General features: G+C 39.1%; 1 protein-coding gene across 1 annotated transcript; it reads right to left on the minus strand.

Moving 5' to 3' along the window:
• Positions 1–23,942: 23,942 nt before the first annotated feature.
• LOC102682684 (epidermal differentiation-specific protein-like) lies at positions 23,943–24,461 on the minus strand. The gene has a single exon (XM_069180149.1). It carries the CDS (start codon positions 24,459–24,461, stop codon positions 23,943–23,945), a length of 519 nt encoding a protein of 172 aa, XP_069036250.1.
• Between the last annotated feature and the right edge of the window lie 47,628 nt (positions 24,462–72,089).

A 72,089-nucleotide genomic window follows, 5' to 3' on the forward strand; every position in this document is an offset into this window, starting at 1 on the left:
CCAGACACTACTGGATCAAGTTTAGTACTGTAGTAGGCGATAGGACATTGCTTACCTCCATGTTTCTGTGTTAAAACAGACTGAGCAAAACCTCAAGTTTCATGACAAAACAGATAAAATGGTTTAGAGTAATTAGGCAAGCCTAGAGCCGGCACCTGAACTAGAGCTCTCTTCAGAGCCTCAAAAGCCTCTTCTGCCTCTGCATTCCACTGTAAAGGCTCTGGGTTAGTTAGAAGACTGATATCTAGGAGGGGGCAAGCTAAGACAGCAAAGTCCAATATCCACTGACAGCAATAGCCTGCCATACCCAGAAAGCTTTTCATCTGCTTAATGGTAATTGGTTTTGGCATTTACACAATGGCCTGCACATGTTCTGGTGGGAGCAGGAGAGTGTCGCCACTCAGAAGATGACCTAGATAAATGACAGTGGTTTTACAAAACTGCGACTTGTCCTTTGATGCCTTATGGCCTTTATTAGCCAGTGCTGTTAAAAGAGTCAGCGTGTCTTTAATACATACTTCTCTAGAAGGTCAATAAACCATCAACATACCGGACAAGGGTAGAACCTTCCTTCAGCACCACGTCACTCAGGTCCTCTTGCAGGGTTCTGGAGAACAGTGTAAAGCTCTCAGTGTACCTCTGCGGCAATACAGTCCAGGTGTACTGCTGGCCTTGATAAGTGAAAGCAAATAAAAACTGTAAGTCTTGGTGGATAGGAACAGAAAAGAAAGCTGAACACAGATCGAATACAGAATAATGAGTGGTGTTGTTAGGAATGCTAGACAAAATAGTAGCAGGATTAGGCACCACAGGGTAAGCAGGAATAACATTCATTGACAGCACGTAAGTCCTGCACAAAGTGCCACGTCTCTTTTCCTGGCTTCTTAATTGGTAGGATAGGAGTATTGCAAGGGCTAACACAGGGCACTATAATGCCTTGCTGCAAAAGCGACTGAATTACAGGATCAATGCCCTTCTCTTCTGCAAATTGTAGCTTGAAAGGTGGTCTTCTGGTCAATGGTCTATTGGGGTCTATTAAAACTCTAATAGGGGCCCTAGCTTTAATTCTTCCTACGTCATTCGGTTGAGAAGCCCACAAACAGTCAGGGATAGAGCTCAACAGAATTTGCTCATACCATCACTGCATCACTACTAAAACATATCATCACTGTATCACGAGAGCAGACAGTCACGTTCTGACATTCAAAAATGGTGTTCATTACCTGGGACTTTGTCCTAATGAGAAATCCTTCAGTTCCCAATGAATAAACACTAATGTTTCTAATTTGTCCTAATTCTACTCTGTGTTTCTCATTTTCTTTCAATCGCGTCAGTATATAGCCAATCTCCTTAGGTTCGTGACCTTGAGCTACTACCAGAGTTACATGTGCAGTTACATCTTTTGGTTGGTGAAATAGCAATTGCTGCTCAGGTGTCAGTTCTACTTCAATAGCCACTCCTTCTTTACCAATAAAAACTGATGAAAGAATCAGAGCATAAGAGCTACCTAAATATGGAATGACATTCTGCTCATACATCTCGACTTCCTGCATCGAGGAAAGTTGTACAGTGCAACTGTTCAAGCCACTTCTCCAGCCTCGCATGCTGGTCTGTGCACCACTGCTCTATCTGCTGAAAACACAAGAGAACTTGACACATTAAGCTCTTCAAAACCCAAGAAATATCCAAACTTGAGGCTTTCCACCAATATACCCTATCCTCTGTACTCTTTTCTAAAAGAGACAAAATGTAATCTTGCTGATCTTCTGATGTTTCTAAATAAATCCCATCAGGGGTGCATTTAATTGTGCACTGATATTTACAGAGCAGATCTCTTCCCAACAAGTTCACAGGGGCATCAGCAGCCAAGAGGAAAGCATGGTTCTCTGAAAGAGGTCTAAGCTCTATAGTTATAGGCTCTGTTAAAGGGATTGGGTTAGAAACACCGGAAAATCCTACTATGTTAAGAACATCACGCGATAATAGTAAAGTTGGAAAATCTTTTACTCTGATACAAGACTTAGTGGCACCCGTGTCAACCAGAAAAGAGAGTTGTTTTCCTGCAACACTGAGATTAACGAAAGGTTCAGCGTTAGCATTAGAGGTAAGCATTGGAAGTGACAGAGTGGTCTCGCTCCGGGTTTCCTATTTTTCTTGAAATGGATTTTGCATGGTCCACGGGGCAGGGTTACCTGCTACTGCTCCAGGCCGATAGGGAACTCTGGGTCGATATACGTTGGGACCTCGTGGACCATCCTGAGCCTGATTCTGACAATTCCGCACCCAGTGGCCTAATTCTCCACATAATCTACAAACATCTCTCCCTATCTGTCTTGGGTAGTTTCCTCAACCTCTTCTTCATCCTCGAGCTCCATACTAAACTCGGTTTCTCATATCCTCTAATTGCAGAGACATTAATTTAGCTTGTGTATCGTCCTCTTTCAACTTCATTTGTCTAGCACAATGTTCTACAGTAGGCAATAATTCCCTACTGCCTTAAGATTCCCAATCTATCGCAAATCTCGTCACTTTTCTCGTCAACCTGTTAACAAATGCAGTACCTAGGAGTATCAGCCTCCTCTTCCCTCAACCCAGAATGTCTGACAAAAATACATCTTAATCTCTCAAAATATTCATTAACATCTTTTCCAACCTTTTGTTTGCACTGACTGATTTTCAACCAATCTACACATTGAGGACAGATCTTTTCTATTGCATCTAAGAGTCGGTCTTTAGCCCTTCGGAAACCATCCTCATCATCCGGCTCATTTCCTGCTCAAAGAGCCTCCTGTTTAAGAGGGTTCAGTAAACCTTTAGGAACAATATGGTCTAGTATCAGAGTTAGATCACTATAAGTAGGCTTATGACAATCAATAACAAAGCTTAACTGTCTCCTAAATTCTTTAGGATCATCAGGCAATTTAGGAAAAGACTTCACCAATGCAAACAATTCACTAGGAGACCAAGGTCGATGCACATACACTGGAGTTCCTTCTGGACCTGGAAATGCACTTATTGGCAATTTGCGAACCAAGCCATAGCTCCTGAAGGCCCTGAACCCCCTGGCTGTTCTCCCACTGTACCAGGCACCTGTCCCTTGTCTGATTGTGCAGATGGAGGTTGCTGCAACTGTTGAACCTGACATTGCCACACTTGTGAGCGTGTGTTTGCAGCCGGAGGATCAATTACAATTCCTCCCTTGCCAGCACAATAGGCTGGTGGAGGTGCACTGGAAGAAACCTGTGGAGGTGGATGCTGTGGATTGTAATATGAGGGGCTCCAGTCATCATCATCATGCTCAGAGGAAAAAGGCTCTGGCTCCGGACGGCTTTCTAATTTCCGTGGAGACTTTCTTTTTTGTACCCATGGCCATAACTTTAACTGCAGCTTGCTGTCTTTATTTTCAAGGCTAGCCTTTTTTGAAGCTACCCAACGTTTCTGTGATTCCTCTTTCCGTTATATATAAGCTTTCCAATTCACTTTCTTTCCTTTCTTCTCCTTCTCTTCTAACTTTTCTTTTAAACTTTCTGTTTTATCTCTGTCATGTGTCCCATCTTCAGGGAACCTTTTTCTAATTCCACTTTCCCCTGTCAATTCTGACCATTACAAAGATCCTTTGTAGTTATGGGCCCTTAATTGTCATACATATACCATGCGCAAGTTCCCTTTTGAGGGACTGGCACATTTTGATAGCTTTGATTATTTCCCATATTTACTTAGAAACTGCCTATATTGTTTAAACAGCAGAGGTTTAGTAGTCCAAATACATTCGTCTTCTATACAAATGTTAATACTTCCTTATAAGTAATACATGTGATTCTTGAAATAATTCTGCAGTGTCCTTTTCTATTTTCTATATACTTACGCTTATGTCTTACTTGGCTTATGCAAAAATCAATTGTTATCCCTGGCACCTCTTTTGGTTGATAAATATTTTCCTTTACTCCTATTACCCTAGTTTCACAGTTCATGAACGTAATTTTCAAATCTCTTCTTTCTCTCTCTGCCGGGACTCTAACCCGGGCTTAGTAGGACTCTAACCCACCTTCTCCTGCTGGGACTCTAACCTGGGCTAAGTGGGACTTTAACCCACCTACAATGGTAAGAGTCCACCTGACCACACAATAAAACTCAGGTCACGTACCCTGTTAAATTGAGAAAATCCCTTCTACGATTAAGTGAGAACAGTAATTTCAAAAGGCTCCCTGACCTCTTATGAGGAGCTCTGTGGTCTTTTGTCGCCTACTTGCTGGGAGAAATTCCCTCTCCACAGGGGTTTGTGCTTTAGCGCCAAGAAATTGTTGAAGAAAATTCTTCACTCAGGTTAGGTGTGGTCAAGCCGAGTTCTTTATTCATGCGCCTGAGGAGGATAAGATCATGCAGATCAGAGAGCAGTCTCTCATACAGATCTGTAAAAATCTATCCCCCCGAGATGGTAAATGCAATTAGTTTTATACAGCAAATTCACACAGGAAAGCTCACTCTAAGTTTCCATATTAGGAGATGTTTTTTCTCTCTACTAACATTTCTTTGTAATTGACCACGTTCTTCTTAAGAAGCAATTTTACCTTGCATATAGACAAAAAAAGAAGTAAGCAAACAGAAGGTGTGAAAATGAGCTAGACACTTTGCGGTTGTAATATTAATGTCAAAAAGTCAAATAATATGCTTGAACTATCCTTTTATAGTTGCTAAGCAAAAGCATATGAGCTACGACAAATAGTCATTATTTTATATACTTAATAAAAAGGCAAATGCTAAAATTCTTCCTCACCAGAGATAGCCCCTTCCGACCTCTGGTGGAGTGTCTCTACACTGAGGGGATCCTGGCCAGCACAGGTTACCTGGTGAAGAGCCACTGGCTGCCCTCTGCTGTGTTGTCACAGGAAGTGATTGGGATGAAGCTCCGCATTTCTACAGATAAGAGTTACACCTGGTTCTACCTTCAGTACCACCTGGCTCTCCAGCTCCTGTTGGGGAACCCAGTCTACCTGCAGGTGCAACTGCTGAATGCTCCAGACCCCAGCCTGGTGCCACTGGTGCACTATTGCATTGCCTAACCCAGCTCTGATCAGACTGTCTGGGTACTGCTGTATGATGACTGCTTTGGACAACGAACACACTATCACCCTGCACGTCCACTCCAGGCTGCCTGTGACCAAGCACCACCCTCACTTCTACATCTACACCTTCCAGTTTATGGTCAGCACCTCCTACTCCTACATCAATGAGGAGATCTACAGTACTTCATGTGCTCCACAGAGCTGTGCCTACCATCTGAACAGCAGTGTGTGGAGGGCTGCTTTGATGGCCACAGAATCCCAGTGCTGAAAAAGCCAGATGTTAATAAGCACTGTGTCAGAATACCCTGTCCTAGAAGAGATGGGGCCCTTAGAGACTGAGGGACAGGTTAAACCAGGACCTTACAGTGCCGCTTGAGGATGGTCCCAGTTGTTAATATTGGTGAATGTTAATTCTAATAAAGGTTTCAACTGGCAAAAAAATAGGATTTGAATACTTGGCAGCTGTCTGGAGTTCTATGTTTAAGTCAAGATGCATACCTTGTTTGTAAATATTGTAAGTTGTATGTTGTATGTTTATGTTGTGTGTTGCTTACTGTGTATTGTATTATAAATAAATGTTTGTTAACAAAGAACCCCACCCTCTCAGTAATTCCTCTCAGTAATTCCTGTTTAGAGATAACACTTTTTTGAAGGCTGATAGAGTTACTGTTCTTTTCCCTTAAGAATTTAAATTATTAAAAATGATTTCCATTTCCCACACTTGTGTTTGTTTATTATTGTTTATTTTGTTTGCATCTCTGACTAAGTTCCGTTTCTAAAAAGAGTTCATGAATAAGCTGTTTGCTTCCATCTTCTATCTCAATTATCAAAACGTAGAAATTGACCTGGGAAAGTTGGTGGTGCTGATCCAGTTAGGACCAGACCTGAGGCAGAATGAGGCAGAAGAGGAAACAAAAGAGTGACAGGGCACCTAGAAATCAGCATTCTGGCAAAAAGGCCTGTTTATTTATGCTGAGCCAGTAATAAACACCTGACCCTTACTGAGAAAATGACAAGCTCCCGCAGAGTGGTATAGGCTGATTGAAAAGAACATACAACTCTGAACTGGAACATCCAGTTAGGATGTGGGTGGGAATGGCAGCATAATACAGATCATCTCCTGACAATTTTGTAATAAAGCCCTGAAAAAAAAGTTTTTTTTTTACATTATGATTGAAAAATAATAACTATGGCTGAAGGGGCTGTCAGGAGTAGCAGGAGAAAACTACTCACAGCGGAAAATATCAAAACGGCGTCTTCTGACCGCAGCCAAAGCAGCTCAGAGAGTTCAGAACAAGATGGCACAGACACCAGTCTTCAGAAAATACTGCAGGAACTCAGAGACTTCAGACAGGACAGTAAACAGCAGCTCACAGATATTAAACGGGGACTGAACAGGGTTAATAATAGACTGGGTGAGGCAAAGAGACGGATCAAAGAAGTGGAAACAAGGGTCTTAACAACAGAAACTGTGATAAAGAAGCTCTTGCAACAACAAAATACTTTGGAAACAAAGCTAACGGACCAGGAAGGAAGATCATGCAGAGATAACATTTGGATGGACGAAATCCCCGAAGAATCTGAGGGACGCTGCATGGACACCTTCCTTGAAACTGTGCTGAGGGGGGAACTTGATTTACCAAAGGAGGTGGAGCTGAGAATTGAAAGGGCGCAGAGAGCGTTAGCGCCGAGACTCATCGGCCCTGACGCCAAACCGCTCTCCATTGTCACCAAGTTCTTAAGCTACAAGATAAAAGAAGTGTTACGTAAAGCTCGGCAAAACAAATAATTTTTCCATAATAGCAAGCGATTTTACATGGATAATGATTAATCCCAGCATTATTTAAAAAACATATGGAATTCTCTGAGGTAAAGAAGGTGCTGAAGTCGCAAAAAATACAATTTCAGACTCCATTTCCAGCAAGGCTACGGCTGTTTTATGAAGACATAACCTGTCTATACTGTAGCGCTTACAGGTTCAAGCAGGACAAAGGACAAGCGGAGACAAGATTGGAAAACAAGCGACCGCTGTTATTCTCCTTAAACAACAACAACACCCACCACAGAATTTACACACACATTAGGGGACCGACATAACACGTACACAGTTTTAGGGTGGTAACTTGTTAACAGACTCTACACACTTACTAAGTTGCACAGGACACTTAATACTAACACAGGTCTATTTACACGAGCAGGGTTAGCTGCTGGTCATTTAACAGACCTTCAGACTCCCCCCCACCTACAACTCCCAGCCTGCTTTGCTGTACCCACAGTGCCTAGGTGTGCTTCCTCATCCCCACAGTGCGAGGGCACTACAACACCATTCAGCAGCAGAAGCCACAAAGGACATGGCAGAGCGGTGACTTCAAGTTTAAGTTATACCGCCAGCACCTACACTGGAAGAAGACATTGAGCGACTGTTTACTCGGCAGAAGGTTGGTAAAAGGGGTGGCCCTGGAGGAAGACCAGTCCTCGAAATGGCAACATAGAGGAGAAACTACAGAGATCCCCCTCGCAAGATTGAAGAAAATAGACACGGTGAGTTGTTAAAAGTCGGTCAGGATGTAATTGTTTAGTTGTTTATTTTATATAAGTTTCCTGCGATGTTTAAGGGAATTTGCAAATGTTGGGATAGATATCTGGTAACTATGACTAGAGTGAATTATTTATTTCTTTATTTTCCTGATTACCCTCTTTTTTCTTTTTATATAAAAAGTTTGGATTTGCCATCGTGCTGCCCGCTCAAGGGCCCTCCTCCAGAGGAGAAGGACGACTTCCCTAACATACTTTTTTTTTTTAAAGAGAAGCCCATGCAGGGTTCGTTTGAAATGAACCCCACAGTTGGAAGAAAGTACTGTGAATGAGACGGAGATGGATATAGTTTTATTTAAGATTGTTGGCTGAATGTTTTTGCTTATTGTGATTTTTGTTTGTGATGTATTATTAGAGGAAATTGATGGGAAGAGGATGTTTAACAATATGAAACTTATGTCTTATGGGAGAGATTTCTACCATTTACATAAAATATGTTCAAGCAAGACCTTAAAATAGTTACATTTAATGTTAATGGAATGCTTAAACCTATTAGAGAAGTAAGATTTTGTCTAAAATGAAGAAAGAAGGGAGTCATAATGGGGTTTTTAACAAGAACCACATCTGAGTGTATTGGAGCATGAGAAATTAAGGAGGACGGGTTTCTCAAAAATCTATTTCTCCTCATATAAATCTGGCCATAGGGGAGGTGTGGCTATACTCATATCTCAAAAGGCTCAATTTGAGTTGCTTACAGTAGTTAAAGATAAGGAGGGGAGATATGTAGGGATGTAACCCCGTTGTCCTGGCCATATTTTACATTGGCCCTTACCAATCATGGCCTCCTAATAATCCCCATCTATGAACTGGCTTCATTACTCTCCTCTCTTCCCCACTGAGACTGGGGTGTGGGGAGTGTTCTGGCGCACTATGCCTGCTGTCGCATCATCCAGGTGGGGCTGCACATTGGTGGTGGTGGAGGGGAGACCCCATTACCTGTAAAGCGCTTTGAGTGGAGTGTCCAGAAAAGTGCTATATAAGTGTAAGCTATTATAATTATTATTATACGTATTAGTATTGGGAAAATGGAAGGGGAATTACTGACGTTGCTTAATGTATGTCCCTCCTGGTAGTGATTTTAATTTTTATAACAAAAATGTTCGATTTGATGGCTAATGCACAAGGGATACTGATTTGTGGAGGTGATTGGAATGTGCGTCTTAACCCAGGCTTGATTCTACAAATATATCTTCTCAGAGGGCTAAGTCATTGCATAAAAAGATTAATTTACTGAAGGGGGAAATGGGAATAATAGATCTCTGGAGCGATGTCTGTCCAAGTGGGCGTGATTATACTCACCATTCCTTCCCTCATTCATTATATACAAGGATTGATTATTTTTATATATACCAGAGAGATAGTCATAGGATTCAATATTGCGATATTGGTAGAATTGATTTTTCAGACCATGCTCCTACTGTATGTCATTGTCCAACCGATTAAGTAACAATCGATACAAACATTGCATAAATACTTATGCAAGTAACATATTTTTTTTTGATCATGTTTGCTGTTTTTAGAGACATAACTTCTTTCACCCATAAAACTGAAACAGGGTTTCTACGTACTGGTGCAGGTGCTGGCTATACAGCTGATAGAGACAGAGTCTCCTGGAACATCAGTCTGCGCTGGAGAGTCACAACAGTCTGGACTCTGAGGGGAAAGTGATTTAAAATAAGTTATAAATGTTTATAGATTGTGAATCTATAGGGTATAAGCACTCAAAATAACCTGAGTGTGACAGCCAGGGTGAGTCACTGCTTAAGAGGAGCCAACTGTCAGTTGTTATAGTGCTGATGCTGGACAGCTGAGCTCCTCCCTGTTTAAATATCTGGCCTCTTGTCAGCAGGGTGTGAAGCAGCCAGGAGAGCTAGAGAAGGAGCATACCTGCACTCTGTAGGACAGCCCAGTATCTGAAAGAGAGACTGAGAGAAATACAGAGAGAGAGAGGGATTCTGTCCAGTTGCACTCATTATTTTTAATAAGCTTGCAACACCTAGATAATACTGCACATTTTTCATTAACTCAAAGGTTGTAATTGCATATTCAGGCATAATATTTAGAAAGATAATATTCTTTTTCAGAAAAGAAGGTTTCCTCTTCATCTTCACATTCAGGCAGGAGCCCCAGTGTCCCCAGCAGTAAAATCAATGACATCATTGTCCTGTGTGTCAGTGACTCTGAAAGGGCTGTGTTTTAACTAGAAGTTAACAGATTCATGTTTCCCACAATTGTATTCATGTGTGTGGGGTCACCTGCTGAAAATCAGCACTGCTCAGCCAACCAAAAATGTGAAAGTGAATGTACAGTACAAAAGACTGTTCAAAGATAATATGTAATTGGCATTAAAATGCATGTTTTTTTAAGTTTCCCCTGCATTTCATTAAATGGGGGTATTGGGAACCCAGCTTGTACCCTTTCGGATTGCAGTCGCTCTCCTAGTGACAACAGCAGGAGCAGAGAAGAACTTTTCGAAGCTCAAGTTGATTAAAACATACCTGAGGTCTAATTTAATAAATCTTTCCACTCTGCTTAGCCTGACTGATCTCATCTGCCTTGGTATTGAGTGCACTTGTATTTTTCAAAATTTGTTACATAATTTTATATTTATTCCTGCAATTCCTTTCTACAAAGGTTTCAGTGCAGTACTCTGATTTGCTCAAATTTGGAAGTAACAGAGATCCTGTTTGTCATTATGTATTGTTGTTAATGCTCGTTTGTATTACTTTCAATGTTAGAATATGTTATCTTTGTAAAAGGTGTGCCTCATGTGTCCTGTGTATAAGTTCGTTATTATGTGTTACGTTCTGTTTTTTTTTAACTCCCCTCCCATGCGGGAATCCATTTTTGGAAGTGGCCGTTGTCACACCCTGTACACCTAGAGGGTGCTGCTCTCCTGTCCTGTTCCTAGTTCCCTGTGATTATTCATGTTTTTCTGGTGTGTCTTGTTGTGTAGCCTATTTACTTCCTGCTTCTGTTCTGCTCCTCGCTCAGCATTGAGGTTCGGATGTCCTGAGACCCGCCTAGCACCAGGTCACTCCTGTCCTTGACCTGAGGGCATAGGTTTCTATACGGCATGTCCTGAACAGCTGAACCCGGGCTAACCCCCATCTCTCCGCTATGCATAGGGTCTTTTATGCTCTCCTGCCATTTCATGGTTCATCCCTTCTGACATCCGTGACAGGTGTATGCCTAAATTAAGTCTCTCTCTCTGGATTGGTTGAAGAGAGTGGTCCAGTTTTAAATGCCGGTACAGGACTTCCTCAGATGAATTTGAAGTGAGGTGTAAGAAGAAGAACGGTGAAAATGAGAAAGGTTTCAGACTTGTTTTCTTAGCTGTGGTGTTGGGATTGTTGTGGCACCTGTGTTTTGTTTATTTTTTTCCGTTATAGCTTAGTTTAGTACAGAGTAAAAAGATAGCTTGGTAAAGACTTTTCTTTGGCTTTGCTTCTTTCTCAGATACATGGGTTGTGGAATAGTGAAGTTAGTTGATTTTTTTACTTCCTAGTTTTTTCCACCATCCTACACATAGGGGTGTATTTCTGTCTGTTAAACCTTGGCTCATATGTTAGTCCCCATTCGCCCCTAGACTGAGCCATATTGGCGACGTAACATATGTGTTCATCAAAGCTGTATGATTAAGGTTTTCTAGTATATAATTCATTTATCTTAAAGTGATATCTTATAATCTGTTATCAATGAAGGCCTGTTTCCTCTCTCATCATGCTGTCTGCAACAACACCTGTGGCTCCCGCCCATCATACTATTACACTTAAAAAGCTCTTGCAATCCCCACAAGAGGGTGCTCATTGCCAACATCAACAGTATAAATATCACTGAGCTGCTCTGTTTCTGTCTCTACCTGGCGTGAGTGGATTCCAGCCTATCAGTCTTCTTCCTCTTCTCTCCAGCTCTATCAGGCTAATCTCCTTGTCTCCTATCTCCTCTCACACTCCTCATGTACTTTTCAAAACAACCCACTTTTCACACAACATTATAGGGCAGTTAATAAAAGCTTAACTGTGGCTATCTTTACCTGTACTCGCGAATGAAGAAATGGGACACTTTTACATCCCTGATTTCTTCTGAAAATTATTATATTATATCTGCAAAAGATCTATACATTTGTCAAATTACACTTTGCACAGTGACAATGTAATGAGAAATACATTGCAATGAAAAGCAATATAATTATTAATATTTCATCTGTATTGGTATAATATGGGAACATTTAGATGGTCAGATGAAGATCAAGACTGAGAAAGAATTAAACTGCAAGGAATCTGGGAATCAAACTTATTGAAGGACACTTGGATATCTTTGACTGATCGTGGATGTTTTTTCTGGTTGCAATCCCACCTGTGGAAGACCTCAGAGTATGTCCTCTCTCTTTTTGCATCTTCTAAATGTTTTTTTGAAACATTAAAAAATAAATTAATTTCATCCTTTTTTAATATCACGGGCAACTTTATTTCTTCGGGAAATATTTTAATACAGAGACGACAGAAGGACAGTGCTGGAGATCTTGAGTGGGTCCTCCCTTGTCTTTAAAGTCTTTTGTACTGTACCACTGATGGTTTCTTTAACTTATAGCTCAAGGGCTGTTTGTTTTACTGCTGCTATCAAACATTCCTAATCAACAGCAGTGTATTCTTTATCTCAGATTTTACATTCCAGGTGTTTACAGCTGCCATTCAAGTGTTTGTACCATACACATCTATCCCATGTCAATATGGTTGTGCATGTCCCAACATGTGTGGCACAGTTCCATTAAAATAACTAACTAAAGTAAACCAGAAGCTTAATAATAATAATTGCTTACACCTTTATAGCACTTTTCTGGACACTCCACTCAAAGCACTTAACAAATAATGGGGACTCCCCTCCACCACCAGCAATGCGCAGTATCCACCTGGATGATGCGACAGCAGCCATAGTGTGCCAGAACGCTCACCACACATCGGCTATCAGTGGGGAGGAGAACAGAGTAATGAAGCCAATTCAAAGAAGGAGATTATTAGGAGGCCATGATTGGTAAGGACCAATGGGAAATTTGGCCAGGATGTTGTGGTTACACCACTACTCTTTTCGAGGAACGCCCTGGGATTTTTAATGACCACAAAGAGTCAGGACCTCAGTTTTACGTCTCATCCAAAATACAACACATTTTTACAGTATAATGTCCCCATCACTATACTGGTACATTAGGACCCACATAGTCCACATGGTGAGCACCCCTTGCTGGCTCCACTAACACCTCTTCCAGAAGGTCTCCCATCCAGCTATTGATCAGGCTCACACCTGCTGAGCTTCAGTGGGTTGCCAGTTGTGAGTTGCAGGGTAATATAGCTACTGTCCCAAATGTTTCTTACATTCTGGGTAAATTATTAAGATTGCCAAGTGTAGGATAAAAGACAGAAGATAAGCCAGTTAAAAAAGAGACCAGAACAGAAAGAGAGAAAAGAGTGGATAAGAGGGTACAGAACATAAATTGGTGGTCAGGTAAGAGGTCCTTGTCCAGGTAATCCATAAAGACCAGATTGGAGCTGAGTATTTGTACCTTGCTAAGAGCGAACTATGATTTCCTGAGTGAGGAATCCCTTGGTTAAAAAAAGCCTTTCTTGATTAGTTGGTGTATTTTAGAATAGGAAAATAGGTTCCCATACATTTTATGGCATCCAGACGTAGAGAGAGAAATTTAACCACAGGTTGTAATCTATTTGCTTTAGGCAGTTTTATCTTATTCTAGTAAGCTTAAACAGTAAGAATTGTCAGCAGGTTGTCTGCCCTGCAGGAGTGTCCCAACACTGAGCTCAGTAAATACTGACATTGAGCAAGACCATCTCCTGTTCTTCTGCTGAAGAATTTCCCAAAACATTCTTCAGGTTTTCTCAATTACCAGGTGGCCAAATCAGCTCATTGCCATAACACAGCCAAGTGACAGCAAGCCATATCTCTTTGACTGCAGAAGAAAAGAGGAGAACCAACACAAAACCCAAACAAGCTCCAACTGTTTTCACAGCTCAGATTTCATCTAACTGTCTGTGACATGATTTGTAAACAGGAAGGAGATTTGCATACCTGTGCCGCCTTACTGCTCCAAGCACTTTAAGACTCACAGTGTGGATCAGTCACTGATCAGCCCTTTCAGAGTCACTGACTCACACAGGACAATGATGCCACTGATTCTACTGCTGGGGACACTGGTGCTCTTTGCTCAAGGTGAGGATTAAAGTCTTTGTCTTACTATTGTCTTACTATTAACATGTATGTCCGCAGACTGTACATTACAAGACACTCGTTATCCATCTTGAGTTACACACGACTTTGCATACACTTTCCTGTCAGCTAGCTAGCTCATGAGGGTGCACACTCGGGGCTTGGCTAGCAGTTTCCTATTTTCATACACGCAATACATTATCTCCTCTTATTTCAAAATCCGTTTCTGTTACCTGAAGAGACACAAACACAAACTCCGTTTATCTTCATTTGTACTTATCTGTGTGAGAGCGCGCTCTGTCTGTTTGACTCTTCCGTCTTGCTATCCGAATTCCTGGTATGGTGGCCTCTTGGGTCCAAACTCAATACCCGTTTTCAGCTTGGCTTTATAATGTCAACGTGGAGTGGTGCATGCGCCCATCTTCCAGTAAAGGAAGTACCATTTTTACAGGAGGTTAAAAATAAGTGAAATATATTCAGGGTTGGTGTTTTTTTTATACATTCTGTTTACACTATTCTTTAAAAGAAAGAGAGAATTCCCATGTTAGGGAAATTAGTTTATCTGGGGTGAAATGCAGCTCCATAATTTTCTAACAGTGGTACAGTCCAAGGGGGCAGGGCCATATGGTACCTATTTAGGAAGGGGGGATAGATCTAACGGGGTTTTAGTCTCGTTATCGCTACAGTGTGGAGCTGATAGAACCTAAGTGTGCTAGAACTCCTGACCTCTTTCTTAGAGAAAGGGTTTTTTTTGTTTTGCTATATATAAATAGTCTGTGGGGAGCATTGTCATAATATACCATCATCTTTGCACCTAAGCGCAATTGAGCCATCATTTACTTTTAAAAGGACTCACTTGGGCACCCCTCCTGCCCTCCCTGTGACAATGTATCATAAGTACAAAAGGTAAGTTTTAATTCCTTAGTGTAAATGTAGCACATGTGTTTACTGAGACAAGTTCAAACACATATGTTTACTGTATAACAAGCAAGTATTAACAATTCTTTTTGTTACCATCTCACTTTCAGAGTCCAGTGGACAGATTGTTCTGATTGTTCAGTCTCCAGCTCAGTCTGTTCTCCCAGGAAGCTCTGTCTCGATCAGCTGTACAACTAGTCAGTCTGTTAGCAGCTATCTCAACTGGTACCTGCAGAAACCTGGCCAGGCTCCACAGCTCCTGATATATTATACCTCCAACCATCAGTCTGGGATTCCTGACCGTTTCAGTGGCAGTGGGTCTGGGTCACAGTATAAACTAACCATCACAGGAGTCCAGGCTGAAGATGCAGGAGATTATTAATGTCAGCAGGGTGTAAGCTTCCCTTTCACACAGTGATACACGTCTGTACAAAAACCTCTCTCAGCTCTACAGGAGCTGCTCGGGCTCATCAACAGGAACTACAGAGGACTGAGAGCAGCTGCAGAGCTGCTTCTTCTGCATTGAACTGAGCTGGGTTTGTATATCATTTATGAAATGTATTCTTATATTAAATTTTAAAAGTAATCTGTAACAAAAGTACAGTTATTGTTCATAATGTTCTGATACAGAATATGAAAATATGTTATTTTCTTCTAAGAGTTGCATTACTTTACTGTTTTAAATTTACAATAAACAAAAACCTTTTTTCAAGTTAAACAATGAAAGTGATAGAAAGTGGACAAATCTCTAACTAGAGCTAAACATTAGATTTACTCCTCACCAAAACAATATTACAAATGGGGGGTTACAAAAAAGGGAATAGCAGACAATGACCAAGCAGATTATATATAGACAAATATACCCAAACAGTTTATATGATTAGAGGCACATGAGTTCTTTGTTTTCTGGGACAGCTATGGTTGAAAAAGAAATAATGAACACTCACTGGGTTAAACAATATTTATGTCATTTATGTCATTATGTCATTTATGGTTACAATATTTATGTCATTTACATATTTACAATAAAAACTTGTTCAAGTACGGGTTGCGTCAGCATTCGTAGGCTACAAAGGAACAAGTAAGGATTTATTCCATGCTGAAAAGAGAAGAAGAGAAACAACGTTTTGGTTGTGGAGCCTGAAACACCTTCCACAGACACCTGAAGAAGGCTCCACAAATGTTATGTTTCTTTTTTTGTCTTTTCAGCATGGAATAAACCCTTACTTGTTCGTTTACAATAAAAAGAATGTGGATTTTAAAATGGTTAAAACTGTTACATTTATTGTAACATGATGGATTTTGATATGCATATGTTAAAGATGGCGAACCCTAAATAAAGAAACTGCTTTTAAAATTAGCTCTGTAGCATTTAAGACTCCTTTTCCCCCACAGTAGGGTCTTTACAGATGCAGCCATTCAAAGTGAACGGTACAGATACGTACCGCAGGTAATTGGCGGCAGCGTCGCGCATCATGATGCAAGATGACGCGGGATACCGCTGTACGTAATTGGTTGACCGACAGGGGCACTCGTGGTCCGTTGGTCTGTCGTAGAAAGACTTACAGTAAACTCTTTACTGTGCCTGTTGTAGATATTGAATGTTACCAATGAAGGGAAATCTTAGTAGCTGAGCATAAAAAGAATAGGAGCATACTGTAACGCGTGTGAAGGCCATAAATGATATTAATTTTGGAACATAAACATACAGTACTGTATATGGCTGGTCTTGGTACTTAAAAAAGTAAAAAATACACACCAGTATTCCATTTCTCCCTAAACATTTTAAATGTTCATTTTGTAACGCATAGGTGACTATTCATTGTTATGAAAAAGACTTAAATTCGATCATGTTGTGATATTTAGAAATATAAATTTGTTTGGTGTGAGTGAGGTTTTATTTAATCTCTGACCAAGGGAAACGTTTCATTTTTTCAAAGAAATGTTTGTTAAAAAATAAAGTCATAGTTCCATGGGATTCAATCACATACCATGTGACATGGGAGTCAGGAAACTAACACACAGCGCCACCAGATTTGATAACGCTATAAAACCGCTATAAAATAATGTGACTAGGCACAGAACAAGTTTACAGCACAGTACAATAATAAATGCTGACCATGACTTTAGAAGCATAAATTACCTTACACTCAATTTAAACACAAGCTGTCTTTCTGTATGAACCTCTAAGCTGGTTCATACAGAAATGTAGAAATCCATTAGCCTGATTATGATTAAAAAACACATAATTAAACACGCGTTTGCGATTTAAATCAGAACACGATTTAAATCAATATAAATGTTTATATTGTAACGCATACTGTCCAGCCTCCATTTCTCTATAAAAATTTACTCTATTGCACACACACACACAATAGAAGCAGGAACCATTGTCAGAAGGGAAGAAGGTGACTATTCATTGTTATCAAAAATGACTTAAAATCGATCACGTTGTGATATTTTGAAATTTAAAAGTCAATTGATTGTCCATAATATCGCTATTCTATTTTTTCGAAGAAATGTTTGTTAAAAGAAAAGTCCAGCACCAGCTGGATTTGAACACACAACCTTTGAGTTGTTAGTCAAGCACATAGACCAGTAGGCTACAGGGGAAGTTGCAAGAACAGGGAGGCAAAACAGCCCTACACAGCCCTGTCGCAGTACACGAATATAATCATATCGTTATTAAATTCTTTAGATACGCGATTCCATATTATATTAGCAGAAAAGCTTAAAACTACCACTTTTTCATATGCTATTTCACATGCTAGTTAAATACTTCAATGCTTAAAATCGTTAGGGAGAAATGGAATACCGGTGTGTATTTTTCCTTTAAAGTACCGATTCCTGGAATCTGACTGGCTGACACCCTTCTGAAGTGGTTCCATAAAATCTGTCATACGGAAAAGAAAGCGTTGATACATACAAGTATCTTTTAATACAGTCTTTGCTGTGCTCTTGAGGATCCTTGTGATATTTTGAGCTCTATTTGAATGATAAGTGTCGCATTTTAAATCATTTTCGTAGTTAGAAATTATGAAACGCTCTGTTAAAAGCAAGGAAGTTTTTATGGCTGTTGAAGTAAAACAAAATGCCTGATAAAGTATGGCTTAGACAGATTCCAAGTGCTTGTACAAATGTGCTAAAGAAATTATACTTTGAGTATATAGCTTGTCCAAAGTCATCCATTATTAATACTATTAGTAATATCTTCGGTAAAGGCTTTGATCCATAAATATTTCTGATAAAGGTATGTTGTGTACTTTTGTCCAACTGAGCAATCTTGCTTTCATAAAATATACCAACATTTTAATGACTGATGATTAACATGCTGTAATACACAGTTCAAAATTAAAAGCTCAAATGCTGTACATGAGAGGTTAAGCTCCCCCTGGCGGTTTTACAAGGTGACGCCGGATAGTTTCCGGCAGAGCGTCAAATGACATGCGATTAACCACGTGACACTGCGTGTCACTGCGTGATACCGCGACACGCCCACCGGGGTATGCCGCGAAATACCCCACCCATTTTGAATGGCTGCATCTGTATATCTCTCAGAACCACCAGTGCACCCACAGTCCAGCACCAGACTTTAGTCTTGCATAAATGCAATTTATTCTTTAGTGATTACAACATGTCTCACTGTGTACTCAAAAACATTGAACCCACGACACACAAAGTTTCTCCGAGGGACACACTCGATCACCAGAGGTTCATAACCCATTTACTGTAGGTGGAAAAGAAAATGGTCCTTCAACATTATTTTCCCTATACAGTACATCAATTCACGAACAAGGAAACCATTTGTCCCCAATAGTTCCTGTTTGGAAGAAGAAGCAAGAACTCCCCACAGTCTAGTCTCCCCAGTCTCTGTACTGGAAATCCTCCCTCAGGCATTGCTCCACTCTGTCTGTGTCCTCAGTACCGACTCTGCAGCCCCGTTCCTTTGTTCTGCCCCAAGGAAAACTAAGTTCTAGCACAGGGCCTCAGTTCTGGCACTAAGGTCTTTCCTCTCTCCTGTCTTACAGAAGACAGCTTCTCCTGCTCTGCCCATCATGCATAGAGGCCCATGGGAGGAAGAGAGTCCTGTATCCATTCAAGTCAGAGTCTTTTGTTTCCTTTTCTGCTTCCCCTCTGGCTCAAGTGTGGTCCGAAGTGGATCAGCACCACCTCAACTTTCCCCATGTCAATTTCCAAGGTGTAATAATTGTAGGGACAAGGCCTATTATTTCACTTAGAATTAAGTGATATTAAGTATTTCTAAAAATCTTTGGGTGCCTGGACCAAACAGCCTGTTGCCTGTCACAGGAATGTAGTGAAAGAGGCCCTTCTCTGTGTTCAGCCACAGTATGACCTAGAGGTCTTTGCGTGAGAGCAAGTGAGGGAGACCATTTTATCTTTTGGATAAGGATCTCTCCCGGGACAATGCAGAACCATTATCAATTCTCCCTTAAGATGGATGTTGACTGCTAGCATCTGGATGTCTGGCAGAGGGACATAGGCACATCCAGAAATAATCAGAATCAGAATCACTTTTATTCGCCATTATGTGTCAGTTACAGGAATTTGCCTTGGCACATTTGGAACCTGCTCAACACAAAAATCATAGAGGTGCAAAAGGAGCATTAACATTACTAACATAATTACATTGGACAATATACAAAAGGTGGGAAGTCACAAAAACACAGTCACAATACGTGCTCATAGTTCAGTACAGATATGCAGAACATATAGACATTTCTAAGACACAAGAACATTCACATTTTACAGTACAGTGGAAATGTACAATCAACATTATAGTATATGCAGGACACATTGTAAGTTCAGAGCATATGCGAAAGTACAGTCTGAGGAGTTAGCTGCAACTATGTAAAGATGTTGGGAAAACGCACTGGTTCTTGTGCAAAATCTATCTACAAGATATACTGTATGAACCAAGTTGGCAATAATACTAACTCAATGTTTTTCAGCTGAAATGGGGAGTTGTAGGAGGAGGATGCTGGTTAAGCAGAAATATGGCATTGGGTAAGGAACTGTTCAAGTGTCTTTTGGTTTTGGTTTTTATTACTTTGAAGCATTTTCCGGAGGGAAGCTTTTGAAATAAGTGATGTCCCGGGTGGGAGGGATCTGCAGCAATCTTGGTGGCCGGATTTACTGCTCTAGATTTGTAAACCATGGCAAGGGATGAAAGATAAGGCGCTGCAATTGGTTTTTGGACTGTGCAGTAGCGGAGCCAAACCGGACAACAATAAAGGAAATGATCACACTTTCAAAAATTGCTCTGTAGAATATGAGAATAGATTGTGCAATGCCAAGCTTCTCGGGATGTCTCAAAAAGTACATGCTCTGCTGTGCTTTCTCTATAATGGAAAAATGTTTTCATCCCAGTGTAGAGTGTTTGAGATAATATGACCCAGGAATTTGCAGGATTCCACCACATTGACAGTAATGTCCTTAATTACCATGGGAGGAAGGTGCTGGAGGGTGCTTTCTGAAGTCAATTATCTACAGTTTTAGTGGTGTTGAGATCCAAGTTGTTAGTGATACACCACGTTGTGAGGTGATCCACTTCCTTTCTGTACCGGCTCTCATTGCCATTTGTGACGAGGCCTATAAGAGTGGTGTCATATACAAACTTGATAAATTTAACTGAGGGGTCGCCAGAAGTGCAGTCATTGGTGTACAAGGAATAGAGTAGAGGAGAGAGCACATTTGTGCTGATAGTTCGACAGGTTGAAAGATAGGGATCCACTCGAACATACTGCTTATGGTTAGTCAGAAAGTCGAGAATCCATTTACAAATGGACTGGCTTACATTCATTCCTGAGAGTTTGCTAGGAATGATTGTGTTGAATGCTGAGATAAAATCCACAAACAGGATTCTAGTGAGCGTGCCTCTAAGGTCCAGATGTAGCAGGACAAAATGTACGCCCATATTCACAGCATCATCCACTGGCATATTAGCCCTAGATGCAAACTGCAGGAGATTAAGGTGAGTAGCAGTGACAGTCTTCAGGTTATTAAGAGTCAAGTGTTTAAATGCATTAATTATCACTGATGTTAGTGCGATGGGTATGTAGTCATTGAGGCAGGTTATTTTGTCCTTTTTTGGAACAGGAACAATGATTGAAGATTTAAAGCAGTGCAATTTAAATTTTATCAGTGCCTGCTATGAATCCTTAAGGTGTCCATCCTGCAATGTTGCTATGAACAATATCAAGTGCATATCTGCTATCAGCATATACTGTATTGTGAAGTCTTTTAGATGACATCTACTGGTTTTACATCCATTCCCGGAGGACATTAATCTTGGGTTCCACTTTGGTGGCTGAATTAAACTATCCTGTTGCTGTTTACTGAGCACTATTCAAAAGTAGGTGATGTAACTGCTCAGTGTAAATGAAATATTTTTTGAGGGTCAGTAATGCCCAATGCTGGAGCAGCAGTTCATCAGATTTTGCTCTGTGCAAGATCTTAGGGGAACTGTCAGTCCTCGCTTCATTCTTTCAATCAAAATTAACAACAAACTTCTACTAGTTTTTTTTGTTACGGTCAAATTGTTTTTTTTATTGTTGAAACGTATCTACTTACATCCTGTATTTTCCTCAGCATATTTTATAAATTGGCAGCAATAGGTGTGAAACAACCAGTTCTATTATCCAGATGCTTTTAATCAATAGAGAATCTCCAGGAGCCATCTCAAGCTGGGACTTGATATACTGACAAATGTTTATTGGATATCATTGGAGATACCATACCCTTAGCACAGCTATTGGATTTCTTTGAAATCTGCTTCAGTTTCTTTCATTGTTTCATAAGGTTATGTGGTTGACCTTTATTTACAATTTCCACACATTCACCTCAATAATTTTTCAACATCACCTATACTTTAGTGTGGTTCTTAAAAATAATACCTATATCTTTTTTTTTAGTTTCAATGTGATTCTAGCCTTGTTTGTTCCCATTTGACTAAAGTCATGTTGTATTCTGTATTATTTTAGTTCCTGTAAAAAAATTTAGAACTATGTTTTGTGTTAGTGGTAAGGTATGACCAATCCTTGGCAAATATTCCAGGTTATGGTGTTAGTGTTTAACCCTGTGTATTCCTTTTTGTGGATAAACAAGTGATAATTTGTAATAATTTAATCATTTGTGTACTGCCCATATCGATTACCAAAAAGGCCCCAGATCAGAGCAGTACAAGAAGTGATTTTGTGAAAAATAGCAGTAATTCGTTTGCGCCTAGCAGGGTTGTTAACAGAAGAAGTGGTCAACTTGAAAGAACAGGATGTAAACCACCCAAAACTGAATCAAACCCACCTCACCAGTTTGTACTGCAAGAGGCTATACTGTTTTAGAAATCTTTAGTAAGTTGTCTGTTCTGAGAGGCAGACTCCTCACTGTGGTGTTGCATATAATGGCTGAATCTGCACAAGAGCGACTCCTGCTCCTCTGTTGAACAACCATGGGAAGAAAAAAACAAACTTCACAAAAAACAAGATCATCTTTCTTTATAGCATAAATAAATGCGGATTGAAAGATGAAAACTATTTTTTCTCAATTGTGTGCACATCCAAAGATGACTGAAGTTTGCAGAGAAATGTGCTTATCTTATAAAGTTGACCATATGGGAGCAGTGATGTTTTTCACTCAATATGGGAATGAAATTTCTTTGCTTGTTTTCAGAAATTATGAAATCAATGTTAAAAGTCAAACCCCTGTATCTGAGATGATAATTTAAGAAAAGTACAACATTATTTGAAGTAGTAGTTCAGGTGGGTAGCTGCGTCAGCATGTGTAGACTGCAAAGGAATATAGGTTTATTCCATGCTGAAAAGATAAGAAAGAAAATACAGTGTTTCGGCTGTGGAGCCTTCTTCAGGTGTGAGAAAGACAGGGCAGTAAGCAAAGATAATGTAGTGGGAGAACAAGAGCTGGGAGAGAGGAGGAGAGAGGGGAGGAGCAGGGGACAGAAAGAGAGGCCAATCAGGAAGTATGAAGTCAGTATAGGTGATGAGGGTGTGAAATGAAACCTACAATGAATAGAGAGAATTTAAAAGAAAAGTAGTCTGTCGTTGAGAGAAGGGGGAAGGTGTGATCCTAGCTGCAGGATAATTTTAGTTTCTGTAGTCTTTCTGATGTATGACTTAGGAATTATATTCATTATTGAAGTCTAGTTAAATGACTTTCAGGTGAATTTTCAGGTGACCCATCACTGGAGATGGTATTTTATATTAAGTATACTGTATATTGAAGATATAAATACAGTTTACTGATGTGTCTCAGTTTGAACAATGCCAGTCTATATTTGGAAAACTTGTCTATTTACTAGCTTTTTGATACAAATACATTTAACTTTTGCAATCACTTTTCCTAGATGTAAAGAGAACCTCCACTGTAACTAGATTAGAGTTTGTTAAATAGTTTACTTTCCTTATATTTCAATTAATACTCAACCTGGCTCTGCAGGTAGTTCTGTTTTGCTGATGAGTTAAAGCATTTATCTTACATTTTAAAAATACAGTCTAATAAAATAAAATGTAATGAGAGAGTAGTTGATATTTTACAAAGATGAAGAATTAAAAAAAAGAAAATTAAAGAAACAATGAGCATTCAGATATTTAAGAGTCTTTATTTTCTGAGTTACCTCTAGAAAAGACATTATAGAATGAAACACCATTTATTGTCACTTACTGAGCAAAATATAATTCCAGAAACCTTTCCACTAATTTAAGTCAAACAGGGGAAATAACACAGCATAGCTTCACTGCCTGACATTCACAATGTAATCTGTAGTAGATTTGTGACAATTCCAAAGCTATATTTTACTGCATACATTTACCGACACTGATCACTCTAGCTGAAAAGACAAAAACTTATAAACTTTGACTAAAAATATTCATCCTTGTTACATAACATATGCCAAATTAACATGTCTTTTCACAGATATCAAATGCTTATTTGCAGTCTGGTTTCATTATGTTGAAGTTTCTGTAGACGTACAGTATTACAGAAAATTAGTCACAGTCATTGTTTCTTGTCTTAACAGTTCTCTCAAGGTGAGTCTTTCCCCGCCAGCAGCCTGAAGCTTTCCAAAGGGTTCCAGTTTATATTGAGCTGCAGCAAGAGTACTTTGAATGCTGCTTTCTATTTCTTTGGCAGCAAGGGGCGCACATGCCTGGCCAGATCATTGAAGCCGATCTGGACATAATTGGGAACATTCTCCCCAGGGAAGGAAACGAGCTGGCAGCCCTGGCGTTTGACACCCTCGTACAGCACCCAGACACCACCTTTCACTTTGTGGGAAGAAGCTATGTTGCTGAAAGCGATTTCCTGAAGATTGGTTTCCTCTCGTAGGGTCACTTCCCTTCCTTTGTAATTGATATGCTCAAACAGCTGGATTTCAGGGTTGTCCAGTTCATCTGTGATCATCCGTAGGGAAGAAAAGCTTTCTTTGTGATCAAGGATAGGGTACTCTCCTTCCTCAAACACCCATTGCTTTCCAACAAAATTCTTTTCATAATATGCTACCCATGGCGCACCGATAACTTTCAAAGACGAGATGGCGTTGTCGAAGTCCCTTTCCTCCAGGTCATGGACATTGTTCTTGAATTCAGCTGTTCTGCCGGTGAACCCCTCGTTGGTAAAAACAATGATCTTGCTCATTTTGAATGATGGCTGGACGAGGTCAGAGGCTGGGAGAATGCAAGTGCTTCTTATGCAGCTTCTTGTGACTCTGCTGAGAACAGTGACTGTTACCTGGCGAGCAGAGCTGCCCTTTTATCCTAATCTCTTCCAAAGTGGGTGTTGACAAGGACAATGCGATGGGCGTGTCGCATCATTTCGCGTCATGTCGCGTCATACCGCATCATATTGTATGCAAATTAGATTATGTTAATAGTATCAGGAATCACCTTTTAACAAATAAACATTTCTTTGAAAAACTAAAATAGCAAATATTATGGACACTACTGTATATTGACATTTTTTATATTTCTAAATATCACAACATGTTCAAAGCTAAGTCATTTATTTATAACAACTAATAATTTCAAACTGCTACTGATATTATTACTGACTAAATATTATCAAAACTATATTGAATTTGTTGGTCTTTCTAAATATCACAAAACATTCAAAGTTAAATGAGTTGAGTGATTACCATTTTCCATGAATTCTTGCGCTCGTTATCGCAGTAAAAGAAACTCATACTTTTCAGAATTTAATTATTTAAGCAATAAGGGATGAGAGGCCGTGCTATATTGTGGATATAGTCACAGCTAAAAGGTGGTGTTAGGCCTGATGCGATGCAGAGGGCCGGCAACCCTTTTAACTGTGACTATATCCACGATATAGCACAAGCCTCGAGTGCCTTATTGCTTTTATAAAACTGTCCCCAAATATGCGATTGCTGTATAGAATTAATTTTAATTTAAAACATTTATTCAACATGAAAATAAAGCTGTTTACGTTCCTCCGCTTGAGAATATAGTCCGTCATTGCTATGCAATGCAGAAACACAGCCACAAGTAACATTAACTAGCAAAGAGAGGACATTAGCTTGCCAGTATGATAAAGGAATACATTTTTTTGTTTATTTCTTTAGCACATTTATTTTAACATTTCCATCGATCGTACAAGCACTGAAAAACTGTTCAATCCCTAGTTCGTCAGGCATTTTCTTTTTCGCTGCAGGAGTGCTCCCACTGGTACTGGTCTCAGTGCCTTCTAGGATATAACGCCAGCGATTTGTTGTTAAAATTGGGTTTCCAATAACGCCGTAGCAAACTCTTGCTTTTATGTCCACTATAACAGACATAATCTCCCTTGCTTTTAACCGAGCATTTCATAATTTCTAAGAATGAAAATTATTTAAACTATGCAACACTTATCATTCAACGAGAGCTCAAAATATCATAAGGATCCTCAAGAGCGCAACAAAGACAGCAGAAAAAGATACTTGTATCAGATACACGAGAATCCAAGTTTTTTTATCTATGCTTTCTTACCTACGCTAAGAAGTAGTCTTTAAAATTTCTTTATCACACAGTAAAAAGTCAAATTTCCGGGATGTGCGTGTATCAGAGAATATAGCTTCAAAAGTGTGTCAGCCAATCAGATTTCAGGACCAGAATTATCCGTTTTATAATAGGGAATATAATATGGAATCATGTATCGAAAGAAATTAATAATTATATCAATTTAAGGATCTAAATATCTAAATAAATGTATCTATATAGCTGGTAGTATTACTGTATTCCACTTTCTTTGTAAACACGTTTTATTAACACCCAAATTGCAGCCGGTGTGAAAGAGAAAAAAGTGAATCCTGTTTTTTGTTATTGTCTGTAGCTCAAATCCTGCTTAACTAAAAATTAGACACAAGAAGAGTATTATTGAATAATGTTGTGAGGCTCTGGCAGAAGTTCTCTGTAAACTGAAGAGTTATAGAGGAGACACGTTGTGTATCGCCTCTTTTTACACTTGTAAAAAAAACATTCCATTGTTAATACGACACAGAAGATATTATTAATAATGTAGCATTTTAGGGCTCACGTGGGTTTGCGCCCTACACCCTGAGGGACCGCTGTGCACATACAGAATGTTCACAATTCAAGAAATACTGCTCAACACGAGTTCGTGCGAACAACCCGCATACTGTAGGTGATATTTAGAGATACTGTATATATTGAAGTATTTTTGGGTTCGGCGAGGATCGTTGACTGAAAAACTGCACTTTTATTTTTTGGCACAGCTAGAGCACCACAACTCACATTCAACCACATCACAGCACAGATCAAACAGCAATATCTTACACACTGGGAAACACACACACATAAACTGGAATTCTACAGAACTCTAAACAGCCAATACACACTAGCTTAATATTTGACCAAGATAAGAAACAGCAAAAAGAAACAGACCTTGAGGAAGTAAAGGCTCAGTGACCACAGCCTGGCCATAGAAACTGGACACAGGCAGACCTGGCTGCCCAGAGAGGACAGGCTGTGCTCCCACTGCCAGCAGGGAGAAATAGAGACAGAGGAGCACTTCCTACTGCACTGTGACAGATATTCTGGGATTAGAGAAACATTCTTCCCTAGTTTCAGAAATCTAATCCCAGAGTTCCCACACCTGCCAGAATCACAATGGGTCCCAATTCTACTGGGAGAGGGAGGCAGGAACTCAGTTGAACCGGCAGCCCAGTATGTGATCTCCTGTCACAGCCTGAGAAACAGTGAATTTTTCTCCCAATATTGCTCAATATGTTTACAGTATAAGTAAATATTTTATGATATTTTATGAAACCTCTAAGTCATACTGTGGCTGTAGTCATACAGAGAAGGGCCTCTTTCGCTACATTCCTGTGACAGGCAACAGGCTGTTTGGTCCAGGCAACCAAAGATTTTTAGAAATACTTAATATCACTTAATTCTAAGTGAAATAATAGGCCTTGTCCCTACAATTATTACACCTTGGAAATTGACAGGGGGAAAGGTGGTGCTGATCCAGTACGGACCAGACTTGAGCCAGAGGGGAAGCAGAAAAGGAAACAAAAGACTCTGACTTGAATGGATACAGGACTCTCTTCCTCCCACGGGCCTCTATGCAAGATGGGAAGAGCAGGAGAAGCTGCTTTCTGTAAGACCACAGGAGAGAGGAAAGGCCTTAGTGCCAGAACTGAGGCCCTCTGCTGGAACTTTGATTTCCTGGGGGGAGAACAAAGGAACAGGGTTGCAGAGTCATATAAAAATGTCCGTATTATTTTGCACTGTTCGCCATATTAATTTTGCACTTGTTTTGTCCAGTTTGTATACTTTTCTCTGTGTATCTGCACAGTTTTTCACAATTTTGCACTGGTACCACACTGTTGTTTACACTGTTATTGTTATTGTATTTCTATTGTCTTGTCTGCTGTTCTATATATTGCATCTCATAGACTAATGAAAAACATTTTTCACTATACTATACACCTGTGTAAGTATGATGACAAATAAAGTTGAATTGAATTGAATTGACAAGTGAGAAGGGAATTGTCTCCAAGTAATCAGGGTCTACAGTCAGGTGGTGTCCATGACAAATAGTGCTGAGAGACTTGTAGATGGAGAAGAGGCTGGCTGCCACTCCAATGATATCTCGAACCACAGACCAGCAGCCAGAGTGAACACAACAGTCTTAAATTGAATTAATAATGATACTTAATAATTAAAGCAAGCTATATAGTAAATAAGGAAATCTAATATTTGTGTAAGCCATGCAGTGTGTCTCTTACATGATTGTCTTTTGGGATGGAGATGTCCTAATCTTAATTTTTGAGCACTATTAGATGGATGTGCACCTTGAATCCAAGGTATAAGCATGAGACGCAAGTTTGCTGATGTGAAGATGTAGCAGAGATGCATGATCTATATGATCCCTTGTAGCAATACTGTGTGCACACCACTATTGGATTGAAATAGGCTTCTGAATGTAAAAAGAATGCCAGGCACTATATCTTGTTATAATGTTTCTTTAGATAAATGGATAAAGAGATCCAGTTTTGAAGGAGTCTCTTTGTCTGTAACAAAATAATTAGAATTATATATACTTATATTACAATTAGAATATTTATGAACAACTGAAAATGTAAATGAACGCACTCCATCCTTTCAACTCTGAGCTGTATCTTAAGTGAGATGCAGAAATGTCAGAAATCAATTGTCTTCCAGAAAAAAAAAAAACACAAATTGCATATTTACCCTCACACCTTTCCAGTTAGGTCGTAACGAACTCTGAGTCACTCCTGGTTAACTGGAAAAAGGAACAAGTTCATTTGAACTCTAAATTGCACCTCCAGTGAGATGCAAAATGATCCAAATCAATGTTCTTCAGAAAAACAATATTTCACTATATTTTCCAGTTAACCAGAAAATAAAAAACGTGTCTGAGATTAACATCCAACTTAAGGGATAACAAGATCCAGTTTTGAAGGAGTCTTTGTCTGTAACAAAATAATTAGAATTATATATAATTATATTACAATTAGAATATTTATGAACAACTGAGAATGTAAATAAACACACTCCATCCTGTGGAGCGGTGGCTCTGTGGCCAAGGATCTGTGCCTGTGGCTGGTAGAAGTATCCTACTCTGTAGGGCCCCTGAGCAAGGCCCTTCACCGTAGCTTCTCCTGGGGTGCTGTACAATGGCTGACCCTGCACTCTGAACCCAAGCCTTCTCTCCTTGTCTGTGTGTCTCATGGAGAGGAAGCTGGGGTATGTGAAAAGACAAATTCCCAATGCAATAAATTGTATATGGTCAATAAAGTGATCTTATCTTATGGTCTTTCAACTCTGAGCTGTATCTCAAGTAAGATGCAGAAATGTCACCAATCAATGGTATTTCAGAAAAAATAACACAAATTGCATATTTACCCTCACACCCTTTTTCCAGTTAAGTCGTAACGAACTCACTCCTGGTTAACTGGAAAAAGCAACAAGTTCATTTGAACTCTGAGTTGCACCTCCAGTGAGATGCAGAAATTATCCAAATCAAGGTTCTTCAGAAAAACAATATTTCACTATGTTTTCCAGGTAACCAGAAAAGAAATAATGTGTCTGAGATTGACATCCAACTTATTAGATAAAATCAAAATCACCCACCCTTGAATTTCTTAATGTCTTCGGGGCTGAATAATAGCTGTTTTTAAATCCTACAAAGCACTGTAGATTAAACCGACCCAGGGACGCCAAATAATGTAGGGAAAACCGGTTCAGGGACGCCAAATATGTAATCATAGTGGCTCTCTGAAGGCACCAGTTCTGTAGGGTTTGGGCATTTACTGAGACAATTATTAATTGTAGCAGTAAATCACAAAGTTGATTCTTTTGGTGGCTTTAGAATCCAACCATGCGACATAACTCAAACAACGCGCACACACAGGTACTAATACACGAGGATACATTTATTAATACATAGAATATACATATAAACAGATCTTATCGAGAGGGTTATCAGAATACAAAAAGTATATATTCAGTCAGTTACAAAGTGTTACACATATCAAGAGGACATACGTTCAGTATATCATTCATTAAGACCGTTTCATAAATGAACTTGGTTATAACTTCTACATTAGATACTCAAACAAGTACATAACTCTTAGGAATTAAATTGATATCAACTGGTTTGGATAACAATTGAATTCTCGAGCTGTAATGCATTGAAGTTGAATACTCATCATTTTTTTGGGGATTCAGATCTCCTGCGGGCACAAAGAAACAGTTGCAGGCTGTTGCTGTCCAATCCGCGCTCTCTGGCTCCATGCCAGGCTGTGCTGTGCGGCTTGCGACGGTGCGCTGCTGATGCTCATTGTTGGCATTAACTAGCAAAGTTTGTGCACAGGAGAAAAGATGACTGTGGGTCCCAGCAAGTCAGGAAGAGGACCGGTTCGTTCCTGATGAAGAGCTAGTTCTGAATAGTAATTCAGCTGTCCACAGTTCCGACCTGTTCACGAGGCCTGTTGCTGGTTACTCTCTGGCAACCTCCACTCTAGACTCTTAGAACAAAGGAAAGTTCTGGCACTCGGACACACTGGCCGTTCCGTGGTTGTCCGGGCTGAGTCTCAGGATGGTCAGGAGGCACGCTGCAAGAATGTCCTGCCCTTGGGATTCTCCTTTGAATTCCCTTTAGAATTGTTGAATCTGAATCTGAATCTGAATCTGAATCTGAATCTTGTTGAATCTCAATCTGAATCTGAATCTCTCAGGCCCTCTGTGTTGCCTGTTTTTACCTGGAGGAACTTCAGCTCATTGATTGGCTGAAAGTTCCATGGGCATCAGAGTCCCACGTGGGTTACTCGGCCCTACCAGTCCCTGAATGGTTGATCAAGGTGAGATATGAGTCACTTACTCCTGACACTTAGTAATGCAGTCCAGATGTCCAACTGGCACTCCCTTAACAGATAGGCGCCAATGGATGACCATTGATCATGATAGCCAGGCTTAGCTAAGTGCATCCCCCTTTGGGAGCTGTCCTTATCAAAAGAAAACATATTGCATGAATAGTTTCTCTGTGGCTGCAGCACAGAGATGAACAGAGAAATGGGGCCTCATTTGGGAAGCTCAGAAACACTTAATTCTGCCTTATTATTAAGCCTCACCGCTACAGCACTATTGTCTAGTTCCTACTGTAGGTGTGCTCAATATGCATCACCTGTAACAGTTAATGGCAAGAAACAAAACACCTGTATTTGTGTACATTACTTCAGTTTTCATACAGGTTACCACAGATACAGTTTGTGCTTTCAGCTGTTTCTCCAAAACTGCATCCGATAAGCTTCGTCCTCTTGTCATTTTATTTGGAGAAAGGAAAGTGAGGATTATTTGAAATATTATGTTTCTTTAGATAAATGGATAACAAGATCCAGTATGAAGGAGTCTCTTTGTAACAAAATAATTAGAATTATATGTACACTGTATATCATTATTAGAGTATTTATGAAAACATTGAGAATGTAAATGGACCCACTTCCATGGCCTTTCAACACTGAGCTGTATCTCAAGTGAGATGCAGAAATGTCAAAATCTATATTCTTCAGAAAAACAATATTTCACAAAGTCCAAGTTTATGTTCACACTCTTTTTCCAGTTAACCAGGAAAGACAAAATGTGTTCTGAGATTGACATCCAACTTAATAGATAAAAACAAAATCACTAACAGATTATGTTCTAAATGTCTAGTGTAAACAGTATGATGGTGGCACTGAACCAGGCACATTAGGATAACCGTCTGGGATGGGTACAGTCAAGTTGTTGAGGCTCAACAGGTGAAACTTTGACCTTTTCATTTTTAATTTTCAGCTTTGAATTAAATATTGCACATTCCTTTCCTGTACAAGTGCACTGATGCAGCTCCCAGCTCAAATGTCTTCATTCTTTGCTATGTTCATGCTATGACCTAAGTTGGCATGGAAAAAGGCTCAGTAGCTGACAAACACAGAGAGGCGAAAACAAAGACAAGTAGAGATTCAGGATAAAGAAAAGAAGTTTAGCAAAGGTCAGGAGTACAAAGCAATGCCTGACAAAGCCAAGAGAAGTATTAGGGAATACAAACCTTGAGAGACACAGTGATGGAAATCCATAATGGAGCCCAGAACACAATCCGAGCAGTCTTTAAATATCCCCCTGACAAGCGAGAAGGGAACTGTCTCCAGGTGATCTGGGTCTCCTGTCAGGTGATGCCCATGGCAAACAGTGCAGAGAGACTAGTGGATGGAGTAGAGGCTGGCTGCCACTCCAAAGATAGCTCAAACCACAGACCAACTGCCAGAGTGACCACAACAGTCTTAAACTGAATTAATAAGGATACTTAATAATTCAATCAAGCTATATAGTAAATAAGGAAATCTAATATTAGTATAAACCATCCAGTGTGTCACTTACATGATTGTCTTTCGGGATGGAGATGTCCTGGGAGAGTTCATCTTTGACCACTGTCAGATGGATGTGCACCTTGAATCTAAGGTATAAGCATGAGACACAAGTTTGCTGATGTGAAGATGTAGCAGAGCTACAGGATCTATATGATCCCTTGTCATGATACGGTGTGCAAACCACTCTCTCTCTTTCCTAGCGTTAATCCCACATCAGCAGGGTTCACTTGTCGGCACATCAATCTCCATTTGGTGGTTGGAACCAAATCTTTGACCTGACGTTGCCATTAACTGCGACCGTGAAATACTCCAACTGGCACGTCGCTCCACCTGCCGTCAGAGTGGTGGGGGGGAGGGGGGAGGAGAACAAAGTAATGTAGCCAATTCATAGAGGGTGATTATTAGGAGGAAAGGGAAATTTGGCCAGGACACCGGGGTTACATCCCTACTCTTTTCATTTGAACTTTGAGTTGTAACTCCAGTGAGATGCAGACATGTTTCAAATCGATGTTCTTCAGAAAAACAATATTCAGAAAAAACACCCTTTTTCTAGGTAGCCAGGGAAATAAAATGTGCCTGTGTTTGGCATCCAAATTAATAGATAAAATCAAATTTACAAAAGCATGAATTTCTAAATGTCTTAATGGCTGAATGATAAATGTTTATTAACATTTGAGCTTTTGTTTTTTAAAATCCTACAAAGCACTGATTTGCTCAGTTAGCTGCACCTGATACTGGCTGCAGTGAACTAGCTGAATGTGCCACTGATCCAGACACATTACAATAACTGTCTGTTAGGTACAGTCCACCATAGTCCACTACTTGAGGCTCATCAGGTGAAGGTTTGAGCTTCTCATTTCTGTTTTTCAGCACTGAATTAACCTTTATTTGTATAGAACCTGTGACAATATCATACCCTTGATTATTCAAGCTTGAGTACTTCAATCACGCTACTCTGCATTTCAAGTTATAGAGCTGGTGAACAAAAAGGAAATATCAATGCAATGAAAGACAATGCAGAATTTCTTGCCAGTATTGGTATTGTATCAACATCTAACAATAACTTTTTCACACCGAAATGTAAAAGTCTTGGCACGAGATTTATTTCTAAAAACACAGTTAAACTAAAACTGGAACTATGCAATCTATGTGGTTTATGAATTTTGTTCTGTTACCACACTCTGTGATGAGATCCAGATTGTAAAATGTAATCATGTGTCTGGATGTTAAAAATAGAACCAGTTGTATTTCTGTTGTCCTGAGAGCATTCTTGACAGCTGCACTCCAGAGTGAGTGCTCCAGTGTATCCATACCCTGTGAATGCTTTCCCCAGTCCCTTTCCTACACAACAAGTTTGTTTTTGGAGTACAAATCACCTCATACATTTGTAAGCAGTGTTTGAAACTCCTCTCTGGTGCCTGAGATGCTGGAGGTGTGATTCAAACCTGTGAGGCATTCTGACCCCTTTATTTTTCCTCCAATACCAGGCCTCCTCGGTCCCTAACAGCCCCAAATTAATACCGCAGCTCCCAGACACCTTCAGACTACAATAGACCCACTTTAACCTGCGCTTGGACATGTCCAGGTAAATCTCCTGCCCTGGCAAACTTCAACCAAAAATTTTATTTTTCAACAAGAATATTATTTTCACATACTGTACAATCATGCATACGCACCAACCAACACACTGCTGGCCATGACATAGAGGAGCAGGGATGTTACTTTTCATGATGTGTGCATTTGCTGTACTCACTGCTAGTGTTCCATAGTGTTGTTGGAATACATAGTCTGGAAAAAAGGATAATCTAGGTCTCTAGAACCTCTGAACACTTATATTCACACACTTTGTTATTATGGAATTATTTGTAGTTGTGTTATTTCAGTGATCATAAACATTTATATTACAAACAAATGAGAAAGAATAGTCATACTTCAACAAAGTGTCAACAAGCATTATAGGTCACATACTGTTGTAGTGGCAAGGCTTATTAAAGTACAGGAATTACGTTTGCTGCTCCCTTGCCAGTCCCTCTCTCCTTCATCTCAGTGGTGCTTGATGCAGACAGGCCTTTGTATCCATTTGGTTCACAATTAAGGTGTTTTTCTAGCTGATAGAGTGTCCTGATAAGGAACAACTCCCAAAGCTGAGATTCTCTGGTGTCTTACTGTCTGGGAGAGTCTCATCCCAAGTTGTCTACAACTCTAAGGTCAGAGTGCATTATTACTCATCATCAGCCAATCAGGAACTAGTAGGGCAGGTTAACCCCACGTGGGTCTCGGATGCCCATGAAACTTTCAACCAATGAACCTTTGGTTCCTCCAGGTAAAACTCAGAGCGCTTCCTGAACATTCTCGACTCAGAGCACCTCCTGGACATTTCTCAGACTCAGGGCTCCTCCTGGGAATTCTTAGATTCAGCTCGGACAATCACATAACAGCCAGTGTGTCCGAGTGCAGGACTTAGAACTTTTTTTTGTTCTAAAAATCGAGAACGGAGGTTGCCAGAGCGTAACCAAAGGATCCACCCGAGGTTAGCCCAGCAGCAAGCCTCGTGAGCCTTGTGAACACACCGCAAAGCTTACCTGATCAACAAGTGAATTAGAGTTGTGGACAGCTGAAATCAGTATTCAGAACTAGCGCTACATCGGGAACAAACCGGTCTTCTTCCCGTCTAAAGAGTGTGACCAGCTTGAACCCGCAGTCACTTTTCTCCTGTGCACAACTCTGTTAGTAAGCCAGAACTAACTAGCCTGTCTTCAGAGAGCCCACAGGTCGATAATTCAATTGTTACCTCAACCTGAGTTGATATCAATTTAATTCCTAAGAGTGATGTACATGCTTTTGAGTATCTAGTGTAGAAGTTGTAATCCAAGTTCATTTACGAAACGGTCTAATTGAATGATATACTGAACCTATGTCCCTCTTGGTATTTGTAACTCTTCGTGACTGAATATATACCTTTTGTATTCTGCTAACCCTCATGATAAGACCTGTTATGTTTATATGCACATTTTATTTATTAATAAATGTATTCTCATGTATTAGTATCCGTGTGTGTGCGTTGTTTGAGTTATCCCACAAGGTTGATTCTAATAGCCATCAAAGAATCATTTTGTGACTTACTGCTACAATTAATAATTGTCCCAGTTAAGCACAAAACCCCTACCTTTACTGGTGCCTCGTGAGAAGAAGCCTACTCTGTATATCTACACATTGTGAGCCACTTATAGAATATATCTCCCTCCTTTTTCTCTTACAAGCAATTGATTATGTTTTGCTTTTTACCACTTTCTTTATCCAAAAGCATCCATTTGCTCAGACATCAAACAGATCAGGTTTAGATTATAGTGCTTACTTACTGTACATCATTAGTTACATCTTTATAGATCTTATCCAATGCAAAAATATTAGGTACTATCCTGTATTATATGCATTTAACACACACAAGCATTTAGTTCAAAAAGTTCAAATCTAATAAAAAATAAAAAGTGAAACATTAATCTGAGTAGATGTAAGAAAAAGAAGAATTACTGTAGAAGGCTTGTTTTCATTAACAACAGGTGGAAATTACTACATCAAACTCACATGGAAGGAAATTGTATTCAGTGAGATGTATCCGGAGAAATTCAGTTTTTCCCAGGTGAAGCTGGTACCACCGAATAATAAGCTTAATACATTAATATTTAGGTGTATTAAAATTAAACATTTAAAAAACTTAAAGGTAATTCTAAAGGTTTTAAAGGTAAAACTTGTAGGTTTTTAGGTTTTAATTAGTGTCTTGTGTCTTTTAATGCTGTGGCTGGTGATTTATATGAACCCAAGCGCAAGAACCCGGAGAGTGGCTGGACATCCAAAGAGACCCGACAGATAGGGGTACGAGCGCTCTGGGACGAAGGGAGAGTGAAAAGCGAAAGAAGTTGATAATTAAATAATTGATTACTGATCATTGGGGCTAAATCAGTCAGTAATAGAAAAGAAAAGAGGAAGGCACATAGATTGCTGGAGAAGCCAGGTAACTGCATCCCTGGCAAACAGAGGTTGTTAAACACAGCCAGCGAGAGAAACTGAATAGTGAACCTCGTGAGAAAGGGGACCAAACGGGTGTGCAGGACAGGCTTCAGGTGCTTAAAGCTGCTGCAGAGTGAAGTGCCATCTTGCTCAGCAGAGATCTGTGGAGAGAGAAAGCAGTACTGTGATTTGTATACAGGAAGGAGCTTTGCATACAGGAAGGAGCTTTGCATACCTGTGCCGCCTCACTGTTCCAAACACTTTAAGACTCACAGTGTGGATCAGTCACTGTTCAGCCCTTTCAGAGTCACTGAAACACACAGGACAATGATGCCACTGATTCTACTGTTGGGGACACTGGGGCTCTTTGCTCAGGGTGAGGATTAAAGATGATTGTTTCATTCTGTGACTGAGATTATTATAGTAATATAGTAAATGCTTTTTTTCCAGGTAAAACAACACATACAGTACATGTTTATAACAAGTAATTATAAATTACTGTATCTCTTACTTACTGCATAACTATTCCCTCTCCAGAGTCTAGTGGGCAGATTGTTCTGACTCAGTCTCCACCTCAGTCTGTTCTCATAGGAAGCTCTGTCTCTATCAGCTGTACAGCCAGTCAGTCTATTAGCAATGAGCTCAACTGGTACCTGTTGAAACCTGACCAGGCACCACAGCTTATAGTTCATCATGCAACAAACTATCAGTCTGGGGTTCCTGATCGATTCACTGGCAGTTACTCTGGGACAGTCTAAACACTGACAATCACTGGAGTTCATGTTGAAGATGCAGGAGATTACTACTGTGGGCAGGACTGAAGCACTCCATTCACACAGTGACACACCTCACAAAAACCTCCCTCAGCACTTCTCTGGTTTATCAACAGGTCTGAGGCTGACAAGAATAGTTGTGCTTTGACAGGGGAACTGAAACAAAACTGAGTCTGTACATAATATAAAAATCTATAGTATAATATGTTATACTACATTTTTTTACTAATGGCTTTTTGAATGTACAGTATCTATTACTAAATAGGGTGCCACACTGGTTTGTATGCCTTGATGTGCTTGGGCCCTGGGACTTGGGGTGCTGTCTGTGTGGAGTTTTTACTGTATGTCCTCCCCGTGTTTATGTGGGTTTACTCCAGGTTCTCTGGTTTTTAACCACTGTCTAAAAGCACACCAGAAAGTTTATTGGCTTCTGGGAAATCTGACCCTTTTGCAAGGGAATTGACCTCCATACTGCCTTTTTGTTCTCAGTTATTACTCTAAATTCACAATTGGTCTTTAAACATTTCATTTCTGGTACATATGTACTTTGAATATGTTTTAAACATATGTGTAAATCCCACACATAATTCATTGCAAATCTACAGTATTTGGTTAAGATGACCTAAGATACCATTTTCATGTATCCATTATATCCATTTGGTTCATGCCTGTGTACTTCTCTCTTTGTTAATTAAAAGGTATTCCTTTAATAAAACCCAGAAGCCTTTTGTGGTTAAATGCTTAAACATTTCTTAAGACAGGAAGACTTCTGTATAGTCAGATCTCCAGCCTTGGAAACTTAATGGAAGTTTGATTTGGGGTTGATATAGAATTATTTTCTGATAGAAAAATCAAACATTTCAAATGTTCAATTAGCTTAAATTAAAAATTAATTTCTGTACCCTCTCCCCCATTCCACATTCATAGTGGGCTGAAGAAATAATTTTGCTGGAGACAATATTAATTTCCTGCTTTGGTCTGGCAGTGAACAAGGCCACTCACAGTCTTCCTCTTAGTCCAGTATGCTGGTCAAACTGATTGGCAAAAGAACACTGGGGCTGAGAATACAGACACCAAAAGTGTTGAGATGCTCCTCAGAATCAGAGACATCGTGCCTGTCGGGTGACATTGAAGAAAGGGGTTTCTTTGCAGAGTTCGTATTTGACCATTAGTAAACTGCTGATGTGAAGCTGGGTTCTGCATGGCAACCTCTATGATGAGTGGTCAATGAGTGCTGAAGATGTACTTAAGCATGAATTACTGCATATACTAGGAACAGTATAACTACTGTATACTTGTAGGTAAAATATTTCTCCCATTTACTGGATAATTAATTCTAGCACCCTTAATTAGCTTTACAACTTAGTTATATTTGATCTTCACACACAGCTTTATCTTTTCACTAACCACACTCACTTTAGCACCTGCTCATTTCTCTCTTCAGTTCTAACAGCTTAATCCTCTTCAGTTCTAACTAGCTTAATCCTCTCTTCCATTAAAAATACATTTTTAGTACATTAACATTAAAAATGTCTATATTTAAACAAAAAGACAGGAACCCCTGTCAAAATTCTGAATAGAAAAATTCAGAATTCTGTCCCTAGAAACTAGACAGTAATAGCTTGACCAAGTTTTTTTAGGTTGAGAATTCCACTGTATTTGAAAACAGATGTTCCTGATATAAAGAATATGCATCGTTCCATTATGCTAGCACTGGATGTGCCCTGGCCTTGAGCTCACAGATCTGATTTTAGAAAGAGGAGTGAGACACATCTGTCATTGATTGCTACTGGGAGGAATTGCTCGGACGGGAGCGTTGACATTTATTTCTTTTCACCACCTGGGACCAGCTCCCCTCAGTCTGTGTCTCTGTGTTTCTGTGACAATCCAGGTACCCAGCTCCCTGGGCCCTGGTTGTGTCATTTAACAGGTGTTTAACCTTCTCATTCAGTATTTGAAATCTGTGGATGCTCCACTTTTCATGGAAATTGCATTCCATGCATTGGCAGCACATGCTTCAGTGATCTGGGAGTGCTTATAGCCCTGTGAGTTTAACACTTCATGACTGAGAGCTGCCCTTCTTTCCCATGAGTCATGTATCAGACTATGTAAAGACATGTACCAGGATTAAGTCGCCCCGTATGAGACCGGCAAGCTCTCTACAACCCTTACCTGTACCTGATTGTCCCTGGTCTCACATCACTGCCGACTTTATTACAGATCTTCTCAAGAGTCATGGACATATTGGTTATCGTTGACAGATTTTCCAAAACTACACATTTTGTTTGACTGACTTGTTTGTTTAACATGTGTTCAAACTTCATGGTCTCCCAAAAGACGTTGTCTCGGACCATGGACCACAATTCATCTCCAGGTTCTGGAAAGCCTTCTTCCATTCTTTATTGGCATCGGTTTCTTTAACATCTGGTTACCACCAACAGTCCAATGGACAAACAGAACACATAAACCTGGAACTGCAGACATATTTATGGGCCTACATGTCATCAGTTCAGGATGAATGGATACGTCTCCTACCTTGGGCTGAATATGCACACAATTCCCTCTCAACGTCCTCAACAGGTATGTTTCCTTTTCAATACTCTTTGGAATATCAACCACCTCTCATACCAGAATCCTCCCCAGTACAGTACAGTGGACTGGCAAAAGAAAACCATCGACCACTACCATTGTGCGGTATCCCGGCTCAGACGTGGACAATTTGTGTGGTTATCTACCCTTAATTTACCACTTCGGCAGTGTTCCCGCAAATTTGGCCCTTCAACCCACTCTCAGGATTCACCCTGCCTTTCACGTTTCACTACTCAAACCCTACCATAAATCTCCATCGTTGCAACCTCAGCCTCGTCCACCCCCACCTTGAATCATTGATGGTATACCAGCCTACACAGTAAATGAAATCCTGGAATCCAGTTTGCATCGTTGGAGATTGCAATATCTAGTTGACTGGGAAGGCTATGGATCAGAGGAGCGTTCATGGGTATCCGAGAAAGACATTCTTGACCGCACATTAATTCATGATTTCCACCGCTGATTCTCAAACCGTCCCGCAAGGGTGTCAGGAGCTGCCCCTAAGGGACCGGTAATGTTATAGTTCCAACATCCTGCCACCACAGGACATCCCAACCAAGAGAAAGTGCTTTATCCACTCTTGGGCAGCGTAGGTTAACCACACCTACAGGCCTTCTACTGCGTTACCTTCTCTGGAATCCTTCTTGGTTTTTGGACTTTTGGTTACCCTGTTGACCATGATTTTTGGAATTCATCTTGGAACCCTTTTGCTAAGTTTCTTCTAGTTTATTGGCTCCCTGACCCTTTTGCTAGTCTTTGACCATGACCTTGGATTTCCGTGTTGCTTCAGTGTTTTGTGATATCCTGCCCGCATAGTGTCTATCCCTTTACTAATCGCTACCCCACATTGTAACAGTAGGAATGGGACTGAAATACTTTAGTTTTACTTAATGTGAAAACAATACATTAATAGAAAATATATTGAAATCAATTTAATTAATGAATTAGTGTTTTCAATATTTGTCTGACACATGTATTATTTTTCTTTTCATTTTCAGAATTGAGTGAAATATGCTAGTACAGGACAGTCGCTGTGAGCTATAATGTGTGCAGTGCACACTGATGGCTCTAAGCACTGCCTAGCCTGGTGCCCAACAAAGGCTGGAGAAGCTCCCAAACTCCTGATCTATCAGGAAATGACCCACGAGACTGGGATCCCTGAGAATTTTATTAACAGTAGATCTGGGACTGACTCAATATCTGACCATTACAGGAGTCAGGCTGAAGTTGCAGCAGACTATTGTTGTCAGAGCTTACACTTGCCCAAAAGTCTGGGGGTTACACACATTGTGCTACACACCCTTACAAAAAACCTCCCTCAACAGGACTGCACAGCAACTGAACTGCTGCAGCTGGGACCTCGTGCAGAAGCTGAGGGTGAAGATGAAGACATCCTGAGAAGGTGCTGGAAATTTCATATAGAACTGTTTAGTTCGCAAAAAAACGGGAAAATTGTCATGTTGTGGAAGTTTGTGTGTTTTCTTTTATTTTTATGAGAGAGAGGTTAAAGAGAAAAAAGTTTTGGTTTACATTTTTGTAAATTTGCCATTTACCATTTGCCATTTGCCATTTTTTCAGTTTCTTTGTTACTCTCCATTTTGTGAAACATGCTGTACAGTCAGTTCTTACACTTTACAGTATTTTGAAGGATGTTATTTCTTCTGTTGAAGAAGGTGATTCTGCCCAGTAAGATGCATTATTCTCATGTTTTCCATAAACCCTATTACATTTAAAACATAAAATGCAATCTAAGACAACATAATTAACACTGAATAATGCTTATAGTAAAGAGTTCTTTATTTTCAATGTTTTTTTCAAACTTTCCTGATCAGGTCATCATTAAACAAGTGATTGTTATAGAGCATTTTGCAAACATTAATTCCTCAAAGGATAGTTGTACCTTTCCCTTTGTGTAATTAATTAAATAAACAGTAACAATCAAACAATATACAGGTGTTTTCAATGTACAGGCGACTGATAATACCTTTAAAGTTTTGCCCAAAAACATAACATTCTTCATGGGTTAGATTATCTTCAATGGTTATGTATCATATTGATTTTAAGATTGTTCTCTATATTTGCAAGCTACAGAAATAAAAGTTTATTGAGGCTATTTGTATGAGACTATTATGTGGAAATTACCTTCTAAAGAGCCAGTAAACATATGCATGGTCACATGATTGTTCTTTTATGCTACCGGATTAGTCGTCTGACAGATTTTGGTTCATACACTGTTTGACTTCAGGGTCTGAGAGGTGGCAGAGTGAAGCTCAGCTGGGGACAAACTACACTTGTGACAGTGGCTGTGAAATAGTGTTGTCTGTCTTGGTCCCAGCAGCCCCAGTGTCCTCTGCTTTCTGTTCCAGCCTGAACTCTCAGTAACATGTTGAGTTAAATAATGAGATTCATTAAGTATATTACTTCTAACTTGTCTCTGAGGTGTTTCGGAAGTCACTGTGTTGAGGTAAGTGTAAAAAACCATAAGCAACATCCTGCATATGTCTGAGGGATACGATAATAAGGTTTATTGTTTAACTGACTGCTCAGATTGTCAGGAATCCCTGATGGAGAGGATCCTGTGCAGACGCAGGAGTGGGTAGCTGACAAGGCAGGCAAACAATCCAATACGATAGGCGAGTTCATGGTCCAAAAGAAAAGGGTGTTTCAGTAACCAGGAAGAGCGATAGAAGCGAACAATCCAAAGCAAGAGACAAGGTCGTGTTCAAAAGTGGTAAGGTAAATCGTAATCCAGAGAGAACATAGAGCAAATAGCCTGAGGAGAGAGGCGAGGTCCAAAGTCGAAAAGGCAGAAGGGGTCCAAAATCCAGAATATACGAAGTACGGGAAAAACACCAGGTAGAGCTCTCAAGGAGCAGTCTCAATACCGAGCAGTGGGAAGCAGGTTAGGGTGGTATAAATAGCGCAGCGTGCCGCACGGTAGATCATGTGCAGGTGAGTTAACACGTGCAGCGGCGCTTGTTAATAATAACCCGCTGCTGGTGCTGATTAGATCGCTTAAAAAGAGCCTTTTGCTTATCAAAGGCTTGTTTCAGATGCACATATTGGGGCAGGATGGTAGACTGCTCCTCCAGAGGGGTTACTGCAGCAGCAACCTTAACTGGCGGGTGAAAACTGTTGTCATGACAGGCATGGCTCCAGGCGATGATTTCATTCTTGTCCCAGGAGATGTGAGAATCATGCTTCTGGAGCCAGGGAAGACCCAGGATTACCGGGTAGGCAGGTGAGTCCACGAGAAGGAGTGAAATATTCTCAACATGTGTCGCACCAACTGTTAGACAGAGAGGAACGGTCTGCCAGGTAATCCGTCCAGGCGCAATCAGTGATCCATCCAGAGCTTGAATGCAGATAGGGGGCGAGACTGGAGCCAGGGGAATATTCCACATCTTAGCAAAAGTGGTGTCTACAAAGTTCCCCATTGCCCCCGAGTCAACAAAAACCGAAAGGGGAAGGTTTAAGTCAGTCCAAGAAACTTCTGCCGGGAATAAAGGCCCAGACGAGGTTTGAGAAAAAACAGCACTACTGACTCTAACAGTAGGCTGTGGAAGGGTTCGAGAGGGATACGGGGGTCTCGAGGGACAAGCAGAGAGAAAGTGATCTGGTGCAGCGCAATACAAACACAGTCCCTCCCGACGGCGCCATTCCTTTTCCTCCGAGGAAATGGGTGCATGATGCAGAGTGGCCACCGTGGGGGTAGTACCATCAGGACATCCGGGACTGCTCTCCACAGCCGAATGCGAGTGTCCAATTCAACCACCTGAGCGATCGCCGCCTCGAGAGAGCGGGTGTGAAGTTACGTGAGCACCAGGTGGTCCTTTAGTTCTTCCGAGAGACCCTTAGAGAAAAGGCAAATCAGGGGCATTATCAAGACCAAATGTTAATTCAGGGCTCCAGTCAGACTTTTGGGCTCGGTATTCTGTCAGAAATCCCTGATGGAGAGATACGAGGATCCTGTGCAGACGCAGGAGTGGGTGGTTGACAAGGCAGGTAAACAATCCAATATGATAGGCGAGTTCGTGGTCCAAAGGAAAAGGGTGTTTCAGTAACCAGGAAGAGCGATAGAAGCGAACAATCCGAAGCAAGAGGCAAGGTCGTGGTCAAAAGGAGTAAGGTAAGTCGTAATCCGGAGAGAACACAGAAGGCAAACAGTCAGAGATGAGAGACAAGGTCCAAAGTCGAAAGGCAGAAGGGGAGCCCAGAATCCAGAATAAATGAGGTACCGGAAAAATGCCAGGTATAGCTCTCAAGGTGTAGACTCAATTCCGAGCAGCGGGAAGCAGGTTAAGATGGTATAAATAGCGCAGAGTGCTGCACGGTAGAGCGTGTGCAGGTGTGTTAACACGTGCGGTGGCGCTTGTTAATAATAACCTGCTGTTGGTGTTGATTAGAACGCTTAAGAGTTGGTCTCCGCTGGCTGGCGGTCGTGACACGGATTAGAAACAATAACAGTAAAAACTAGGACCTTCCTCCAGTGCAGGTCCACTTCCCTTAGGTGAGTTTAAAATGTCTCTTTTCTTTTTCTTATAAAAATCTTATCAATTGTTTTGTTTTTTTAAATTGTGGTTGTGACACTGCACAGCAGAGACTCTGAAAGCGATAGCGATTAAAAATTAATTTGATAAAATGTTTAAAATATTGATCAGATGGCATTGTCTAAAAAATGCAGGCCTGAAATTATTAAAGAAATAAAGGAGATATAATTATCCTCAATCACTATAATGCAGACTTACAGATGCAGCCATTCAAAACAAGCGGGGTACGCTGCGGTAGACCTTGTTGGGCTCGTTGCAGCAAAACACGTCTTAAAGCATCATACCGCGCTTTACCGTATGCAAATTATACTATGTTAATAGTATCCGGAATCATCTTGTAAAAGCACCAGGTGGAGCTAGTAAAGCTTAACCTCTCATGTACAGCATTTGAGCTGTCACCAGAAAACACCTGTTTCAAATCCCAATCAATGCTGAGGGACAATCTTTATTCAATTAAGAATTAAAGTTGTATGCTCTTTAGACTTTTAAATTTAAACTGTGTATTACAGTATGTTAATCATTATACATGAAAAAGTTGGTATATTTTATGAAAGCAAGATTGCTCAGTTGGACAAAAGTACACAACCTACCACCTTTATCAAAAATATTTTAATCATGCAGAAATATTTTATGCATCAAAGTCTTTACCGAAGATATTACTAATACTATTATTAATGAATGAGCTGTAAACTCAAATTATTACCCTGGTCCACATTCTTTGTAATCGTTTTTGTAAACGAAAATACTTTATTTTTTCATTGACAAAAAGTAACACCACAGCATTTCGTTGATCCAATCATTTATTCGTTTCTAATCATACAAAATAAGTCTTGAGAATCTCCGATTCACCATGCCTTTCACATGCTCATAAACTATATTAATTTAGGAACATAAACATATTATGTAAACTGTTCTGTATATTGCTGGTCTTGGTAGTTTAAAGAAAAAATACACACCAGTATTCCATTTCTCCCTTAACATTTTCAGCATCAAAGTCTTACATGTGTTTATTTCAGAAACGTTTTTACGTGCTCCTTCTGACCATATTATTGTACGTTTATATACTTTGTGAAAAGTTATCATTTTAACCTTTTCTGCGAATATGCTCATTATCAGAGTAAACAAAAGCATACTTTTAGAATTAATAGGAAATATAATATTGATTTGCGTATCTAAATAAATTAATAATGGTATAACTATGTGTACGGCTGTCACATGACTGCATTGGTGGTGAGATAGCTTACGTGACTGACTTGAACCCTGAGCTCGGGTGTTCAAATCCATCTGTTGCCATGTGTTTTCTTTTAACAAATAAGCATTTCTTTGAAAACTAAAATAACAAATATTATTGGCATTATATTGACATTTTTTATATTTCTAAATATCACAACATGTTCATACTGTATGTACACAGCAGTACCGCAGGGTGTAGGGCACAAACCAACGTGAGCCCAAAAGCCCTACATTAATGTTGTGCATTCACCTGGCGCTGCGCGACTTTCACACCCCTGTGTCCTCTCTGCAGGAGTGCTGGCTGTGCCAAATTACACTCCACAAAAGCTGAATTTGTGTCTACATTGTTTTTGTAAACAAACCAGTTTCACAAGTACTTTCTCAGCTTCATCATTTTCAAAGTAGAATAGGGCAAGTCTTCCAATGAAAGACAGTCCACCTTCCCCCCACGGACAGACTGACACATGTTTTCTTGTCTCAGTCTTCTGTGTAAAAAAAAAATCGGTCTGAATACCATGGGTACCGTTTTTAATAAGCTGCTAAAGAGTAAAGAATTTGAATTTTCCTGCTGTCAGCAGTATTGTGTATATACAGTGCCTTGCGAAAGTATTCGGCCCCCTTGAACTTTTCAACCTTTTGCCACATTTCAGGCTTCAAACATAAAGATATAAATTTTTTTATTTTATGTGAAGAATCACCAACAAGTGGGACACAATTGTGAAGTGCAACGAAATCTATTGGATTTTTGAAACTTTTTTAACTAATAAAAAAATGAAAAGTGGGGCGTGCAAAATTATTCGGCCACCTTGCGTTAATACTTTGTAGAGCCACCTTTTGCTGCGATTACAGCTGCAAGTCGCTTGGGGTATGTCTCTATCAGTTTTGCACATCGAGAGACTGAAATTCTTGCCCATTCTTCCTTGCAAAACAGCTCGAGCTCAGTGAGGTTGGATGGAGAGCGTTTGTGAACAGCAGTTTTCAGCTCTTTCCACAGATTCTCGATTGGATTCAGGTCTGGACTTTGACTTGGCCATTCAAACACCTGGATACGTTTATTTGTGAACCATTCCTTTGTAGATTTTGCTGTATGTTTGGGATCATTGTCTTGTTGGAAGATAAATCTCCGTCCCAGTTTCAGGTCTTTTGCAGACTCCAACAGGTTTTCATCCAGAATGGTCCTGTATTTGGCTGCATCCATCTTCCCTTCAATTTTAACCATCTTCCCTGTCCCTGCTGAAGAAAAGCAGGCCCAAACCATGATGCTGCCACCACCATGTTTGACAGTGGGGATGGTGTGTTGAGGGTGATGAGCTGTGTTGCTTTTACGCCAAACATATCGTTTTGCATTGTGGCCAAAAAGTTCCATTTTGGTTTCATCTGACCAGAGCACCTTCTTCCACATGTTTGGGTTGTCTCCCAGGTGGCTTGTGGCAAACTTTAGACGAGACTTTTTATGGATATCTTTGAGAAATGGCTTTCTTCTTGCCACTCTTCCATAAAGGCCAGATTTGTGCAGTGTAAGACTGATTGTTGTCCTATGGACAGACTCTCCCACCTCAGCTGTAGTTCTCTGCAGTTCATCCAGAGTGATCATGGGCCCCTTGGCTGCATCTCTGATCAGTCTTCTCCTTGTCTGAGCTGAAAGTTTAGAGGGACGGCCAGGTCTTGGTAGATTTGCAATGGTCTGATACTCCTTCCATTTCAAGATGATCACTTGCACAGTGCTCCTTGGGATGTTTGAAGCTTGGGAAATCTTTTTGTATCCAAATCCGGCTTTAAACTTCTCCACAACAGTATTACGGACCTGCCTGGTGTGTTCCTTGGTCTTCATGATGCTCTCTGCGCTTTCAACAGAACCTTGAGACTATCACAGAGCAGGTGCATTTATACAGAGACTTGATTACACACAGGTGGATTCTATTTATCACCATCAGTCATTTAGGACAACATTGGATCATTCAGAGATCCTCGCTGAACTTCTGGAGTGAGTTTGCTGCACTGAAAGTAAAGGGGCCGAATAATTTTGCACGCCCCACTTTTCATTTTTTTATTGGTTAAAAAAGTTTCAAAAATCCAATAGATTTCGTTCCAATTCACAATTGTGTCCCACTTGTTGGTGATTCTTCACATAAAATAAAAAATTTATATCTTTATGTTTGAAGCCTGAAATGTGGCAAAAGGTTGAAAAGTTCAAGGGGGCCGAATACTTTCGCAAGGCACTGTAGTTTTAAGTACGGGCTGTGAAAAGTTTCACAAGTAGAGGTCTTTAAAATTAGCCTGGGCAAACGATTTTTTTCATTCTTAAAAAATAAATCAAAAACTAGATATAATGATGTATTCCTACTTAGAAATTGCATGACTTTAAAAGGTATAAAAACAGGTTTGAATAATTAATAACCACTTTTTATGCACAAAAAATGGGTGATTTTTCTTCCTCAAGTTCAGTTTAGAATCTCTGTGTTTGCTGTAAGGTTTTTACTTATTAATTCAACATTTAAAGAACACAAATTTCATCAAAACAACACACGTTTCAAATAGAAAAAATCATATTCTGTTGTCTTCCTCCTATATAGAACAGATCAGCAGGTCTTTTTTCCCCGATCAGAGGCTCTGAAAACAGCGTGCTACCCATTGCGCTGCATCAGAGGTGGAGGTGTAGAGGACATATTGCACAATGCCCTTTCTTTGGCACCAATTGCATCTGCATTCATAACTTAGTGTTAAAAAATTAAACAACGTAAATCATTTTCTGTGACTTCTGAGTCTCTTGCTTATCATTAAGCACAGGTTTCTCACCACTTATACTACTTTTTGATACCATTGTTAGACATAGCAGGAACTTATTGTACTTTCTAAAGACATTAAATATGGAAAAATTATAGATTTGAATCGTTTTTCATTTTGTTATACCATTTAGAAAAGCTTCATCTATACATACACCACAAAACATTTCTAATTTTTTTGTCAGAATGCTATGTTACACTATTTTAAATACATATAATTAAGAAAGTTAGGTGTTAGCATAAATGATTAGTAATCAATAATATTAAATTTAACACTGTAATAAATTGTAAAATATAATTCAAAATATTTTGCTAACAACGTTAACTGTTTTTAAAAATAAAATGTATTAACTAAAGAATAGGATGGCACAGTTGTTAGTATGCTTTTGCTATGTTTTTTTCATAAATACAACAGAAGTACCAAATGTCTCAGTAGCCATCAAAATTTAATTATGCACGCAAACCTCTGAACAAGAAATATAAGATATCCATCCATTTCTAATGGTGGCAAAGTGGTTAGCATTGTTACCTTGCAGTGCTGGGGCCCTAGGTTCAATTCTTGCCATCCTGTGTGTGGAGTTTGCATGTTCTTTCCGGATTCCATGGTTTTCTCCTTATGTGTGATATGATTCCCTCTCGCAATCCAAAACATACTGGTAGGTTAATTGGCTTATGGGAAATCTGGCCCTGGTGTGTGTATGTTTGTGTCTGTTTGCCTGTCCTGTGATGTACAACATCCACAGTGCTGCAACCAAGTGTTTTACACACCAGACAGCCCCCCTCACCTTTTACAACCTTGCTTTGGGTTGTGAAACTTTTCTTTATTTTTTCTATACAGCACCATTAGAGAAGCAGTACATGGGGATAGGGGGGTGCTCTTCACATGTCAATAGCTTTTCAAGCACAACATTCACAATCTTGCAACCAAGTGTTTTACACACCAGACAGCCCCCCTCACCTTATACAACCTTGCTTTGGGTTGTGAAACTTTTTCTTATTTTTTATTAAGAAATGTTATTAATAAAAATTGTATTTTTATTTTTCCAATACAGAACCATTAGACAGGCAGTACATGGGGAAAGGGGGGTGCTCTTCACAAGTCAATAGCTTTTGCACTGCCATACACATTATGCTGTAACTGTCATGAATGACCCGCTGAGCAAACGGGAAGATGAACCCTATGCAGTACCTTAGGGGGTCTAGAGATGAGGGTGAAGTTCCCGAAGGGAATGAAGGCAAGGCGAGAGGCGAGGTCCGAGTTTAGTTCCGAGGTTAGTAACAAAAGGTAGGCGAGTAGGTTCCTCTTATCATACATGGTATGCTATAAAGATCTCTGCCAGGATATAATTCACACAAAAATCTCTCTTACTGTATCTCTCACAACTACAGTAGCTGAAAACAAAGTGCCATTAAGAAGTTTATGATTTTATTAGCAAAATATATGATTCCAACTTAGAAAGCTATATAATCAAATTATATTTGCTTAAAATACTGATAAGATTGTGTAAGCTCAAGTTCCAAGGGTTGTATTCTGAATCACTTTAAGTGTTAGTGAATTGCTTAATAGTCTAAATGCACTGCACATACAATAACATGGAGGAATAATGATAAAACAGAATTATTTTTTTAGGGACAATTTTAAAGCTTCTTCAATGTTTATAATTGACCCTTTTTGGATTATTCAGGTTTTTCCTCAAAAGATGAATCAATAAATAACTTACAATGACAAAAATTATTTCTTTCTTGAATTCAATAACTTCAACACAGAACTTACCACCCTCTGTCAATGAACGACATCAAAGTATTAAATGCTTGACACTGACTCTCGTTAAGCATTGCTTTGAAGTTCCTTTCTATCTCTCAGATCCTGGGCTATTGCCAAAAAATACTTAGAGATACTAGACTAGGTTTTCTAAATAAAGTTCACAACAGGCTAAAAAAATGTAATTGGCACACAGTTTACATCAGCTTTCCTATGAGGAATGGCTTTTCTTGGTTAAACACAATCAAAAGGCCTACTTGAAATGGACACATTCACCAAATCAGAAATGATGTTTCTGTTTAAAAGCATGGGCATTTCATACTTCAGGTGTTTATAATTAGATACAGTATAATGAAATATAAAAATGATGAATGACTACATAGTTTTCAACATTTCTGAAGTTGGTATTTGGAATTTCAGTATTTATAGTATGAGTTGTTGTTCATACATCAAGAACAACTGAATAGTTGTGTCATGTTAAGAAATCCTGTATTCTATGTTCTATGTTTCAAAGTAGACAGGATAGGAGGTGTGAAAGTCTGGCTTGCAGATATACAATAGTTTAGGCTACAAACGGATATTGCTGAGCATGATAATCTCACTGCCGAGGCTAAAAGGACAGCTCATTGCAACCAGCCATCATTCCAATATTACTGCAGCTTGTCAGAGACATAGTCATTTTACAGTACAACAAAGCTACACAGCACCACATACAGTAGCTAGAGATACATAGACAGGACTTCATGGCCCCTGTTATGGCTAAATACTTGTGGGACATGGTGGGTTATCATGTTCAGCATAAATGTACTGAATCATAGAGAATTACTCCATTGGAAGTTCTTCCATAAAGAACTTGTAAAATGTAAAGTGTCAGTTTCAGACAGTGCCTTTTAGACTAGAGGGTACAAGCTGATCACATCAGTTACTCATCATCAGTGAACACAGTGTGTTTTTATGATATCTGTTCTGCCTCTTGAAGGGATGCTGCTGTTTCAGGGTCTAATGGAGGAATGTCACCTTGCAATCACACAACCTCCTTTTCCTCCTTTTCCTGGGCTGTGTGTGTCCCCTGCACTCAGTCCTGGGCCGATGGGATCTCTCCTCGAGGCTCTTGCTTCAGAGGAGAGGTCTCTAGCTGGTGTTGGGGGGGAATGTCTGTATAGACTACAGTACTTGTAATGTCTAGACACCAGGCCCAGCTGTCTGCGCTCCTTAACACTCCCTGGTCCCTGGTCTTGGATGTTCCTCTGGGGTGCAGGATGATGTCCAACCTGCCTGGGGTAGCCTGTACAGATTTCCCCTCAGTGGTGATCTGCAGCAGGGGTCCTGCACACCATCCTGGGGGTCAAATTTGTGTCAGTTCTGGATCCAGCGGTGTCTAACACCTGTCCCTTCTGAACCCAGAGGGAGATGCTGTTCCACTGATACAGTGCCTGCCGCCGCCTGTCGCCCATGTTTGCTTTGCTGGGCCGGCTCTTCATCGACCTCGGCCTTGTCTTCAGTGACGTTAACTTTGTGTTTGGGGTGGGTTACACAAAAAAAATAGAAGATTCAGACCGTCCTCACTAGCTTTCTGCTGGGTCAGGCTAAACTTGCAATCTACAAGACTTGGAAGAATACAATCTCTGGTTCCAGGGCTGTAGTCTTGTTGAGGATGTTTGAGGGGTTGGTGAAGAGCAGGGTCACATTAGAATTGACATTCTGTAAATTGCACAACAATCTTGGTGATTATGAAAACTTTTAGTGCTTCAAGAACATACTGTATTGTGTAAAATTATGAACTGTTTAAGTTTGGTGTTTCAACTATGAATACCTTTTTTTGGGGGTGAGATGTAAATACAAGTTAATTTTTTCTTGTTTTTGTTTTTCTGTCAATAAAGTCTAATTGAACTCTTATCTGAGCTGAGATCAGTATCACCTTTGATAATCTTTAGAAATCTGACAAAATTTAATAAAAATTGGTAATACTAATAAGCATCTCAGTTAAGCACACTGATTACTCAAGTTTGTATAAAAAGATTTAAAATAAGCTCTTTTTTTTCTTGTATTTTATTCTGCTCTAGCGATGTCACCAGTCACTGCTGTATTCAATGTAAACTGTATTGGATTAAACAGAGCATTTTACAGGTCCACTATACAGTATGTTAATTGGCATTGGCAGTAATACATATAAAACAGTTATTACTTTTTTAGGTGATAAAAGTATATTTTAATACAACTCATGACCTCACAGTTGCATCCCTATCCAGTATTACCCTTGCCCAGCAGCTCACTTTGGAGGTGCAGTACACCTCCTAACAGACACCTCCTTGATGACAGCATCTAGATATAACTGAAGGATTGTTTTAATATCTTTGGAATCAAATGGTTACTGTGTTTAATTTGCAACAACTGACTATTTCCATGTCTTCTCAAGATCTTCTGTAAATTGTCATCTGTGAAATATCAAGTGGGGAGCTGTGTCAGCATGAGTAGGCTGCAAACGAACAAGTAAAGGGTTATTCCACACTGAAAAGAGAAGAAAAGAAACACAACATACCTCAATAATGTTGAGTCAAATGTTCCTTTTGTTGAAAATCAGGATACCCAAATCTCGGAGAGATCTGTTCTCAATTGGAAATCCGAAGCAAGAACTATGATTTTGAGTCACATTAAAATATAATTTGATCACCTAAAAAAATAATTACTGTTTTATATGTATTTCTGGCAATGCCAATTAACTTTTCTATTGCATTAACGTACCTACTGTATAGTGGACCGGTAACATGCTCTGTTTAATCCAATACAGTTTACGTTGAATACAGCAGTGACTGGTGACATCGCTAGAGCAGAAGAAGATACATGTAATTAAATATAGCTTATTTAATTTTTTTTACACAAACTGGAGTAATCAGTGTGCTTAACTGAGTTGCTTATTAGTATTACCAATGTTTCTGACATTTTGTCAGGTTTCAGAAGATTATCAAAGGTGATACTGATCTCAGCTCAGATGAGAGTTCAATTAGACTTTATTGACAGAAAAACAAAAACAAGAAAAAATTAACTCGTATTTACACCCCTCCCCTCTCCACCCCGAAAAAGTATTCATAGTTGAAACACCAAACTTATGTAGGGAAAACCGGTTCAGGGACGCCAAATATGTAATCATAGTGGCTCTCTGAAGGCACCAGTTCTGTAGGGTTTGGGCATTTACTGAGACAATTATTAATTGTAGCAGTAAATCACAAAGTTGATTCTTTTGATGGCCTTAGAATCCAACCATGCGACATAACTCAAACAACGCGCACACACAGGTACTAATACACGAGGATACATTTATTAATACATAGAATATGCATGTAAATCTAACCAATCTTATCTTGAGGGTTATCAGAATACAAAAGATATATATTCAATCAGTTACAAAGAGTTACATATATCAAGAGGACATACGTTCAGTATATCATTCATTAAGACCGTTTCATAAATGAACTTGGTTATAACTTCTACATTAGATACTCAAAACAAGTACATAACTCTTAGGAATTAAATTGATATCAACTGGTTGGGATAACAATTGAATTCTCGAGCTGTAATGCAGTGAAGTTGAATACTCATCCAATTTCTGGGTATTCAGATCTCCTGTGGGCACAAAGAAACAGTTGCAGGCTGTTGCTGTCCAATCCGCGCTCTCTGGCTCGGTGCTAGGCTGTGCTGTGCGGCTTGCGACGGTGCGCTGCTGTTGCTCACTGACCGGCTAGTTAGTGTTGGCTTTAACTAGCAAAGTTTGTGCACAGGAGAAAAGATGACTGTGGGTCCCAGCAAGTCAGGAAGAGGACCGGTTCGTTCCTGATGAAGAGCTAGTTCTGAATAGTAATTCAGCTGTCCACAGCTCCGACCTGTTCACGAGGCCTGCTGCTGGTTACTCTCTGGCAACCTCCACTCTAGACTCTTAGAACAAAGGAAAGTTCTGGCACTCGGACACACTGGCCGTTCCGTGGTTGTCCAGGCTGAGTCTCAGGATGGTCAGGAGGCGCGCTGCGAGAATGTCCTGCCCTTGGGAGCCTTCTGCTACTGGGCCATCCTGCCCTGGAATTCTCCTTTGAATTCCCTTTAGAATTGTTGAATCTGAATCTTGTCTGAATCTTGTCTGAATCTGAATCTCTCAGGCTCTCTGCGTTGCCTGTTTTTACCTGGAGGAACTTCAGCTCATTGATTGGCTGAAAGTTCCATGGGCATCAGAGTCCCACGTGGGTTACTCGGCCCTACCAGTCCCTGATTGGTTGATCAAGGTGAGATATGAGTCACTTACTCCTGACACTTAGTAATGCAGTCCAGATGTCCAACTGGGACCCCCTAAACAGATAGGCGCCAATGGATGACCATTGATCATGATAGCCAGGCTTAGCTAAGTGCATCCCCCTGTGGGAGCTGTCCTTATCAAAAGAAAACATCTTGCATGAATAGTTTCTCTGTGGCTGCACCACAGAGATGAACAGAGAAATGGGGCCTCATTTGGGAAGCTCAGAAACACTTAATTCTGCCTTATTATTAAGCCTCACCGCTACACTTAAATTATTCGTAATTTTGCACAATATGTTCTTGAAGCGCGGAAAGTTTTCAAAATGGTGTAATTCTCTGTGATACATTATGTTTATGCTGAACATGATAACTCACCATGTTTCACAAGTATTTAGCCGTAACAGGGGCCATGAAGTCCAGTCTATGTATCTCTAGCTATTTGGTGCTGTGTAGCTTTGTTGTAAAATGACTTTTATGTCTCTGACAAGCTGCAATAATATTGCAATGAAGGCTGGGTTGCAATGTGCTTCCTATTAGCCTCGGCAGTGAGATTATCATGCTCAGCAAGATCGGTTTGGAGCCTAAGCTACTGTAGATCTGCAGGCCAGACTTTCACAGCTCCTATCCTGTCTTCTTCTTAAAACATAGAATACAGGATTTCTTAACAAGACACAACTATTTAGTTGTTCTTCATAAACAACATCTCATACTATAAATACTGAAATTCCAAATATCAACTCTAAAAAAGTAAATAACTATGTAGTCATTCATCATTTATATATCTCATTATACTGTGTCTAATTATAAACACCTGAAGTTTGAAATGTCCATGCTTTTAAACAGAAAAATCATTTCTGATTTGGTGAATGTGTCCATTTCAAATAGGCCTTTTGATTGTGTTTAACCAACAAAAATCATCCTCATGGGAAAGCTGATATAAACCGTGTGCCAATGATATTTTCTAAACCTGTTGTGAAATTTATTTAGAAAACCTAGTATAGTATTTCTAAGTATTTATTGCAATAGCCCAGGATCTAAGAGATAGAAAGGAACTTCAAAGCAATTCTTAGCAGAAGTCAGTGTCAAGCATTTATTACTTTGATGTACAGTATATAGTCATTCAGTGACAGAGGGCGGTAAGTTCTGTGTTGAAGTTATTGAATTCAATAAAGAAATACTGTTTGTCATCGTAAGTTATTTATTGATTAATTTACCTTTTGAGAAAACACCTGAATAGACTGCAGATGACAAGCTTTAAAATTGTCCCTTAGAAAATAATTTTGTTTTATCATTATTCCTCCATGTTAGTGTATGTGCAGAGCATTTAGACTATTAAGCAATTCACTAAGTAACATTTAAAGTGATTCAGAATACAACCCTTGGAACTTGAGCTTACACAATCTTATCAGTATTTTAAGCAAATGTAATTTGATTATACAGCTTTCTAAGTTGGAATCATACATTTTGCTAATAAAATCATAAACCTGTTAATGGCATTTTGTTTTCAGCTACAGTAGGTATGAGAGATACAGTAAGAGAGATTGTTTTTGAGAATTATATCCTGGCAGAGATCTTTATAGCACACCTTGTATTAAAAGAAGAAGATTTTCAGAGCCAATCTCAGGACACAAATATTTTTTTTTCTCCTCATTAACCTATGCATTTCTAATTAAATTATTATTCATTATTGTTTAGATCTCCAAACAATTTGTGTTTATATCTTATGTTTAAATTATGTGTTGATAGACATGGATATTTATTAGCAAGTCAGGAAAAATATATCACTGAAACCAGAAGAAACATTTCAGTATGGTGATGTGAGGGCCGGTCATTCATTTACTGAAATGATCTGAAATTGAAACAGTAAATTTCTGGAGTGCTTTAGGAACTGTTAGTGATCAATCAAACACAACAATTTACAGTCTTATACAGTACATGAAATCTGAATACTATGTGGAGCAATATACTACAGTATGTGGAACCTTTTTTGCACGTTTTGTTTCCTTACAGGGAGAAGAAATATCATTGTACAGTATAAGAGTGTTATTTGGAGGTCTACCTGTTGTTCTCTATTTTTATTGAAGATTCAGCTTTAGTGAAGAAAAGTTAACTCCAAAGTGAGCTACTCATGTTTACGGGAGAACCATTCTTGAAAAATAGTGTATGTAATGGCCGTAATACCTACGACATAGCTAAGCAGATAAAACATGACTTAATGTGTTCATATGGAAAATTTGGGAAAAGTGCCATCTATATAAAATAGCACAAAACTTGTATTTCTGAATGTTTTCTGAATGTCACACTTATTTTAATGTTTTATATACAGTACATCTAAATAAGAATGTCAGGTGTTTGCATACAGATGCAGCCATTCAAAATGAGTGGGGTATTTCGCGGTATACCCCGGTGGGCGTGTCGCATCAAAACGCAGTATCACGGGGTATATTGCGTCATTTGACGTCATGCCGGAAAGTATCTGGAATCACCTTATAAAACTGCCAGGAGGAGCCAATAAAGCTTAACCTCTCATGTACAGCATTTGAGCTTTTAAATTTAAACTGTGTATTACAGCACGTTAATCATCAGTCATTAAAAAATTGGTATATTTTATGAAAGCAAGATTGCTCAGCTGGACAAAAGTACACAACCTACCTTTATCAGAAATATTTATGCATCAAAGCCTTTACAGAAGATATTACTAATAGTATTAATAATGAATGACTTTGGACAAGCTGTAAACTCAAAGTATTACGCTGGTCCACATTCTTTCTAACCGTCATTTTAAATGAAAATACTTTAAGTTTTTCTTTAACAAACAGGACATTAGCTAGCCAATACGATAAAGGAATGATAAAGGAATGACTTTTTTTGCTAATTTCTTTAGCACATTTGTACAAGCACTTGGAATCTGTCCAAGCCCTACTTTGTCAGGCATTTTCTTTTACTGCAACGGACATAAAAACTCCCTTGCTTTTAACAGAGCATTTCATAATTTCATAATTGATTTTTCATAAAATCAACGCTTTCTTTTCCGTATACCAGATATTATGGAACCACTTCAGAAGGGTGTCAGCCAGTCAGATTCCAGGAATCGGTACTTTAAAGAAAAAATACACACCGGTATTCCATTTCTCCCTAAACATTTTAAGCATCAAAGTCTTTAACCAGCATGTGAAATAGCGTGTAAAAAAGTAGTAGTTTTAAGCTTTTCTGCTAATATAATATGGAATCGCGTATCTAAAGAAATTAATAACGATATGATTATATTAGTGTACTGTGACATTTCTTTAAAAAAAATAGCAATATTATGGACAATTAATTGACTTTTATATTTCTAAATATCACATGATCGAATTTAAGTCATTTTAATAACAATTAATAGTCACCTATGCATTACAATATAAACATTTATATTGATTTAAATCACGTTTTGATTAAAATCGCAAATGCATGTTTAAATATATTTGTTTTTTGACTCACAATCAGAGAAATGCAACATAAATTGATATCTTTGTCTTCTAAGTATCTTAATAAACTTTCAGCTTTCTCCCCGTTTAGATTTATTTTTCTTGGGATCTTGGGATCAAACGTGGAAAGATTAGATTGTAATCATTTTTATTTTTTAAATACATTTTAGAAAAGTGTAATCTATACTAAAAAGCTGTACACCACCTGCTATAAAGATACATATTGTAATACTTTCGGGCTCGGATAGGACGGACACAAGAGTTAAAGCAAGTTAAAGCCTTGATTTTATATATCACCTTTAAACGTGGCATCTAAAAGCAATACAGATTACAAAGTAAATACCCAACACTGATTGTACCCATCTGTCATGGTTATAAAGCACCTTAAATTAAAATGAATCGAGAGAGGGAGGGGGGGAGCATGTTTGAGCTGTCGCCATCAAAGTCTTTACAGAAGATATTACTAATAGTATTTACAGTATAATGAATGACCTTGGACAAGCTGTAAACTCAAAGTATTGCCCTGGTCCACATTCACCATGCCTTTCACATGCTCATAGAAGATATTGATTTAGGAACATGTATACTGTACTGTATACAGTATGTTTATGTATATTTAATGTCTTTACTGTGCCCGTTTAAGTATTGAATATGTATATGGAATTTTTCCATAACGTGTGTGAAATCCATAAAAGATATTAGTTTTGGAACATAAACATACAGTATGTAAACTGTATATGGCTGGTCTCTGTACTTTAAAGGAAAAATACACACCAGTATTCCATTTCTCCCTAAACATTTTAAGCATTGCAGTCTTTAACTAACATGAAATAACGTGTATAAAAAGTGGTAGTTTTAAGCTTTTCTGCAAATACGCTCGATACCGGAGTCAACAAGCATTATCAATTATCATAGTTCTGCCCCTTATGCAAAACCAAACCCTCCTCCCATCCCAGTTTATCCTCTTTATCATAAACAAAATCCACCTCAATTTTAACATAAAGCATTACACAAAATCAATACCTCAACACGCTATACTCAACAACGATAATTCGCAAACAGCCAGAACATGTAACTCCACATTCCCAAATAGACCTCATTTCCATAGCCCCTTATGCAAAACCAACATCCCTCCCCTCTTCTCTCTCTCCGCTGGCGTTTGTAATCGTTCTTATTTTTAAATAAATTTTAGCAAAATCATGTATTTTAAAAATCTAAAGATTTCTATATTTATGTCTTTATTTAGTGGTTTCATTAGTGATTAAGGCTAAACTTTCTTGGAAAAATGTCTTTTATGTAAACCATGTTTGCTATTAATTCATTTAAGGCTAGAATATGTTCATTGTCTTCCAATGAAAGAAGGGTTCCTTTCACCATAGTCGGGTTGACATTAGAAGCTTGCCACGCCCGGACTGTTACACCAACGCATTAGCATGTTAAAGTGATTTAATTGAGGAGCCTAGCTTTCTTAACTAGTAAGTACTGTACTTACTGGGTGGTTTTGGACGGGGGGAGGTGTCTTTCGCTGGAAATCTCGCCCCCTTCTACTTTGAAAATACCCGGAAACCAGTTTAATTCGTTACAGCCAGCACTCCCGCAGAGAGGGGGGTTGTACTTGCAGTGCATCAGTATAGATGGGAAAGCCAGAGCCAACCGCTACGCCGCCCACGTGTTATGCTCTTCGTTAATGTCTAAGCCGGAACACAACATTATATCTCATTTTGTATTTCTATTTAAAAAAAAAATCGTTTGCCCAGCCTAACACTATTGTTGTTATTGTTTTTATCCTGTAAAGCGCTTTCAGGAGCCACCTTTAAAGGCGCCATGTACAATAAAATTCATTATTATTCTTATTGTTAATTTGCTGGACAGAGAGGTGAACATTATTACGCAGAAGACAAAGATAGCGATTTACGTTGCATTGTGCATTGCGCTGCTGTAATACAGTTTTAAATAATTAAAAGCCTAAACAGTATCAGCTTTATTTATGGGTTTTAAATAAAGGTGAATTAAACGCGATTTAAATCAATATAAATGTTTATATTGTAACACATAGGTGACTATTCATTGTTATTAAAATGACTTAAATTCGATCATGCTGTGATATTTAGAAATATAAATTTGTTTGGTGCGGGTTGCGGAACCAGGGAACTATTTACATGGAAAAAGGGCATTTCCAAGTGCTTGAGCAATCGATGGAAATGTTCAAATAAATGTGCAAAAGAAATAAACAAAATAATCATTTATTTCTTTATCATATTGGCTAGCTAATGTCCTCTCTTTGCTGGTTAGTGGCTGTGTTTCTGCGTTGGGTAGCAACGGATGACTATGTTCTCAGGCGGAAGATGTAAACAGCTTAATTTTCGTGTTAAATATTATTTTTAAATTAAAATTCATTCTATACAGCAATCGCATATCTGGGTACCGTTTCATAAAACTTTCATGCTTAAAATGTTTAGGGAGAAATGGAAGACTGGTGTGTATTTTTTCTTTAAACTACCAAGAACAGCCATACACAGTACAGTTTCTATACAATAATGTTTATGTTTCTAATTTAATATCATTTATGACCTTCAGATGCGTTATGCTCCTCTTCTTTTTATGCTCAGCTACTAAAATTTCCCTTTAGTGGTAAAATTCCATATACATATTCACTACTAAGCGGATTAAAATGTGCACAGTAAAGAGAATAAATTATTAAATCTTTTCACTACCAACCAATGCACCACAAGTGCCCCTGTCGGTCATTTTGGCCAGTCAATCACTTACAGCAGTGCCCTGCAGTGACTTTCCCGGTTTGTACCGTGCATTTTGAATGGCTAAGATTAAAATTGGCAATGAAATAAAGTGTTGAACTTTTTTCACATTTTGTAAAAATATTAATTGACAATACATTTTCAAATATATGATTAGTCTGACTATTATAAAATAAGTAAAAGACAAAATTATAAAATATCAAAAAGGGTAAAATGTAATTTAAAATATTTTTCTAACTAAACCATCAACAATTAATAACAATGTAACTGTTCATAAAAATTTAATGGTTTACCGGACGAATAGGGAGGCACACTGGTTTGCATGCTTTTTGTATCTTTGTCATAAATTCAACAGTAACACTAGATGGCTCAGTGGCTTTCAAAATTAAATAATGCATGCAAAAATTTGAACAAGAAAGATTACTATCTACTCATCCATTTCTAATGTTGGCACAGAGGTTAGCATTGCTAACTTCCAGTGCTGTGGCTCTAAGTTCAATACCTGGAGTACTGTATGTGTGGAGTTCATAAAACTGCACGTTCATAAAAATTGCACCTCTCTCTGGGTTCACATGGGTTTTCTCCAGGTGATCTGATTTCCTCAAGTTTATTCCTCAGTTTGCAGAGCAACCAGCACCCCTGATATACATGACTAGGCAGTCCACCCCGAAGGTGGTCGCATTGTAACAGTATGGAATTTCTGGCTGCCTTTTCTCCGGCGGAGGTTTGATACCCCAGGTTGAGGTAAAGAACCAATGTGCAGTCACTTTGAGTTGCGTTCTTTCAGCCCACAGGAAATACTGAATAGCGAGAAGCGAGAAGGAAAAAGGGCTTCTGCAGCCTTTCAGCTGGTGCCGTAGATCACCTGAGAATGTAATATAGGGTTTCTAATGATGACACCAGGTGGTGGGGATATACATTCTCATCTGGAATTAGATAGAGAGGGAGCAGTTAGAGGGCCCTCTAGTGGTGCACCACACATCCTTGCCTCCAGCTTAGAGTCAGGTTAAGCGGTCAGGTTGTGCCTCCTGGACAGGACATCGGCATTCCCATGTGCATGTGTATTCCCTCCCCAGCAGATAAAACCATGGTGATTCTATAGCCCACTTTATTACCAGACATTCCTATTCGACCATGGTTTATTTTTGTTCTCTCGGGAGTAGTTTCCTGCTCAGGAACATAAGAGGATGCTCCACTACGTCAAATTCCTGAGACAGAACGCTGTCCAATTCCCTTCTCAAGGTGTGGGTCTGTAGGAGGAACAGCTTCCCGAAATCCTGCACCATAAGAACGGGCTCCTAACAGCGGGCATCTTTCAGGTCAATGTAGACTTTGGTTGATTCCGGGTTCCAGTGTACAATCTTTGGACCAGAGGTAAACGTCAGCCCATTCAGCAAGCTGGGGAATAGAATGCTGATAATAATAAAGTAAGCCCAGGAATGATTTTACTTGTGTCTTTGTTGTGGGGACCGGCCAGTCTTGGATATCCTGGACTTTATCTAGTTGAGGCCATATTTGTACTTCACCCACCTTTTCCTTACTTTTCATCTCTGGTATTTGTAATATATACACAGACCTACACTGCTTATTTATGTAAAATGTACATTTTTTTAAAGAGCTCATTTCTAAAACAATGTAGATTAAGCCTTATTGTTTTTGAACTAATCGAGTTGTGGCTGTCGCCAAGCTTTTTACTTGAGGCTCCTCCGTTTCCTGCAGCGGGTCATCCCCATCTTCCTCTCAAGACCCTGAGACTTGAGAGAGATGGGGATGTTTTTTCATAACAGTCTGTAATTCTGTTGACCAGTAAGATACAAACCTTAACGAAGAGGCAGATAAAATTTAAGCGAGGTGTTGAAAACCCCCCTTTTGTCATGGATGTCCAAAGGGGCTAACCGTGGGGAGCAGGAGAGCGGAAAAAGACCCATATGCGTAGCGGCGAGACGGGAAAAAGGCCCGGGCTCATTAGTGCAAAGAGTTCAGGAATGCCGTATAGAAACCTATGCCCTCAGGGAGTGGACGTGGGGCGCCCTGGTGCTAGGTCTCAGGACATCCGAACGTCAATGCTGAGCGAGGACAGAGTGCAAGACCCGGAAATATATAGCCCAAGGGAAAGAGAGGGACCGGAAGGACAGCAGACCGGAAACTAGGGACAGGACAGAAAAGGAGCGCCCTCTGGCTGCAGAGGGCGTGACACTTTTTCAGGCAGTAAATGGGTTGATACGATCAACAAATTAAGTTTGTAACATTTATTTTCTGTTACTCAGTGTAATGTCTGTAATCAGTCATTCACCAACATAAGGACAATGATTTTGCCTGCTAACAGACAAGCCTCCCTATCCAGAGAAGTGGTGCTCTATGTGGCAGCGGAGGTGTTGTCCTTGCGCTCGCAGGATTTGGATTATTTCACAAGTGTGACTCCTCCACAGAAGACAAGCAGTGTCGCCAGGTCCACAGAAAAAACTGCATGTTTTTCTTAGTCTTTTTTTTTTGGAGTGTATATTATTTTTCTTTATACAGTCTACTCACAATGTATGGAGGGGTTAGAATTTAAGAAGCACTCAAAACCAAATTTGCACATAGTTAAATTTTACTCTATAACCCTTTTACCCTTTTACTCTATAACTCTATAAGATCACAGTGCTGATGCTGGGATATTGGGTCACTGAGTCAGTGAGTGGGAGGGATGGGGGTAGGCTTCATGGGAGATGACTATACTGTATACTGTAGGCTCAATAAATAGCTCTTATAGGTTTGTTTGTCATTTTTTTAAATAAAGTATTTTTTTATTATTATCCAGACTGGACCTCTTTAATATAAATACGCTTTATTAATATTAGGGTTTTCAGCAGCCTTTTCAATATTTAACTAAGTTTTATGTTAATGCTGCTTCACTGAGATGTCAGGTCCAGCTCTTTGTTGTGGAGAGCCACACTGTGTCTCACAATGGGTTCAGCTTGGAGCATGCTTGACATGGAGTTTACATGTTCTCCTCATGTCCACATGGGTAAACTGGGGTGCAAGGTGAAATAAATATAAATATGGTACAACTATGACTATTTATGTAATTATACTAGCTTTTGTGTAGAACAATAATTTGAATGACACAGTAAAATGTTTTATTTTGGATATACTGTACACACAATAAATGCAGTATATAGAGATCAGACAGCCATGATCTCAGCTCTGTCTTACATTTACAGTTAGGGTTTGATTCTTTCCACAAGATTTCTCAATTAACATCATAAACCATTTTTGTTTTGTCAGAAATGTTGACTAGTTTCTGTTGTATTTGTTGTATATGTGAGTTATAGAGCTCACGCTCATTTTATTTTATTTTAGATGAGGCCATTCAGAATGTGGGGCAGAAATCTTTTCTGTGACAAACTCGCTGCAGCAGACTACAATATCATTCAAGACACCAAACTTAACTTTTCACTGGCTGAAGATGATTAATAGGTGGCACTTGTAGTGTCTTAGATGTTAGTGAAACAATTGCTTCATTTACAGTAAGTTTCCCTATTGTACTTCTTTAAATTAACTTAATATGGAATATTAATATGGAATCATGTAACTAAAGGATAGTTTTGATCACTTAAAATAAAACTAACCAAAGTTAACATCTCTGAATGTCATTAACAATATTAATTAATGAATGATAAATGAAAATTAATATACACATATAGCTGTAAACGGTAGCTTAACATTAAAAAAACAAGTTATACAACAGTATTCCAACTTCTACATATACCTGTACATTTTCTACAGCAATGTCTTTAACTCAGTCACTTGTTGTGATTGTTTTGGAAATATTTAATGTGCTTGTTTTAACTGCTCTTTAACTACATTTGTTGTAAATAAAAATCAAAAGCGAATGAGAATGATGCATTGGTGACTCAGTGGTGGAATTCTCGCCTTTCACGTGAAAGGGTCATGGGTTAAGCCCGCCAAAATGCTAGTTTTACTTTCAACAAAGTATCCCTTGAGCATAATAAAGACTTCCTCTAATAATAAAATAATATGTAAACTTTATTCACATTTATTTTATTTTTATATATCACAGTATGTTAAATATTCAAATAATATTAAGAGTTTGAAAAATTCACCCTATGATGCACCTGGACATCAGTGATGTTATCTAGGGTCACAGGGTTTTCATGGTCTCTCAACATCAGAAACTCTCACCCAGGTGACCCAGCCAAGGTTCATCAAGCACTGGCTTGACTGTGGCTTTGATACCCACGGATCTCTCCTCTTGATCCATAGCCATCCTGAGGTTCTTTTTGCAACCATTATATTAGTTTGTTTTGGCTTTCCTCTTGCTCATCACTGTTTTGTCCAAAGGACTGTAGGCTCTACAGAGTGATTGGCCACCAAATCCTCTGCAGCCCACCTCAACGGGCTCACACTGTGCTCCTCCACACATTCAAATGGGACTGGTTAACCAATTCTTCATACTTGGCTCTCTTCCTTTCATTGGCCCCCTCCATCCAGTCTTCCCAGGGAACTGTTAGCTCTAGCATGACCAACTGCAATCATAAGCTTAAAGTAATGACAAAAATTAACATCCAGACCAACAGTTTCCAGGATGCTGAGAAAGAGGAAGGGAATTTAACAACACCTTTTCATCACTTCTCAAAATATTGCAAAATTGCAAGCGATGACCAATATCCTCTAAACATGACCATTAAGTTGGTTTCCAATGCAGTGAAACTATTTAGTGACACCAGCACTTTAGTGACTTCTGCACATGGATTAATATTAATGTACACATTTATTCCAGTGGAATCAAAACAAAATGCTATGGACTATATGTCACAAAACACAAGGTCATCACAAGATAAATCACAAATCTGATTTTTTCAGACCTGCATTTTGTAACTAGATACATCAGTATAAAGCAAATGACCTTTTAATAGGAATATTCATCTTGATTTATAGTTTTGAGGAGCACCAAAGTACAGTATATCAATAATTAATCAGTTCTCCAGCAAAATACAAGCGCAAAAGAAAAAAAAATCACTAAAATATATAAAGATCATTTTCTCTTACCTTGAGAAAGGTGTTTTCAATGTACTCTTTTACAATTTAAATAAGATAAGATTTTATTGTCCCCTGAGGGAATTTTTTTATGGACACACAGCACTCTGGTACATTTAAATAGTATGCAAACAAAAAAAAAGAAGAAAAGAAAAACATTACACGTTATTCTTTTACAAAAGATAAAAAAAACATTACACATCACTCTATTGCACGTGTACAGTATAACACATAACAACATGTAACATTTATAACACATCACAAAAACATATTGCAATCAAGTGGGTTGTAAGAGTCAAAATTGTGTTTATCCTTGACATTTACGTTGACAGCTTTAATGGATAGCAGAACAAAGGAAATTTAGTAAATAGAACATAATCATAAATTTATTATTTTCATTATTTTTACTTTATTATTTATTTTACATTTTGTGAAAGGCTTAGAAATCCAACCCGATTCCCCGTCTTCATAAAAAAAACATGCAGAGTTTTTTAAACCACTTTCAATTTTTTATCTAAGGTAGTAGACATTTTAGAAAAGACTTATAAAAACAATTTTAAATCCTGCTTGTTCCTGTTGTTATTCTGGACATTTCTTTCTATTGTGTGTACTAATATATATAAAAATGTGAAGGTTCAAACTGGATGTCCAAGGGGTTCTCTTGCATTCAAGACCCTAACCAGGCCTGTACTTTCCAAAATCATTCCAAATATTAAAGGGTATATCCATTCCAGGACATTGATTTTGACTTTCATTTGAGGGAGGTATGGATGAGGTTTAATATGTATGCTATATTGTCATTTTTATTTAATGTACATATCACTGTATGTCAGGTGGGTAGTTGCGTCAGCATGCATAGGCTGCAAAGGAACAAGTAATAGGTTTATTCCATGCTGAAAAAAAGAAGAAAGAGAACACAACGTTTCGGCCGTGGAGCCTTCTTCAGGTGTGGATACATATCACTGTATGTTAAACATACATATCACTGTATGTTAAATATTCACTTTACTTTCACAATCTCTTAAGCCCATAGCAACTACTACTGTATGTACCTGGGACATATCAAGTATTAAACTTAGGAGACATTTACTTCAGCCCCACCTCCAACCCCTGGACAGACAAAGAAAGCAATTTGGAGACATCCAATAAATATCCAGTCATTGCAAATGAATCAGTGTGACAGAGATTAATGCATTTACAAGATAATCCAAGGGTATGAACTACAGCAGCCATGAGTCCTGGTGCCACAAGGAATAAAAATAAAGCTTTGTTCCCTCCTATTGGACACAGAATAAATTGCTTTAATTAGAATTCCTAACCATAACAAGTTATGTCAATTTTAACTGATGTAATCATCATGAAGTTTAAGAAAAATGAAACCTCTTCTTAAAATATTTGTTGTCCCATTAAAATATTTTTCATAAACCACTTTAGATTTAAAATAAAATTAGAAGTGTGGAGACGTCAACATAATCAATTTAAAGATCAAATAGTGTCATCATAATTATAATACAGCATTCATAACATAATAATATAGCAGCATCACTGACGCCACACCCCATAAAATAAGACACTGTAACTCTGGAATGAAATGCGGTGGGAATCATTGTTTGTGCCATGTGTAGTGTGGGAAAAACTTTATGTGCTGGATGGGGCCACTTTGCAGAGCTGCCCTTGTGTTTAATTCTCGGGGTGCAATCTGTGTGTAGTTTGCACATTCTCTCCATATTCATGTGGCTTTCCTCCCAAAGTTAAAAAATATCCCAGTAAGTTAATTAGCTTCTGGGAAAAGTGGGTTGTGAGTGTGTGCCACTGTAAGTTTGTATCTGTCTGTGTCCTGTGATGGACCGAAGTGGTAAATGAAAGCAAAAGAAAAGGGAAAGTGAGATATTATTTTATTCTTTTTATTGTCAGACAGTTCACAGCTTTTCCTTCGATTTTTCTATGTCACCATGGAAGCCTCACATTTCCCCCCAGAGATATAGTAGCCTTCCTCCCAGTATGTCTCCAAAATGTCGGGTAAGGAAACAGTGACTGCTACAATATTGTAAAACAAAAAAATCATCAAAAATCAGGACAAGCACTCACAGTTGGAAACAAACCTCTTTCTGAGTCTGTTACTGTATACACAAAGGGTGTAGAAAGTATTGACCCAACTAGAAAACTCCATAAACTCAAGTTATTTTCAATTTGATCCATGCAACATCCTCTATAATATCAATGTGTTTACAAGTTTAAAGCTAAAAATTAATTAAAAATAAAATCCCTAGAAAATCTTTATTAGAAAATGATTCACCTCCTTTCACACCCTTAGAATTTACATTTATTATGCCCTACTTCAACCAGTTGCCTTCAGAATTTGCTCAATATGTTGATAGTTATCCACTTGTGAGCAAGTAAAGTGGTTAACCATTCAGATTGCACACACGTGTATTTGTAAGGTTAAATACCCCCACCCGTGTGTATTCCCACTGTCAGAGTTGTGGACAGACACGAGTCAGGTGAGGGGATATAAAAAGACATTGACTAGTTCATGGAGCACTGTTTAATCAATATTCAGGAAGTAGACAAAACATCAGCCAGGCAAGAAGGACATAGGTCAGAGAAGCAGTCAAGAGGCCAAAAACGAGCCTCAAAAACCTACAATGTCTCACAACTGACAAACTGTAAGCAAGTCAACAATATCTCAGGCAGTCCACAAATCTGGGCTGTATGGTAGAGTGGCGAGGAGTTAGTCATTTTGGAAAAAATTTGTATGCATCATCATTACTTCCAAGCATGGCGGTGACAACACAATGTTAAGGATCTGTTTCTCATCAGCAGGGATGCTCGTCAAAACTGAATGGGAAATGGATAGTACAAGGGTTGCAAGCTAGCATTGCTGCCTCAGACAGCCGGGGCCTTGAATTCAATTCTGTGTTCTGTGTATCTGTGTTTGTGTCTGCATGTGATCTCTGAAGGACTATTGTCCCATACAGGATGATTCCTACCTTGCTCCCAATGCTTCCTGGGATAAGTTTTTAGTTAATGACCTAAAACTGGGAAGAAGCTTTACCTTTCAGAAGGAAAATGCCTTAAAAGACATCAGGAAAACACTAGAATGATTTAAGAATAAGAAAGTGAATGTCTTTGTGTGACATAGAGTCTTCAAAAGACTCATGGAAATTGGTGGCAAGAATTGAATATTGCAGCTGATTAACTTGACAGAGCTAAAGTAAGTTAATAATAAGAATGTGCATTATTTCATTCTTCAAATCCTCTTCCACGGAATAAGATAACACTTTTCAATCATGTCTCTCCATGCCGCCTTAAGTTCGCTTCTGATTTATTCTGGGAACAGGTATAGGTGACATAAACTAAAAACCTACAATTTACCTACAATACCATTTCTGTTAATTAGATGTCATTAGCACCAACATGAAAGAATAGACTGTCTGATGGAGTGGCTGTTCAATGTGTACTGTATGTATTGCAATGTATAAATAGGGGACAAAGTCGATAGACAAATATTCACAATACTAGTGGATTGTGTGAGTGCCATTTAGTAATTTTACATTTATAAAATAAATGTTCCATTTTGTAATGTTCTATTAAAAACAGGAACAGGAAATACCAAGAAAACCATGTACTTTACCACAGTCTTTAATGAGGCACGTGGGCCAAATACCTGGACATTGTTGCACACCGAGTCATAAAGAACTCGAAGCAGGTCTTCCAAATGAGCCCGAAGGGCTCCGAGTCCGAGATGGGCAAGGCAGAAGAGTAGTCGGTAGTTCCAGGTCAGGTGGTCGAGTCCAGGTAGCGAAAACAGAGAGGCAAACAAATCAGAGAGGGGCGAGACGAAAGGGAAGTCGAAAGGGTATGAGGCGAGAAGAGTCTTCATTGTAGTGGTCAAAGGCAGAGGTGAGCTCAGGAGGTGGAAGAATTCCTAATACCGGGCGAGGTCTAAGAGGGTTTAAATAGTGAAGGAAGAGGAGATTGAATAATGAGCATCAATTGATGCCAGTTGTGCTCGTAACGGACATCCAAAACGACATTTTCTAACATCCCACATGAGTTAAAGAATTCTATGAATTTGCAAATTGAAATATTAAAATTACTACATAAAGACATATGATCATTAGACTGAGAAAATCACAGATTAAATGACGCTGCGCACTGTCCAAAACTGTGGTATGCTTATTGTTAAAGTTAAATCTGATGTTCTTTCTAGATGACTGCTTCTGTAATGCAAAATGTTCCAGCACGCATTCTTTCTGGCAAAAATGGGTTCTACATGGCTGGAAGTGGAAACCCACCAGTGTGCTTATGTTGAAGCTCCTCTATACATTGAAACATCTTAGTGACCATGTTTAAGTGTTGAGTGAGTGTTGCGTGGGTTTGAATGATAAGTCCTTTCATTGTTGCTACCACAGCTGTTCACCCAATTAAAAGAACATAGTAACATGCACTTTGGCAATGTTGCACTGTGGCTATCTGAAACACACAGCTGCAGCTGTGTCCTGATTTTCAGTGGCTGGCAAGAATGCCAGAGTGGAGAATGAAAGCTCACCAGAGAAAGCTAAGAGAGAGGAGAAATGGCGAATGGAATCTAGTTCTTTTGATAGCATTAGTTATCTGCATAGCAATGGAGCTATAAAGGTACTGGATGGGCTTTGGTGTTTCTGGGAGATAATAATAATAATAATAATTATTATTATAATGATAATAATAATTGCTTACACTTATATAGCGCTTTTCAGCTATCAGTGGAGAGGAGAGCAGAGAGTAATGAAGCCAATTCATAGATGGGGAGATGTCAGGATCCAGGTCAGGAGTTTCAGGTGTTTAGCTTTCTGGTTTCTGGCAGATGAAAACAGGAAACACCCAGACAATAGAATCAAGAGTCCTCTATAATTCTAGGGGGTATGTTTGAATTAACTTTCCTCCATTTTACTCGTTATACTGTAGCTATGACATACAGATGCAGCCATTCAAAGTGCGCGGTACAGACACGTACCGGAGGTAATTGGCTACGGTGTCGCGCATTTTGATGCACGATAACGCGCGGTACCGCGGTATGTGATTGGTTGACTGACAGGAGCACTCGTGGTCCGTTGGTCTGTTGTAGAAAGATTTACAGTAAACATCTTTACTGTGCCCGTTTTAGTATTGAATATTTATATGGAATTTTACCACTGAAGGGAAATCTTAGTAGCTGAGCATAAAAAGAATAGGAGCATACTGTAACGCGTGTGAAGGCCATAAACGATATTAATTTTGGAACTTAAACATACAGTATATGGCTGGTCTTGGTACTTTAAAGAAAAAATACACACCAGTATTCCATTTCTCCCTAAACATTTTAAGCATCGAAGTCTTTAACGAGATACCGGAGTTAACAAGCATACTTTTAGAATTTGATTAAAAGGGAACATAATATGGAATCGAGTATCTAAAGAAATTAATAACGATATCATTATATTCATGTTGCAAAAAAACTGCAACGGACATAAAAACTCCCTTGCTTTTAACAGAGCGTTCCATAATTTCTAACTACAAAAATGATTTAAACTGCGACACTTATCATTCAACCAGAGCTCGAAATATCACAAGGATCCTCTAGAGCACAGCAAAGACTGTATTAAAAGAATAGAGTATCTAAAGAAATGAATAAGATATAATTATATTTGTGTACTGCGACAGGGCTGTGTAGGGCTGTTTCACGTCTCTCTTCATGTGACTCTATTCAAAAGCCATTTAGCAAAGAAGGGATGAGAAGAGTGACAAACTAGTATACTTTAGATCTTTTTTTCTGAACCGGGAAAATCTGATCATGTTTCTCTATAACAATAATAAAAAACATTGCCACAACCGGACTGTTAAACCAACGCATTAGCACGTCAAAGCCCATTGAGGAGCCGGGCGCAATAATTGTTTTGTCCCTTGATTTACTGATCTGCATTAATTACAGAGTTCCTGCTCTTTGCAGACGACCTGGTCCTGCTGTCGCCCACAGAACAGAGGCTGCAGCAGAACCTGGCACTGCTGGAGCAGCACTGTCAGACCTGGGCGCTGACAGTCAATATGGACAAGACCAGAGTTATGGTTTTCCAGAAAAAAAGCCAGACCTCTCTTAGTTTTCCTGAAATTGTCGGATTATGAGTGAATAAAAGCATCTCATTAAAAACACGTTTGCGTTTGTTTGGGAGCTATATTAAGTATTTTTCATATGTAAGATATAATGATGTGTTCCCGCTTACACATCGCACGACTTTAAAAGCTGGAAAAACAGGTTTCGATTCACATTATCTGGCGAGCCTTGTTTTGTCAAAGGACAGCACAAAAAAAACAGACAATACACGGGGGGCGGGGGGAGGACAAGCGAGAGAGGAAGTTTTTTACCCTCTGTCAAAAAAAAACAAATCACCCGGGGCAGAGACTCTGGGGAGATCATTGTGTGGTACAGAACGGAGCTCAGTCAACCTAAACAAGTTCAGTATTAAAGAGAGAAAAGTCAACAATTGATTTAAGGACGATCTGTCAAAGTGCAATGAAATACAATACTGTTGTTGTTGCTGTTATTGTTGTTTTTATCCTGTAAAGCATTTTGAGAAGCCACCTTTTAAGGCGATATATGAAAGCGTTGATTCTTATGGA

The sequence above is a fragment of the Lepisosteus oculatus genome, chromosome 18 (genome assembly GCF_040954835.1).
Source record: "Lepisosteus oculatus isolate fLepOcu1 chromosome 18, fLepOcu1.hap2, whole genome shotgun sequence".
NCBI classification, from domain to species: Eukaryota; Metazoa; Chordata; class Actinopteri; order Semionotiformes; family Lepisosteidae; genus Lepisosteus; species Lepisosteus oculatus.

Excerpts from the sequence above, each read along its gene's own strand:
- LOC102682684 (XM_069180149.1), bottom strand. The coding sequence starts at position 24,461 with ATGAGCAAGATCATTGTTTTTACCAACGAGGGGTTCACCGGCAGAACA.